Below are 72,089 nucleotides of genomic sequence, written 5' to 3' on the forward strand. Positions count from 1 at the left end.
GGTTATTTAAGGAAGGGTTCGACACTTGTACAAAAAAATTTTGTACAGTAGAACCGGTACGATTTTCTTAGGACTAACCAACATTAAGTTTAGCAACTACAAAAAGTGCCCGAATGTTACCATGCCCTAGCATATTAGGGAAATGACATATGATTCAGGATTTAAAGGCTATCGATTATGAGTTGACTGATGAACAACAATTAGTTCAGGCAGTTATCCATTCCTTTCATGATTCTTGGAAAACGATGAAATAAAATCTGACTCACAGTGAAAGTATCAAGACTTTCATTGATGTTTCACGCCATGTTAAACTAGAGGTGGAGAGAATAGAATTCATAAGGACTTCTAGATAAGCTTTTGTAGCTGAAGGTTCTGTTAGAGCATCTAGTTTCAAGGATAAGAAAAGATGGTTCAAGAAAGGAAAGGAAAATGAAAAAGAAGTTGGTGCTACTGATGGGCAAGACCCAATCAAGAAGAAAGGAAAGAAGTATGGAAAGAAACCTAAAAGCAAACTGACTTGCTATAATTATGGCAAGAAGGGGTCACTTTGCTTAGAAATGTATTGAGTCGAAAAATGTAGATTCATGTTTATCTTCTTTCTATAAGCATTATGTTGCTAGTTTAGTGTTGTTTGCTAATTCTTATCCTTTGTAGATTATAGATTCAGGAGCAATGAATCATGTAGCTTGTTGTCGAGCTACATACGTGGAGTACTGTCGAATACAAACTGGTAACAAATGGATATATGTGGAAAATAATGAAAGAATTGAAGTCAAAGGAGTTGACACTTGCAAACTCAGCCTACATGGTAGACATACCTTGTTTCTACATGATGTCTTATATGCTCCTGAGATTCGACTGAATTTGATTTTCATTACTAGTCTTCTTGATTTGGGTTATTGTGTAAACTTTTATAGTCATTGTGTGGAACTAAGAATTAACTCTGTATTAATAGAATATTGTTATGTATCAAATGATTTCATGATTATGACAATAATGGTTGTTTTTTTAAAACATTGCTCTTACTAGCGATGTTGATGTAAATGATAAAATTTATCATGGTAGATTAGGATATATAGGACAAGAACAAATGAATAGATTAGCTAAAGAGAGTCTGCTCAGCACTCATATTAAAGTTAACTTATCTATATATGAGCATTGCCTTACTAGAAAAGTAATTAGGAAATCATTATTAGGGCTAAATTACCATTGCAATTAATTTATTTAGATATTTGTGATCCAATGAATGTGAAAGTTAGATATAAAAGTTCTTATTTCATTACATTTATTGATAACTTTACATGTTTTAATCATGTGTATTTAATTTCTCATAAATTTGAAGCATTAGATTCTTTAATCGCTATTTGAACGAAGTTGAGAATCAATTAGAATGTAAGGTTAAAACCTTACGTACTTACCGTAGAGGTGAATATTTGTTTGATCAATTTAAGACAATATATAATGAAAAAGAAATTATTTGACAGCTAACTATCCTTAGAACTCCACAACAAAATGGAGTTGTTGAAAGCATAAATCAAACTCTTCTAAATATGGTTTGGTCTATGATTGCTCAAGCTAATTTGTCAATTTTCTATTAGGGAGATGTGTTATTAGCTGCAAGCTATATATTTAACCGAGTGTCTTCTAAATCTATTTCATCTACTCCATATAAACGTTGAACAGATAAAAAATTAGATTTAAGTAATCTGAGACCTTGGGGGTCAGCTACTTATGTTCATGATAAGACTCACAAATATAAAAAAAAATAAGGACTCAGAGGTAAGATGTGCATTTTATAAGGTATTCTGATACTTCTAAGGGTTATATTTTCATTGGTAAGCAATAAGATGAAACCATCTTTGAAATAGAGTCTAGAGATGCAACTTTTCTTGAAACTGAGTTTCCAATGAGAAGGTTGATAAGATAATCATTTGTTTATGATAGAGGAGAAGGATAATGTTCCTTTATAAATAAATCATGTATCATGAGTGATTTGTCGATAAATAAGTTAGTTTCTCAACAATATAACCTACGACTAAGTAGTCATCAAATTATTCTTCAGAGAAGATTTGACATTGAGAATGAGCCATTAATGATTCTCCCAATTGATGATAAGGAACCTCTGACGGGTGAGGAAATATTGAGAAGCTCAGTAAGAGAAAAATGAAAAATTGCAATGGATAAGAAAATAGTGTCTATGAGAAAAATTAAGTTTGAAATTTAGTCAATCTTCCTTTAGATTGAAGGGTTATTGGGAATAAGTGAATTCTCAAAATTAAGAGGAAAGTAGATGGATCGATTAATCAATACAAAGCTCGACTTGTTGCCAAAGAATATACCCAAATAAAGGGTATTGATTTTAAAGAGACATTTTCCCTAGTTGTGAAGTTTATGTCAGCACGTGGTGAGTATCAAATGGTATAGTAGCACATTTTGACATGGAATTACATCAAATGGATGTAAAAAGTGGGTTTCCTTAATAGTAATCTTGGTGAGAAAATCTATATGGCACACAGCTAGAAGGTTATATTGCTAAAAGCCAAGAGAATAGAATATGTAAACTTAAAAATTTTATATATCAACTAAAGCAAGCGATAAGACAATAGAACCTAAGATTTAATAAAGTCATCTTAGTTTATGATTTCTAAATAATCAATGAGCATCATTGTGTTTACCTAAGAAAGAAAAAAAATAATCATCTTATCATTATATGTTGATGATATGCTAATGGCTGGAAGTGAAATAAAATATGTGATAGAAGTCAAATCATGGCTTTCATCATAATTTGATATAATAGATATGGGAGAAGCTAAGTACATCTCAGGAGTAAAGATCATTAGAGATCGATCAAAAATACTTTTAGGTTTATCTCAAAAGGCTTATATCACTAAGATGTTATAGCACTTCAACATGTCAGATTGTAATATTGAACAAATACCTACAGTGAGAAGTACTATTCTGAGCAAAAGTATACATCTTAAGACTCCTAAAGAAATAGTCAAAATGAAGAAAAAAAATCATATGTCAATGTCATTGGTAATTTAATGTACACTATATTGTGTACTCGTCCTGATATAAGTTATGTTGTTGGCTTAGTTAGCCACTTCCAATCAAATCCAGGATCGAGAGACTGAAAACAGTGAAGATGATATTCAAATATCTCAAAGGGATAATAGATTATTGTCTTTATTTTTAAGGGTCCAATATAAGCCTGAAGGACTACACAGATATAGATTGGGCCTAAGACCTTGATGACAGAAAATTCACATTAGCTATACTTTCTTGATGAATGGTGGCGTCATCTCATGGAATAGCAAGAAATAGACTTATGTAGCGCTATCGATATTGGAAGCTGAATATGTAGCTTATGCAGCGACTGTGCAAGAAGTTGTCTAGTTAAGGAGGTTTTTGAAACATTTAAACATTGCTAAGGACAGTGAGAGTTCTGTTACAATATACTATGATAATCAAGCTGCAATAACTTTTTCTAAGGATCCCAAATATCACAGCAAAGGCAAGCATATAGAAATTAAGTATAATTTTGTAAGAGATATTGTTGATAAGAAAAAGATAATTCTTGAGTATATCTCTACACATGCTATGCTTGCAGATCTTTTTACTAAGTCATTTAACTAAAGAGTCATTTCAAGGATAAATGAAGTTTTTGGGACTTTATCAAATGTAATACTTTGTAAAAACATGAAAATATCATGATTTATTTAGTGTATATGTTACATTTTGGATAAAGTCTCAGTGAGCATATTGGCGGATTAAGATTGGTCCACTCACATAAACAATCATCTCTATTTATTAAGTATAAATAGATATAAGATAGTTACTTATGGGATAACTTATATAGTTGTGAATAGAGATATACCTATAAATTAAGGTCACCTTGATAATTATGTTAAGATGAGATCATTTATGTATTAACAATTATCAAAGTAAATGAACCCACCATTTACTGAATCTACTTAAGGCTAGATTGGAATTCATATATTAGATTTAGTATTAGATATTAAGTATATCTAGATCAAAATCTATACGATGTTAAATTTAAAAAAAAAACATACACTCTTTTTGATAAAGAGAAAAATACCATAGCATATAATTCATACTACATGTGTTATGATGATAATAAGGGTATTAGAAGAATGGATCTCTGCTTCTATAGTATGTGAGACCCTTGAGATTATAAGTTAATCTTAATCTTATCCTAAGTGACTATTTAATTATCTACTTAAAGTTCTATTTGGTATTTGCTACTTTACCATGTTTCCTATTATGTATGGATGATCTAGTTTATGGAACATAACTAGAAAAGTGACTAATTACAATGAATAGATTCTAGCTAAAAGGAATATTGATATTGATTTACATTTTTGATATTTATTCATGGGTCGATCAGTTACATTTTTTATTGAGTACTTAAAATATAATTGTGAATAATTATATTGATTGGAGATGTTGAACATGTTTTTGACATAATAGTCATTATAAGGGATTAGAGATGTTTATATTGATATAAATAATGTAATCTAGGGTAAAGGCATGTTATTGATGTCTCTGATTTAGCTGATAAAACAGCTAAGTTAAGTGTAACAACTTTTTTAGTAGTAATTGTTCAGTGTGCTTGTTGTCGCATGAGCTATTTTTCCTGAAGTATGAATTGAATGTTCTTCCATGGTCTTTATGAATTGACTTATATGAGTGAGAGATGTTGGAATTTAGAAGGTGAAAGGGTACCCCTTCATTGCACAGAAGAAGAAAAGGCGTCGCTTCCCCTTCCTCGTCCTCTTCCTCTTTCATGGGCAGTGTTACTACTGCTGGCCTTTTGTATAAAAGGTGTCCAAGCTAATCGGTGAAAGATGATCAGTTCATCAAAAGTGTGTGATCAAGAGAAAACTTCAAGAGCAAACAGAGGGTTTTAGTTCATGAAATTTTGAAAAGTTTTTCGATTCATTCGTAATCATTCTTCTGATGGCAAGTTCTTCCAATATTCTTCTCCCAGCACTGTAAGTCTTTTTGTTTCATATGAATTTATCTTACTATCAACACTTAAGATCAGTTTAGTTTAAGTTATTAGAATAAAATATAATCTAATATTATTTTATTCAATTTTTGAAATATTTGTTTTGGAAAAAACATAGAACATGAATTTTGGAAAAAAAATATTAATTTTAAAATCACGTAAAACCTTACACTTACAAAATAATCACATTCCATCATTTGTTAATGTAGCGGGCATGCTCCATCATCTGAGAATCATTCGTTACTTGAACCAAACATGATTAAATAACATAATATTAGACGAATTATAAGAATTAACAATAACTTTCAACCAAAAATATGCCCTCAGCCATCATTTTAATTGGCCATATTTGATTAGCTATCTCTATCCAATAATTTAAGCAGATTAAATTAAAATTTTATCAATTTAAATTATTTAAAGATATACTAAATAGGCTAGCGGTAGGGAGTAGGTTCTTGGGTGGCTCATGAATTGAGAAGGAAAAAATTTAAAATTGAATTATAGATTTACAATGATATACTTATTTTTTTAAGTGGAAATTATGGATTTTTTATGTCAACTATTTTACTGTATAAGTTTGAAATGGAGAATTATGAAATTTATTAGAGATTTTTTCAAATATCTATTTATAAAATGATCAATTTCAATGAATTATAGAAATTTTTAGATTTGTTCATGGGCTAGTTCGTCTAAAATGCCATCCAGCTTTCAACAGTACATGGTCAAACAGTGCAAATTATTAGGGTGTACTTTGGAAAACATATAAAATTGTGAGGTTAAAAGTAAAAGTTCGCTTTTATTGGAGCCCACCTCACTTTGGAGCCTGCCTCGGCAGAAGACTTCCCTTATTCGGTCACAATGGAGTCGTGAGCAGGTAAATCCCCCCTCGGTCGCTGCCTCCGCACTCCAAATCGCCATCGATCAAGGGATACAAGCGTCGAAGTCGGGATCGAACTCGCAATTCGGAAGAGTTATGGATCTCCAGAAGCGGCGAGTACAGCTCCTGCTCTTCGTCACCGGCCTAATAGCGCTCAGCATGACAGGTGCGCTTCGTTTCTGTCTATTCTGTCCAAATACAAGTCTTTTTTGTTGTCCCCTCTGTAGAGTTGTCACCTAATATAAGTGTAGCGGACGCTTCTTGTCATTTGGGATTTTCGGATGAAGTTGATCGAAAATATCCTTGATTCTATTTTTATGTACTACAATTTTGTGTTAGGAACTCAGGTGATAGTGGGGCGTAACCAAGTTTTTCATGAATTGAATTTGCATGGACCTAGAACTAACGATTAAATGGGTTAGGGTTTTTAAAGGGGGAAATATAGAATAGGCTGAAATAACATAGGAAGACATCACCTGGAGGGAGGGAGGGAGAAGTAATCATAGATGAGTAGGAGGCTTGGAGAATTATTCTGGGAGTCCTTTCCTCTCCAACTATGGCGAAGAACACTTTTGAGATTGCACGTAGACTTGATACTCAATCAGGTTCATCTCCTTTATGGAACTACCTCTATTTTACTGAAATGAGAAATTCGATTAAATTTTAATCTGATGTCACAAAAAACTTTGTTGTTGTTTTGATAGTGTATATGGAAGCAAGGCCCAAGACCTACCAAGGAATTTACAAAAGATGCTCATTTTTCCTTAAAAAAAATGTGTTTGTTTATTTTTAAAGTCTGTGATGAGCTTTGTAGTCCTTGGTTGCTATTGAAACCTTGAAAGTATGTGGCGACTTGCAATAAACACACTAATAAAAGGACATTGGATTTACTATTGACATGGTCCATTCCTATTGAGTTGCAATTGGTAAACTAAGCTTAAAATATTACTTATAGATGAACTTCAAATCCTAGGGCAAAGTGCTGCTTTATTGGCATGAATGATTGTCTGATTATGCAATCAACTTTGCTGAGAATTCAGACTGAAACATGTAATATAATCTTTATCAAACCAAGACTTGGTCTAAGTAGCAGATTGTATTGGTTCACATGAGAAGAGCATCTTTGCATTGGATCTGCACACTTCTTTCAATACCTTGCCTTGAAACAGGATTTGTTGTCAATTTTGGCTGACTAAATATTCAGCTCCTATTCCTGCCTTGTTGATGTACTATTATTATTTTACAATTTTGTTTAGATGATTCTGAGATACATTTCATCATGTATTTGTTTGAACTATTCTAAATATTTTTTTATAAAAATTATGATATGGATTTGGATTTTTCTAGCTATCCTTGATCTCTTTTTAATTGGCGCACACTCGATATTTTGTTATTTATGTACATGGATATATGGTTTTTTCGGAATAATGAGTTATGAACTCAATGTAGGGATAAGATCTGTGTAGTCTATCTCAAACGGTTGATATAAACATAGCTTAATGATGATTGAAGTTATATGGACTTGGAATCCTAATGATCAACATCAGCCCATCCCCATATGGCTCTTAAATCTTAACTATTATCTTCCTCAATTATAACTTTTGAGAGGTTAAGTTGTCTATCTGGTTAACTTTTCTGATCAGCTTATGATGATGATGGGCTGGAAGTTGAGAAGTGATCAAACCATGTAGATGACTCTACTAGTTAAATGAGCACACAGCGATCTAGATGACAGTATAATACTATTCTGAACTAGTTTTTGAGCCCACTGACTACATCGCATAACAGAGAATAAAACTGTCTTATTAAATTTGCAGCAATTAACAATCTGTATTAGTTCCAATTTTTAATGTTCGGCTATAGGATATTGTCCTTCCATCGATCTTAGTAAGGTTAGAATCCATGGTTACAAGGGTTTAGCGTTTAGAGACAATTCTAAACCTTTTTATTTGGGACTGACATTATTAGCTTCAGAACTATCTTAGTTTTCAATCTTTTGTTCGTTTTTGATTATATGTTGTATAAGCTTCTTTTGACTGTCCTTCTGCACTTGCAGCTGAGAAATTTAGGGAATTTGTCGGAGAGGAAGCTGCATCCAAAAGTGGAAAATTCACATTTTTGAACTGCTTCGACATGGGCTCTGGAACACTTGCTTGTGTCGCCAAAGAGGGGGTCAAGCTCTATGTCTACAACATAAGAAATTCACATGTAGAAAGAGTAAGGCAACGCGCAACTGAGATAGCCCTGACCGAGGCAATCACCGGGGGCCTGAGTGCTAGTGTGGCGGCAAAGCAGGCGCTAAAAGCTGGAACCAAAGCTGCAAAGGATGCATCGAGGCAGGCCAGGCGCATTGTGGGTCCAATCATATCGTCAGGCTGGGATTTCTTTGAAGCTATATACTTCGGAGGAACAATGACAGAGGGTTTCCTTAGAGGGGCTGGCACTCTGTTTGGCACCTATGCAGGAGGTTACCAGGGAGAGCAAAGACTGGGAAGATTTGGCTATCTCATGGGAAGTCATCTCGGTAGCTGGATTGGAGGAAGGATGGGATTGATGGTATACGACATCATCTACGGACTCGACTACTTGATTAATTTTGTCCAACCAGAAGAAGAGACCTCATTTGCCGGTAATGGAGATTCAGGATCTGAAGAAACATATGGCTCAGGACAGAGTATCGAGTATGAGATTCCTAGCGAACAAACCGAAGAATCTGAGCCTGTTGATGAAAACCGTGAAGCTTCTGAGGATTGGAGCCTCTTCTGATGATGTTAGCTCAGTTAGATGTTGGTCACTATTTAGTGGTGTCCGATAAACAATAATTTATTGATATTGTATGTGACTAGATAGATATCCAATGTTCTTAATCTCATCAGAGATGTGTTAAATGATATAAACTCTTGAGATGTGTTATGAGATCCTCAATGCAATTGGAGTGAGTTTGTTCCATCTAACTCTGTTCATTGTTTGGTAGAGGTTAAGACCATAACTGCTTATCGTAATGCATAACAATATTGAGCCGGATTGTGTTAATGTGTTGTAACAGTTATGGTCATAATTGCTACAGACATGTGTAACCAAAGGGATGAGCATAATGAGCTATTGTATAAGAAATACATGAAAGTGTTGGAAAAGTTAGGAATAGATGACTTTGAATATGTTTTCTATGTCATCCATTTTTTGCTTTTTCTCCTAATTCTGATTCAACATATATATTCTATAACTCTGTAAGTTTATAAGTTGCTCGAGCTGTCTCAACTCATTTAGCGGTCTTAGATAATTTTTTTTAAAATAAATATTACTTTTTTAAAAAAATATATTTTTTTCTCATTTTTGATAATAATTTTTTAAATTAATAAAATAAAAATTATTTAATCTTTAAAAATTATTAAAAACTTTATTAATTTTAATTTAAAATTATTTTTATATATTATTTAATTCTGAATTTATTATTTTTAAAAAAATATTTAATTCTAAAAATAAATCTAAATCATAAACTAAAGATAGTCATTTTTAATTTATACTAGTGTGATCGTGCACACGCGCTGCGTGTGTAATATAATAATATATAAATTATTTGGGCCCCAGCAATAAACTACTGTAATGGACTTCCCTATGAAAAAAATTATTTAAATTTAATATTATATTTATCTTAGTAAAAAAACTAAGAAAAATATATGTTTTAACATCGTCGGTTTAAAATATTTATAGAAGTTTCTTTGATGTTATCAATTCTAAGATGTGGGACTAAAGAGAACTTTATTTTTTTTATATAAAACAACCAAAGAAAATTAATGATGAGAAAAATTCATAATAATACGTCGTAACTGAGTCTCGAACTCTAGATCACTGATTATTTCGCTTGTGGAATTACTAATAAACCTTGGAATTATTTTTAGTGTGAATAGAAAAAAGGACAGTAACGTAAATTCATTTTAGGCTTCACCAAAAATTAGTTAGTAAAGGGGGGAGATTTTTAATAAAATAGTAAGATTAGTTATCGTGCATACGTAATGTGTGATATAATGCATGAATACATGTAAATTATATAAAATAAATATTTATTGTCAAGTAATTAAACAATATTATTCAATGCTAATATGATTTATTCTATAAAAAATTTAATCCAAAAATAAAGTAAAAAATAGATTATTAATCATACCTAAGTTATGTAGTGAAAATGTCTTATATTACCCAAAGAACCGATCTGATAATCAATAAGATACAGAGCTAGATAGATACGGCTATTATTTTTTTCGAAGAATCAATGAGATAATGTGGCTATATCAATATGCAGAAGAGCTAAAACAGATAGATTGATGCATTGTAATATAAAAAGGATAAGAAGAAAACAGCTATAGTAAAAATTGAAGAGAGCGAGAGAAGGAAAACGATGAAAATTCGATGATGATTGAGGGGTGAGAATAAGCGATGCAGATAGTAAAAAATAGGTTATGCATTGTAATTTGAGAAAGATAAAAAGTTAAAATTAATAATAAGCCTTGAAATTATTTTCGATATGAAAAAAGAAATTTTGTAGCTCACCAAATCAATTGAGAGTAATTATTAAAGGGTTAAAAAAATTAATTTGATGTTTGAAAAATTAACATAAAACATAATGAATGAAAATTTTCTATTTTTTCGAAAAAAATGAGGAAAAAAGAAAAATAATATACTTTGGTTTGGTAGTAGTGTAAAAGGGTTGCTCTACTAAATCAAAATTACCCTATTTATTTACCTCCCTTTTAATAAGTTTGGGCATAGTTTGTAGAATAACGATTTGGTGTTAAGATTGGATAGTCGAGATTGTAAAATCGCATGATCCTATCAAAAACCCTTAAACTTTTATAATACATATTAATTATTAGAAAAAAAATATCTAAAAAAACTCATTTATATATATATATATATATATATATATATATATATATATATATATTATATGCAATCGTTTATACTCAACAACTCGGATTATATTACTACATATACAAATTTAAATTAACTAGTAATTTAACTACTATTCTCGCACTCAATAATATTTATATTTTCATATCATAGAATGAACTAATATAAAATTTCTATTAACACAACAACAACAATAATAATAATAATAATAATAATAATAATAATAATAATAATAATAATAATAACATTCCACCTCAAAAATATTTTCTTGGTGTATGATCCAATTTAAAGGTCAACAAATCACCTAATGTACATAGCAGAAACTATTAAATCTTTCGATTCGAATATGAATGCCGGAAATAATCTTCTAAAGACTTTTTGATTCCACATAATACTAGATAATAGGGGTACAAAAACTTGTTATTTTAGGGAAAAGAAATGACATAATAATATTGATCAAAAATTAACTCAAAAAAATTAAACATGTGTTTAAATAATCTCAAAACCCTAACTCCGCAAAAAAACAAAAAAAATATATAATAAAAAGATAAAATATTTCGGGTCTCCGAAAAAGCTTTAAATGATATTTTTTAAACTGGATGGTTAAGGGTAAACTTTGAAATTAATTATAGATCTTTGAACAAGCTTCGATTTGTTATATTATAGATCCTGTAATTCAATTCGAGTTAAAAGTTATGACCTCTCAAAACTTCTACTGATCCTGCTCTGATTCTACTCTAATCTTGCTACGATCCTACCAATCATGTTTCGATCCTACCGATCTCGTTGCAATCCTACTACAAAAATTGATTCTACACAATCCATGATCAATTTGTGCTTTCGTATCGTAGAATCATACAATCCTACGATCTAGGATCGTACGATCCTACGATCCAGGATCACAATTTTATAAACACTGTGTGTGGGGTAGTCTTGGAGGGGTTCTCGGAGTGAGAGTTATCACTTTTTTGCCGCCGACTAATAAGAGAAGAGAAGGGCACAAAATCAATTAACAAAAGAGAAAAAAAGAAAAATAATACACAAACATCAACTAGAGAGGAAAATGATATAAAATAACTATGAGAGCATAAATTTTTGAGAAATTAATCGAAAAAGTAGACTAGATTTTTAAAAAATGATATACATTAAAAAAAATCAACAAATAAGATTGAAGTAATTAAAATTAAAAATATTTTTTTAAAAAAAAATCTAAAATTAAAGTGAATATTTTTTTAAAATAAATATAAATAATATAAGAATATTTTAAACTTTTTTGCCGCCGACTAATAAGAGAAGAGAAGGGCACAAAATCAATTAACAAAAGAGAAAAAGAGAAAAATAATACAGAAACATCAACTAGAGAGGAAAATGATATAAAATAACCATGAGAGCATAAATTTTTGAGAAATTAATCGAAAAAGTAGACTAGATTTTAAAAAAATGATATACATTAAAAAAATCAACAAATAAGATTGAAGTATTTAAAATTAAAAATATTTTTAAAAAAAGAATCTAAAATTAAAGTGAATATTTTTTAAAAATAAATATAAATAATATAAGAATATTTTAAAAAAATATGGCCCCACTCAATTTTAGAGCTGGCAATGCTCTAGTTTTTTTTATTCCTAAGTGACATTATTGCACATTAGAATTTTGTTTAGAAAGTTGGTAAAATTCATTCGGCAACAATAGTGATCTATATGTAGTGTTGAGAAATTAATTTAAAATCAAACCGATCGAACTGATTTCATTGAAACTGAACTTTTTTTTTAACTAACCAAATAGATCAAATTTTTCAACAAAAATTGAACAAATCAATCGAATTAACTTATCTTTTCAACAATTATATATTTCTATCTGACTTTAACTTTCTATTCAGTTAATTCAGAATTAAGAACTTAGGGTTTCTCGATTTAGAGATTTAAAGTTCAACTTATTAAGTTTAATTGAATTAGAAGTTTTAAAATCAAAATCAAATTGAAGTAACTAATATTTTTATAAAAAATCTAAATTTCTAAAACAACTAAACTGAAAGTTCAACGAGTTTAAACTTTAATCGAACTTTTACTCACCCTATTTATATGTCATAATTAAGAGCATCCTTTTAAATAATGATTAATTTTGGGGGAAAAAAACTACATTAATTATAATTGAGACAAGTACTAACAGTGCATGTATCTGCAAAACATCAATTAAGTTTCATTCCTAATTGCAAAACATCTCATTCTCAAATCCTCTCTATTTCCATGCCTTATAACTAGGTCATATATTTTTATCTTAGACATCAAATGAGATAATTATATAGAACTGAGTCCTACTTATTCTACCTTAGACAACTCGAAAGCTAGAGTTTGTTTGAGTTAAAATTAAATACAATTCCTGGCAATGAAAACAAAAATTAAAGAAGAGACAGAAAAGGAGGGAGGTTAGAAAATGTGCAATACTTTCACAACTATGTACTACTTATCACTAGTTTCTTTTAAGGCCAAATGATATTATCCATACTGTAATCAAATGCATTATGTACACATGTCATATATGTGTGTCTTTTCTTCAGTAGCCACCCAAGTATGAAAACCAAGTGGTACGCTTGAGTTCATGTTGTGTTTGCGACACTTCCAATCATATTAAAACCTTACTTTTAAAACATTTCAGAAATTTATACTGAGAGTTAGATTCTAAATTGTGATAGAAGTTGCACTCTTATTGAAAAGAAAAATTACACCAGTTATATGATATGCGTAACAATTATCACCTAGTCTGTAATTAGAATAATTGGAACTTTAAACGGTAATGACATAGAATGATGTTGCACAAAAACAATTATACATGTTTGGCCAAAAACATAAACTTCTAATGAAATTCAATTTATCAATAGAAAAAACTTTGTTCACAATAAAACAATAGTGGATAATATGAAATGGCTAGACGAGAAGTAAATCAATAAAGAACAACTTTGGATCTTATAGCTGGCTCAATGAAATCTCATTTCTTTTAACGTTGGTATAATGTACAGTAGACAGTACACTTTTCCCCTTTCTAATCAAGGAACACAAGTGAGTAAGAAATTATTACAACAGTAAAAGCAGACACTTACAAACTAATTATACTACATTTATGTAAGGGTGGTTGTTCATATAAGATATAAGATAGAATTTACAGAAATTCTAGCATGTATAGACAATTCAAATAAAGAACCGAGATATTGAACTCAAGGTTTTGCACCATCCAAGAAGCTACAATTTTCATTTGGTCCAGGAATTGAAATTTCCAAAGGGCTAAATTACACATATCAGGAATCACCGATATATATATATATATATAGAGAGAGAGAGAGAGATAATTGTCCTATATATACCAATTATATATTATAATTTCATAGAAATATGGGTGATGATTTAACATAAATTTATATAAAAAAAAAGTATATGAAATTATAATGCATAATTTGTGTTTGAGTATAATTTGTGTTTGATATATATAATTGTCGCCGATAGTATTTAATAAATTATATCAGCAATGAATTATATATTATAATTTCATATAATTATAAATTTAATATATCGGCAACAATTAAATATAAATTTATCAAAAAAAATATGAAATTATAATATATAATTTGTTATTAGCTTGATATATAATTATCGCCAATAGTATTTGATAAATTATATTGACAACAAATATATTGGCGACAAATTATATATTATAACTTCATATAATTATATATTTTATATATGGACAATGATTTAATATAAATTTATCAAAAAAATATATGTAAAATTATAATATATAATTTGTGGCTGATATAAATACACAATAGAGATGCCTACAGCTAGATGAGTTAATCAAATATCAATCTTCAACTTATGAAAGTGAGGTAGTTGAAGTTCTAACAAAGAATTCAATCAATAAGGTCAAGTATTTGTAAAGATTAGGTCCTCTAAGTCTTTCTCTAAATGTTCTCTTTTAATCAAATCTTCTATTCGCTAGTTTATTAGTTTGAAGTCGGGTTGGAGAAGTACATAAGCGTTTATATGTGTTCTTCCCCTATCGTTTAACAAAAAAAAATTGAGTACCTTGAACATTCGACTAACCTATTTGATATATCCAGTAATAAACTGTTGATTATTCAACACTTTATGACTTTTCATAATGCGATCTAAGCATCAATAGCAAATATTCTCTCCTTATCCACGTCTTCAAATATTTTCTATTTTTCATCCATTAGCAGTGGAAGAAGGATCTGCTGTCAAGTTATTAGACAAATATAAAAACAGAACAAAAAGAAAATCAACAGCTTAACTTCCTTGCTTTAAAACATACTTTGATCTTTCTTAGTTTAACAGTGAATTTGAATTGACCTCGAAGACATCATTTGAGGAAATAGAATTCATGTTGAGCTCTTTATTCAAAATTTTATACTTCGAGCAAAAAAGAGAGTGAAGCAATTTGACTACATCATCATTAGTTAACTTGAGCTAGGACATCATGTTTGAGTAGTTTAATCTCTCTGAGTCATTAAAGAACAATAGAAACTCATAAAAATTTTATCAACTGTTTACAAAAAAAGGGAGAAAGAGTTGAATGGATAGTTGATATGTTGCCACAACAAACTCCATGTTGTAGGCTTCAAGTTGACAGTCATGTTGTAGGTCCCCAAAGAATATATCCATGAGAGCTTCCTACAATGTGTTTGCATCTTATAGAACTATTTGAAAACTTGTGACCGATATTCACCCATCCCCCTCTCTCTATTGCTGCTCATCGATCTTACAACTTATACACATCTAACTTGAAAACAACATTCCAAATAAGTTCCTAATGTTTTTAGTAAATACACCGTCCTTAATTCAATATCATACTAATCATTTTGTCTAAATTTGGTATAGAACTCTCATACAATTTCATTATTTGAAATAGGAGGATGATTAGATCAATCTAAAAGGTTTAGCTCTATTTATTAGAGAAAATTTCAATTCCTTTTTATGTATGTGACATAGTTAAATAGTATTAAAAAAAAGGAAGTGATATGAAATTTTATCACATAGGAGTGTGTAGGGCCATCATTTCTAATAAAATTTAATTTATTCATATTAGAAGAAAATTAATTTTATAACCACTAACAATCTTAGAAGAAATCTCAATTTCAGAATGAATTTTGAGATTAGATGATCTATAATTTAACCAGAATATACTTGTCAAAATAGTAACTGTGGATTAGTTTGAAGATATTTCTTAAAATTAGCTTGATTTTGTTTAGCGAGTATTTGGTTAGTTACCTGAAACCAAAGATATTAACCCATTATTTAAATGCAAAAAAAAACATTTGAAATAAAAGTATACAGGTCATAGGTCAACAAACAAATGAAGTTGATTTTCACCTAAAGAATTTGAAAAATAGATCTTTGTCACAATCTGAAAATATAGAAGATTAGTTCGGATCAAGGCCAAAATATAAAGGTTGTCAACAAAAAATGTAAAAATACATTAATAAGCCAGCATAGAGTTTATTTTTTCAAATATCTTCTCAATTGCTTCATTGTTTAGTGTCTCACTTCCACTCTTCTTAAAAATATTATTACAAAAATTTAGTTAAATCAAATAAACCAATCGAACGGATCGAATTTAAAATTTTAATTTGATTATTTTAGAATTTCATTAAAAAAATTGATTATATCAATTAATTCAATTTGAATTTAATTGAAGTCTTCCTCAACACTAAAGCTACTTGCAACACTCAAAAATCTCCTTGAGTGCCTAAAGGACAGGTAAAGCTTTAAGAGGGATAATCATTCACAGAAATACCATATACTTGTCATACAGTTTAATAATTTTCTTAACACAAAATCTAAAAACATAAGATTAATTTGATTAAGTTTAAGTTTTTAAAATCATTATTCAGTTAAACCAAATAAAAAAATGAACTAGTAAATCTCTTATGTTAAAAAAAAATCGATTTCGATTTCACTTAAACCTCCTATTATTCCACCATTGTTAAAAAAAAATAGTTAATTCGGTTAATTTAGTTTTTAACTAAATTAATCGATATTTTATCCGTTTGATTTGTTCCATTTTTATTAAAATAATTCGATCGGTTTAGTTAATTCAACATAATTTAGTTTATTTGATTTCAATTTATTATATTCAGTTTAATTCAGTTTTAGCTAAATATTCAACGCTACACAATCAAGTTTTAATTGTCATACACACAATCAAATATAAGTTGTACTCTTTTTTTTTTCTAATTGGTAGAAAACTAATAATTATATAGGTCTTCATGGATAAATTTTTCTATCGTGTACAAAGAAATTTTACATTCTATCATTTTTTAAAAAAATCAATAAACTAGGTAGGTGAATATGTAAAAGATATTATTTGTTTTGCATCACTTAAATATGTATAAAAAAAATATTATGATATTTCATTTCATATGTGAAGTCGATTACTTGTATATACCGTGATGAATGATTTCACCGATTATAATTTAAAAGAAAAGTTACAAGAAAATTTTCAAAAAGATGTATTTTGTCCACTCAGATTTTTTTAGTTTGATCTGTTTTGAATGTCATACTAAGATAAGCACAAACACTAAGTTCTTGCAAGCCAATGACATTATCTTTGTGAAAAAATTCTAATTTATAACAATATAATAAAAATATTCATCCCCTAAATAAACAATTAAAATAAAGAGAGATCGGGACATATAGGCATGAAAACCAAAAGAGATTCTAGATCAGTTGACAATTGAATTGAAGAATCAAAAATATTATAAAAGGAAAATTAATTAACCTAACATTTGGAGTGATCCGAGAGTCATAACAAGTGAATAAGGATATTATCTAAGAAGATAATAAATACTTATCTTCTAGTTGCTTGCAACAACATAGAACTAATTACGTACCCAGCAATCACATGCTGTTCAAAAATGATAATTAAAAAAAATATTGATAAATAAATATTAAATTATTCAAACTAATTCTGTGGTAGAAAGTTAATGATATTGTAACTATTAATTTCATGACCTTATATAATTGAGAAATATATCATCCACCTCAGTGATAATTAGACATAAGGATGTTATAAATGTCAAAAAAAAAAAAACTAATTGATAACATCAACTAAGAAAAAGTATCTTGTTATCTCGAAGTAAGACACAATCATCAGAATTTTCTTTTTTCAAAGTGGCACAACTAGTACCTCATCTTACACTTTCTACAAGTATTGAAAAATTAACAAATCTTAAAAACATATGAACTAAAAGAAATAGAGATTTGTATCATTTTCTATCTCATTTAGAACCATCTATCTCTAACCGTCTAAGTTCACTAGAAGAGTGCAATTAATGAGTTCTCCCAAAGCATCCGCCTAGTAAAAAAACAAGGATCAGTACTACAAGAAAACCCTCAAGCAATGACAAAAATAGTGACCGAATTAATTTTAGTCCCTAAATTAACGATCGAATTAAATTCGGTCCTTATATTAATAATCAAATTAAAATCAGTCACTAAATTAAGGACCGAAGTTGATTTTAGTCCCTAAATTAGAGACCGAATTTCGATCCCTAATTTAATATGAGAAATGAATGTTCATGAAGATATGTATTAGGGAGCCCCTTCTACATGTAATTTGATCATGATTCAACCAAATCAAATTTGAAGCATTCATAGAGTAATAGCCTTTTGTATCTTTAAGTATTTCCACTTAGAAGTCATTTTTCATAATAATTCATCTTATCTTAGCCAATTTCAACAAAAATATTAATAGTATTATTTCAGTAAAGTCAATTTATTCATCAATTTATTTAAAAGAACTGGAATAATAAAAATTAACTAATAGATGTTAAATATAATTAAAATAAGTAAAATAAACTTAAAAGTATACTAAATTAATCAATTAATTAATAAATCAGTGAATTAGTGTTCTGTGAATAAAGTAATATATTATCAGTTAATCAGTGAATTAAGGATAGTTGTTAGTAAAAAAAAATTAATATTTCTATTGCTATGGAAATAAAAAAGAAAAAATATTAAAATATTTTTTAAAGTTTATTTATTTTTCAAGTGCCTTTAAAAATTATGAATGTCAAAAAACCCCTTAATATCTTTAAAATTAAATATCTATTATACTTTTTAAGATTATTGTCAAATTATTCACTTATTGTCATTTAAATTACTCATTTATTAATAAAAAGAGCGCATATTTACATTAAAATAAAAATATTAGAAGCATTTTAAAAATTAAATTAGAAAATACTTTCTTTTTTTTAATTTCAAACAGGCTTTCACCACACGATCGGCCCGGCCGAGTATTCGGCCTAAGATTATTCGATCTTTCGATCGCTCTAGAACGGCGGCTTCTTCTTCCCCTCAACTCGGCTCTCACTCTCTTCCGACTCATTCATAACTCGATTCCGCCTCGTCGCCTCCTCATTGATCTGCTTCGTCGTCCTCATTGAAAGCGTGGGAAGATGTCGATCCGGGCGTTGAATCCGCAAGCTGAGGTGCTGAACAAGTCGGCCGCGCTTCACATGAACATTAACGCCGCCAAGGGTCTCCAGGATGTCCTGAAGACCAACCTTGGACCCAAGGGCACCATCAAAATGTTATTTTTTTTCTCTCTCTCTTTTCTTCTTTACGTTCCTTTCCTTCGCCAAGTATTGATTTTCGCGTGCAGGCTTGTCGGAGGGGCTGGGGATATCAAGCTGACTAAAGACGGGAACACTCTCCTGAAAGAGATGGTAATGGGACTGAAATTTTTGCATTGAAGTTCGGATTTTTAACCTTTTTTCTAGGAAATGGTTCGTCATGCTCAGCATTCTGTTGGATTTGTAGCAAATCCAAAACCCTACGGCGATCATGATTGCGAGGACAGCAGTAGCACAGGATGATGCTAGCGGTGATGGAACAACCTCCACTGTTCTCTTCATTGGGGAACTCATGAAGCAATCAGAACAGAAAATCAGTGAAGGTATTTGCTGTTTGATTTTGTTTGAAATTCATGAATCTCAGCAAAAAAAAAAAAAAAAATTGTTTGTCCTTACTGAGATTATTAGCCTGGACAATGCAAACAATCCATTATTGTTAGTTCGAGGCATATTGCATGCTTGATATGCTTTTCTACTGACTTTTAGCACATTAGAATATAGATTCTCATTCTGCGACTCCATCCTCCAAGATTGTCAGCAGAAGCATTGATTCTTTAACTTGAAGATGATACTTCCTAATCATAACTCTTAACAAGAACTTTTCCTTATAGAAAAATAATGAAGGCTTATTCTTTGTCATTCAAGAGTTGCAATTATGACACCCTTCTTTACTTGCGTAGTTGTCCATTTACTTTATTTAAGGGATACTGGATAGAACTTAGCACTATCTGCATTATCATGGTGGAGTATCTGTAACTTGAGCACAAGAGTTTGATGATTTGATATATCCTTCACTCCAAGGCTCATGGTTTTTGGGTTTTTAAAAGAGTGAGTTTGAACTTGAAAGAATTAGATGATTATGGATTTATGATTATAATCAGATGGGATTCAACAGAGGATTGGCAGGAGCTAACATTCTTAAACTAACTAATTTCTTTTGGTTTTGCATGACTAGAGATAAGTAAGAAAGTTGTCTTTTTACTCTTTTGCTTACCATTTTTATATCATTAACTTTTGGAAATTCAAGGCATGTGGAAATTAGAATAATTATTTGTTCTTATTTTTGTTATAATAGTTGTCTCTATAGCCATTGTGTGTTCAGTTTAGTGACTATCAATGGGTAAGATAATATATTATTATATAAATTCTCTTAGTTCAAGCTTCAAATGCTGAATACCATAAAAGAACATTTCGTATCTTTAGGAATGCATCCGCGAGTATTGGTAGATGGATTTGAAATTGCCAAGCGGGCTACTCTAGAGTTTCTAGAGAAGTTTAAGACACCTGTCGTGATGGGTGATGCACCTGACAAGGAGATATTGAAAATGGTAGCAAGGACAACTCTTAGGACAAAGGTAAACCATATTTCTTAATATAAAAATTTATTAGGTCATTGATATGAGTTTCTCTTAACTTTGTTTGAATTTTCTTTTTCTGTAGTTATATGAATCGCTAGCTGATCAACTGACCAACGCTGTTGTTGATGCAGTAAGTTTATATTTACTTGCACACGTTTTCTTGTAGATCTTGTTTAATGCTTTTGGATTGAGTCTGGTTAAAGCACATTAGTAGTAATAAAGCTCTGAACTGACTGCATATCACAATTGAATTTTCTTGATAGGTTGAGGAAAATTATCATCTCTATTTTGTTGAAATATATCAGTATCACCTGAAAGAAATTCTGTTTGATGCATGTCTTTATTTATAGAATGTGTTTATCAAGTTTGTTCTTGGCTCTTAAGCTGCAAAACTCTCTCTCTCTCTCTCTCATTCATTATATTTATTCTGTCATGTATTTATTATTTTTTTATCATTCTACCATTTCTTCCCTATGAAGATCCTATTTGTTAATACTTTATGATTTATACATGATGTTTGTAATCTCAATCTTAGTTTCTAACTATATTTACTAACTTTTAAAATTTTCATTAACAGGTACTCTGTATAAGAAAACAGGATGAGCCAATTGATCTCTTCATGGTTGAGATAATGCACATGCGACATAAATTTGATGTTGACACACGCTTGGTATGTTTTTCTTGCGATTGTTCTTTAGTGTTGTTAAAAGTCTCTAGGTTGCTTGCCTAGGCACCCAAGTGAGGTGAGGTTTGAATGCCTTGACACCTTAACCAGATAGGCATTGCCTAGCCATGTGCTTGCTTCTAGGAGATAGGGTAGTTGGTTAAGAAAAAGGCCAAAAAAGCTTGTGGAATGTCAAAAACAAAAAAAAAACAACTCCTACACAAAGCCTCGGCACCTCATCCTCGCAATAAACTCTAGAGAAGTGTACTCCTTTGCCACACAATTTTGGTGGACAAACTATCCTACAAACTTCTCTAGTGAATTTCTGGTGGTGATCTTTGTAGGTGGCTATCTCTTTAGGAAAAGTTTTGTTAACCAAAAATTGTTGTGTGGCTCAGTCAACAATAAAGATTAGTCACACGATCAAATATAATGAGGCTTCATTGAGAGGCAAGTGGCCATTGTTTTAGAAAGAAATTGCATTTTAGACAAGAGACTTAATCTCATATTTGATATAGCAGTTTATCTGCCTAGGAGACCTAGGGCGATGCTTTTGCAGGCCAAGACTGCATATATCTGGTGAAAAGGAACAATGGCGAACATATGTGCAATAAAAGGGAACAAATGGTTCCGTTCATTTGATGATTAAGAACTTATCTTGATGATATTTGTCTACTAAAGATGACTAATTATTGTGGTTTGAAACACTGAACTAAACTTTTGATATCTTAATCCGTAACTTTATATTTTATTTTATAAGTTAATAATTGATAATTGTTAACTATTATGTTTTGTTGATTAATACTTTAATACTAATAATCTAATATTATTAATAAACCTTAACATATGTATTATTGATGGTTTAATATGGTTTAAATATATAAGTCATTAACTAATAAGCTATAACTATATGTTATTAAGTAATTGTTTCGTACTACTGAGGATTAATTATATAAGGTTGAGAATTTAAGATAGATATGTGATATTACTTGCAAGGTGGGATAGAATAAAATTAACTACTATTTAAGCAAATAGGTGTAGCTCCAAATGTCGATAAAAAAATAGAAAATGGGTTAAGATGGTATGAAGATGCTTCGAGGTGAGCAATAAATTCTACGGTTAGTAGAGTAGAATTGATTAGGTAGAAGGTCTAAGGTATTGGAGACTTTTTTTTTTGTTGATTTATAAATTTTTTTATATGTTTAGAATATTGCTAGGGATATAGCCTGGCATAGAAAGACCCCAATTAAAGGATATGATCTATGCAATAAACCTCAAATAGTTGGGACAACTGCATGCTTATAATAAAGATAATATAGGTTATTAATATATTGTTTAACATTTAGTCAACTGATAAATTCACGCTATTTATGAACTATAAGATATTATTAATAATATGGTTTATTTGTTAAGAATCTTTTATATTTACACACCTTGAATCGTTTTGGAAGCACCTAGGATCTTGGACAATATGGGATCTAGGTGCCTTATAGTGCCTTAACAACCCTGCGCTTCTTGTTGGTTGTTCACATTGAATGTGGTAGTGCATGGTCCACCTGTTTTTTCTTGTATATTTAGGGGTTTGGATTCATTAGTTCTGGAGATATTTTTTCCTTTGGAATTTGTAGTTTTTGGTGGTTTCTTCAGTGATTTTACAGAGGAATGATATGTGCAAGAGAGTGGCTAGAAGCTATTAGAAACTTGCAAATTAGCGAATATATAGAGTATTTGCTGTAAATGAAATTGGATATAGGATACTTTACTGAAAATTAATTCCAAAAATGTCACTAAAGCACTTGTTAACAAAGGCATATACAAGATTCACCAAGTTACGTAGCCAAATTGTTAGGAGCAAGTAGCTTCTTCGCATGAGTACTGCTGCTGCATTTTTCTCTTGGTCATCAATGGCTTTACCCACTTAGAACCACATAAGAATTAACTATTCTGTATTGAGGGATTGCTTTTTATTAATTGCTTCACATAATTATTCTGTCCATTTTTTTTCTTTTCAAGGTTGAAGGCATTGTCCTTGATCATGGATCTCGACATCCTGATATGAAGCGGAGGGCAGAAAATTGCTATATCTTGACTTGCAATGTCTCCTTGGAATATGAGAAAAGGTGAATCTTAATCTGTTTCTTCGTCATCTAGTATTTATGAAAAAAAAAGTTAAAAGAAACTAGTAAATGAGATAATTCAGTTTTTCCATACGTAGAATTTTTATTTGTTGTCATTTATCTATAAATTCATGTGGCTAATTTGAAAATTGAAAATTACTTCCTCTCTAAATTCCTGGATGCAAACTGAGTATAGTTTTCTTAGTTGCTTTGTAGAAACTCAACTTGTGGTTATTATGTTGTATTTTAATACTTCATTCCAATCATTCTATCAATCAACTCCATTGAATCCTTTGCTAACAATTCTTTTTGTGTACAATGTTCATCACATAATGTGATAATGATGCCTCTCCCGTGCATTTATGCACCTATACCACAACCAGTCAAGCATTTTGTTTGTTTACAATTTTAGTCCTGATAATCAAGAACCTTACTTCTCATACATGCGGTTGATGTGTTCTCTTTTCAGTGAAATAAATGCAGGGTTTTTTTACTCCAATGCTGAGCAGAGGGAACAAATGGTTGCTGCTGAACGACGTCAAGTTGATGAGCGAGTAAAGAAGATCATTGAACTGAAAAACAAGGCAAATTAATATTTTCTGAATCCTTCAAATGATCTCGATTCTCATATATTTTCTGTTTCCTGAAATTCCTCCTTCAATGCAGGTCTGTTCAGGCAACGACAAAAACTTTGTTGTGATTAACCAAAAGGGCATTGATCCTCCATCTCTAGACCTACTTGCCAGAGCAGGGGTAAATCATGCCCTCACTTAATGACATTTTTTTTTTCTGTTCAAGTTGTACCTAGGTGAAACTTTCAACTTTGCCTAGTTGTGTTCATCATGATCATGTTATATCTTCTTGCGCACAAAGCTATCAACGAATATAGCTAGGCTTTTCAATTTGATGTAGATGATATGTAGTATGACCAAAGCTATCAATGACGTGTAGTATTCTAAAACAGCTTATTTACGGTGGTGTTTGACTATATAGCAATGGCAGGAATTTATGACATAATCTGCTCTTGCCTTTGCCATATTGTATTTTACATTTTTCCGTTTCTAATTCTGTGCGTGAATACTAGTGATGTTTGATTGCTTCAGCTTTTGGTTAGCCATTTTTTCACTTGTTTAATATTTGCCGCTAGTGATTTTTTTGTAGTCGTGAACAATAAGGATCTATGTTTTTTGCAACATCAACTGCTATTAACTCTCCAGATTTTGTAAACATTACAGAAATATGATGTTTATTTTCTTCTTTTCGCGAGTACCTTTAGATTATTGCACTTAGAAGAGCTAAGAGGAGGAATATGGAAAGATTGGTTTTGGCTTGTGGTGGGGAAGCTATTAACTCCGTCGACGACTTGACGGTTGACTGTCTTGGTTGGGCTGGGCTTGTTTATGAGCATATTCTCGGTGAAGAAAAGTATACCTTTGTGGAGAATGTGAAAAACCCTCGCTCTTGTACTATCTTGATCAAAGGTTGCATAATTATTTTGATAACTTCTTTTTTATTAGCCTTTGAAACATATAATTGGAATATCAACGAAGGTTATTGCCATCTTTATTGTAGGGCCAAATGATCATACCATTGCTCAAATCAAGGATGCTACTCGTGATGGCCTCAGATCTGTCAAGAATACAATTGAAGATGAAGCTGTTGTTCTGGTGAGTTTCAAATATCTGAAATATTTGAAAGAGATGCATGAAACAAGTCGAGATAAACTATTATTGGTCTAGTTTAGTTGCACTGAAAACCAAGGCTTCTGGCACAAGATAGACAGTAACTAAATGGTGTCCATGTCTGATAAGTTTTGTTTTGTCTAAGCATCAAGGTATGAGTAATTCTGCTGCAGAGAGGACAAACAACCATATACTTTCGGTTAGTGGAAATATTACGATCATCAATTTAACAAAATTTTCAACCAATAAATTTGCACTAGAACAATTATGATCAAAGATATTAAAAATTAATCAACAAATTATGATGTAAATAAATAAATAAGAGTAGAGAGAATGAGCCAGAGACAAGCTCTAGGGATGGCTTACAATCCTAAGGTAAAGATTCAGCCTACTCGTGCAGGTTTATCCAATCTTCTACCGATGTTAATCTCTCTACTGGCACACTAGTGCAGAGCTCAAGGTCGAGCAGGTCTAATACTGTAACATCGAAAATATAGTAGAAAATGAATAGAAGAAATCAACACTTTATTCAACAAACTTTGTTTATAAGGAATATTATCAATATCTTTTGGCTAAACACCAACACTAACTAGAGTAATTTAAAACTGCTCCAAGTTTCCTTAACCTACACTGCATTTCCTGAATCTTGTCTTCTATTATTTTCAACTTGTCTGTGAAATGTCGTCATGGATTTGATTTCTTCTGTTTATGTTAATTGCTAGTCATGCAAATGCTGCATCATATTACTTCGTTTCCACCTTCTGTTACATATCTTCGAAACTGTAAGCATTGAACAAATTCTGATATTAATATCTTCGCCATCTTGTTTTTGACAGGGTGCTGGGGCTTTTGAGGTTGCAGCGAGACAGCATTTGATCAACAATGTAAAGAAAACTGTTCAAGGGGTAAGCTGCTCTTATATTTGAGACATCCAACTATCTTGATGTTCGTCTAACATTCAGTCATCAATAGCGTGCACAAATTGGAGTCGAAGCTTTTGCTGATGCTCTTCTCGTGGTTCCGAAGACACTGGCAGAGAACTCTGGCCACGACACCTTGGATGCCATTATTGCAATCTCGGTAAAGGCCTCTCTTGCGATATGCTACACCGATATTTTTCCTGCACAATTCAAGTTAGAATCATGATCTAACCTCTCCATCATATATGATTTTAAAGGGTGAGCATGACAGAGGCAACATTGTGGGTTTGAATCTTCATACCGGTACTCCGGTAGATCCACAGATGGAAGGCATCTTTGATAACTACTCAGTAAAACGTCAGCTCATAAACTCGGGGTAAGTATTACTGGACACCACTGCCAACAAGTTACTTGATTCTTACTAGCCATTTAACTACTGGTTCCATTTCTGTTTGCAGACCTGTTATCGCTTCCCAACTGCTTCTGGTGGATGAAGTGATTCGGGCCGGCCGAAACATGCGAAAACCAACATAGTTCTTGGGATATCGGATCCAGGTTTGCAAGTTAACATGAACTTGATGTGATTGCGATGTTGGGCTTTGGATGTTCAATGTAATCTGCCATTTTTGTTCAATTTTTTTTTTCTGTTGGTTTTTGTTTTTGTTTTTAATGATTAAGAAATAATTGTCGTTAAAGTTTTTTAATCATTTTTAAGTTTTGCATTTTTGCTAGAGCTATTATGGCATGTGACATGGGTTATAAGTAGTGGAGTCCGTGTAATAATGTGAAAGGGAATATGAGGAGAAGAAGAAGTAAAGAGGTTCGGTCAAGATTAATTCGCTCGGTGATGTAATCTCGAGTGACCGAGCAGACGTATGAACTTAAGTCATCAGGAGGGAATTGGCTTAGCGCGGTCGGTAGAATAAACTCGGATGAGCGTATACATAGGTCGTTCGGTAATATAATTCTGGGCAATCGAACAGACGTACTAACTTAAGTCACTAGGAGGGGCTTGGCTTAGCGCGGTCGGTAGAATAAATCCGAACAAGCATATACATAACTCGTTTGGTAATATAATTCCGGGCGACCGAGCAGACGTACGAACTTAAGTCACTAGAAGGGACTCGGCTTAGCGCGGTCGGTAGAATAAATCCGGATGAGCATATACATAGCTCGTTCAGTAATATAATTCCGAGCAACTGAGCAGACATACGAATTTAAGTCACTAGGAGGGACTCGGCTTAGCACGGTTGGTAGAATAAACCCGGACGACGGGACGAGCATATACATAGCTCGTTCAGTAATATAATTTCGAGCGACCGAACAGACCTACGAACTTAAGTCGCCAGGAGGGAATTGGCTTAGTGCGATCGGTAGAATAAATTCGAATGAGCATATACATAGTTCGGTAATATTATTTCGGGTGACCGAGCAGATGTACGAACTTAAGTCACTAGGAGGGACTCGGCTTAGCGCGGTTGGTAGAACAACGCCGGACGAGCATACTCATAATTTACTCGGTAATGTGATATCGGGTAGGTATACCAATACGCACCTTTAGAAGGCTATTAGTATGAAATCAACCTGGCAAAATCCGGTCGGGCATAAGAACACTCACATTCATTAAATCTTGTGAACATAGCCAGTAAGGAGTATTACAACCAAATATAGGTGATGTATAAATAATATACAATCATATGGCAATTTGGCGGGAAACGACTTCTAGAAACTCCTGTAAATATGCTAGACGACAAAGAAGGTACATCTGGGGTACGAAAAAGATTCCTTAAACTATTATTGCAAGTACTTACGTCATCTGAGAACAAACTCTAACAAATCAGGATCCACTTCATGACTACGAAGGTTGTATGAAGTGGTATAAAAAGGGGAATCTCCTCAGTTGGTCAGGTACGCGCACATTACATTAGTACCGAAACCCTAGTTTCATTCGAGTTTTTACTGTACTTCTTCTTCCTTCCTATCGACAACAGAGGGAGCTAACTTGAGCGTCGGAGGGTCTAGCCAGGGATTTCCACTCCGGTCTTAAATCACTGACGTCTAGTTGATTAGCTGCGTGGTGTGCAGGAGACGATAGCGTTCGCCGGGGTCGTGAGCTGGGTTTCCTTTATCGCGGCATTCCAATTTGTCAGAGTCTTCCCTAGATCGACTTTGGGTTTCTCCGATCTAGCTTCGACGTGCTATTCCTTTCACTGGGAAGGTATTCTCTGGTTATATTTCTTCGGATCTCCTTTGGTTTTCTCAGATTCGTAGTGGTTTCTCTTCTCTGAAGTTGTCATCCGCTTATTCTCTAAATTTTTCGTTCGTCGCCTTCAGCTCTTCATCGCGTTGCGCTCTCAGACAGGATCAGCATGTTTGGCTTGTATTTTTTTTATTGTTATTTTAGTTTTCATTATTTAAATATAAAATGGTTTTAAAGGTATTTTAAAAGTGATATTAAAATATTTGGTTTACGTTCTTAATTAATTAATGTAGCATTATTTCAAATTCCCCCTCAAGGTTTAGAATTCTTGTTACCCTTGGATTGTGATTTCGAATTCTACAAAATGCTTCTCTAATTTCTTTTATTTATATTTTCACCCTTAACAAAAATTACTAGGACGAGAACTTATAGTTTTGCCATTTAATATATTTATATTCTGCCCAAGAACTCAAGCGACACCTAATAAGATATCTTATATATGTTGAAAATTAATCTCAAGACCAATTAGTTAGGTCAATACGTGGGGTTCAAATTTTCAATTATTGATCTAAACATTGTTAAGGTAAAAAAATTCATGGTGGGAAATTGTCTTATGTATTTTAAAAAGAATGAAATATATTTCTTCCTCGTGGATATAACAATTCCTCTGCGGATATTTTTTATAATATATTTTTCATTCGACCGGATGGAAATCAATTTTCTCTTCCCCTCTTCAATTTCTCCCGACGTGCTCGCAACCGCAAACATGTCTCACAGCTGCTGGGGAGGTCAAATTGTGCAATTCAGATCTTCTGTTCCTAAATTTTTTTATCCTCGTTAATAGGACGAATTAGATTACATCTCAAGACATCATGATATTTTTAAGATGTGCAAGTATTCTCGTGATGTGCAAAACATCCTTGAGATGTAATCTGATCCGTCCGATTGACAAGGAAATACGGGGACAGAGAAATTTAGAGACAGAGGATCCGAACTCCGAATTGTGCAGCTGCAAGCGATGGCCGTGAGTTGATCTGTCCATTTTTTTTTTTTCCTTTTTTGTGTTTGTTATTTGTATTTTTTTAATTTTATTTCTCTCGGATTTCTTTCTTTTCTCTATTCTTTCTCTAACCTTTTTCTAAGGATTTTTTTTGCCATATTAAATTTGTTTCTCCATATTAAACAGAACATAAATGTCTTTATAAAATAAGCTTCTTTGTTGAAATCCTTATATTCAAATGGATGAACATATAAAAAAAACATAGAAAATTTATCGAAAATGATATTAAAGTTATTATCTTAGTTAAAATTTTCAAATCAAAGAGCGAGAGTTGTAAGTATTTAACCTAAGAACTCCATTACCTACCGATAGAAAGTTTTTCATGAAAAATAGTTTAAAAAAAAAGCCAGATTCAAAAAACTATCATTTCGTTTTCTTTGATGGATAAAATATATGCATGTTAAAAAAAATAAAAATAAAAATAATCTTGAGTAAAAATAAACATAAAATTTTCACAAATTCATTTTTCATATTCTAATCACTTCACACCATAGAGATTAATATTGCCAATTATGATAAAATAATAATTCAATAGAACCTTTGGCATTGATTGTTGACTGTACGAGTTCTAAGAAATCTTATATTAAACATAGGATAGCAAGAAAAAAAATATAAATATTGCATGTAATTATGAATCTAAAGAAACAACTTAAAGGTATGCACGAAATTCCCACAAATACAGATCCCAAAGTTAGAACAAGAATTGAATCATATTAAATCTATGAGAAATGATATTCATCTAGAAAATTCATAAAGATAGACACATAAATGATGGGACCCACAAAAAGTGAAATGGTAGGTTCCATCATTTATGTGTCTATCCTTATGAATTTTCTAGATGAAAATTTTAGATGAATATCATAGCTCTAAATCTATTATACCCAATTTTATTCTAATTGTTTCCACGATTCAAACTCGTGATCATAAAATCACATAGCAGCAAGGCTCCCTTTAATCTAAAGAAACAACCATTGATATATAAAATCATGATCATCTATGTTTCCAAGTCTACAGCTTAAACTAAAAAACATCATTCCTATCAATCTCAAATGCAGCGAACATCTTAGAGGTCGGCTTCTACTAGCAAATCAAAGGAAGGCCGTCTATCTCCAGATTAATCGATGAAACCCGGACACTTTAGATTAGCAATAAAAAAAAAATTGCATGCACAATAAACTAGAATTGAATATTAACTCAATTCATAAATTAGGCATGCACAGTAAACCACTGCATTGAGTATTACAACAAGAAGCATAGTTACCACATCGCATCAAGTTGCCAAAAAATACTCTACCAAGATTAGGAAAGCAAATAGGCAGGAGATACCCAACTGCAAATGCCGCCATAGCAGCAAGTCCTAACCTTCCAATTGTTTGTCGAGTTAATAATCTTACTGGTAACCAGCCACTTCGCCAGGCATCGGAGCCAACTCATTGTTTCCAAACTTTTCCTCATCATAAAATGAAGCGCGCACCACTCTTCCGCCAAAGAAACGCCCATCAAGGTCAATCAATGACTTTGTCGCGCCCTCTGACCTCTCAAATTGCACAAAGATCCTAACTGCTTCTTCTACTGGGAAGTTTGGTTCGGTTATCTCAAATATCAACACTCGTGTAACAGTGCCATATTTTGTGCACTCTGATGCGACCTCATCTTCAAGCTCGTCGTCTACTTCTCCTGGTCCAACCTGAGAAAAATGGTCTCTTTAGCAACCATTTCAATAAACTATTTTTAATCGCCTACGATCCACAAGTTAAGCAAGTGGGAAAAGTTTCACCCGTTCAGCAGCCATTTCAAATAACCATTATTAATTGTCTATAATCCACAAGTCGAGCATAGCAAGAAACATTTCACTGGAAATATTGACCTAAAGAGATTGCCAAGTGCTAAAAAATCATAGTGAGAAACAATATTCCAAGACACAGAAGTAACAGTAGTTCAAAAGTGATCTAAAGCAAATATTGAAAAAGTAACATTTTGAGCTCTCAACCCAAAATTGCTTCAATAAAACAAAAGGTAAAATTTTACTCAAAAAGAATCCAAACAAACCTACAAAATTTTGGAGGGTTGATCCCTAGTGCCTTAGTGTGTGATATTAATTCTGACCGAAATGGAAGATTTTTTTTCCTCAGCACTACCAACTACTCTTTTACTTGTTACATTGAAAAAAAATACTTTAATGCAAAAGGAGCAACAAGACTGCTGTTACAAAAGCCTAATGAGCATTTAGTAGAAAACTATTCTGAAACTTTTAGTGTCCAAATAATTAATTTGACAAGATAGAACTGTGTTCAAAAGGAATGCCAAAAACATCGCAAATACACAATTACATGAAATGAAGTCAGCCTTGTGTAAAATGCAAAGTGGATTTGATGAAGTGCAACCAATTTGAATGATCTTTACCAATAAAATTAAGACAAGGCATAGAATCGCTCCCCAGTCTTCTAAATATTCTTAAATGTGATGTGACCAGAACCATCCTTCTGGAGAATTGAGTTTTCTAGGAGTTAGACATGCAACGGTCCCTTGCTGATTGAGAACAGAACTATCTCTTAAACTAAGTACCATAGGCAAATAAAAACAAGGTGCCTTGATAAAGTATACCGCTGTTAAATTTAACGGCATCTAAAACTAATCAAATTACTGAAGACCCAAATTCACGTGCGGCGCCTAAAGGTTTCTATGCAAGAAAGTAGACAAATATACTCAACAGAATAATCTTGTATCAGACAGTTGTATGAACAAAATGAACTTCTGTTATTTGAAGCATGCATTTTTTGGACTGTCTTACCATGTTTCGTAGTAGTACGACACGAGTGGGTGGGCTGTTCATATTGACACTTTTAACCTTCTTCTCGGATTTAGGCTCACTAGCATTAACAATAACCCCAGCTCGCCTATCAGTTTTTTTTGCCATCAAGGGAGTAGTAATACCCTGTTCCTGTTTGCCAAGACCCTGGCCTTCTTTCCAACCCATTTTTGCCATCATCCTCTGTGCAGCAGTCATTTGTCCACCAGCACCAATTCCCAATCCGGCAGTAGTTGACTTTCCAATGCTAAATCCATCTCCATTTGGAGGCGGAGAAGGTGATTTTGGAGGAACTCCTCCACTCATGGAAGCACGTCTTTTCCAGGCTTCTTCACCAGATACACTCAGTGATGAGGACCTTGATCGATGATCATTATCTTCTCTCTCTGCAGCTTCCTGTTCCCTTCGTTCCCTCTCCTTCTCCCTTTCCTCCTCTTCCCGGCGTCTCCTATCTAGTTCCCGCTTCATTTCTGCCTCTGCAACCCTTTTCTTCTTCTCTCTCCTGTACTCCTCATAATCATTTGGCCTAGCAGGATCATATTCCTCGATGACTGTTGATGTCACGCCAACAAGAGCTGGCTGAAAAGCTGGGCCTTTGGTATCATTTTCTAGCAAAGATGGTGGAGTGGAAGCACTCAGTGGCCTTGGTTGTGGTGTGATTGAACTTTTAGCTTTGATCTGTAACTGTTGATTCCTCAAAATAGATTGAGGTGGTGAGAATACAGTTGACTGCTTTCGCAACGTGGGCGGAGCCATCTTTCCACTGCTTGACCAAACAGATGAACTGTTGCTTCTCTCCTCATCAGCTGCTGCAGGAGGAGGAAGGTCTCCATAAAGTCCACCCAACATTTCTCTTTCAACTCCCTATAACAAATAAAGAAAATATCAGTATCCTAAGATGTTCAAACTGAAATCTGAAAAACTTATTCCATGAATCAAATTAGTTAACCAATAAATTGTACATGATTGCCCAAAACTAACTCATGAAACTCAATACCTGAACCTCCATGACTAATTGTCTAGAACCTAGTTTAAAACTTTACTTCACATTCTTTTTTTCACTTTGCAACCAATTAAAAATCTCGTCTGTGTTGGAATGAATTTTTCTTCTATATTTTTTTAATTCGAGTTAAGAACATGCTAAATTCAATTTTTTAACATTTGTTTCTTCTTTTAAGAAACAAAGACCTATGAAAAACTATGCTTTAAGAAGGCAAGTCTGTATTGTAGAGACCAGAGCACGAGATGTTGATGATACTTTATGCTTGCGATTGGTTGAGGTCTACTAGTGTTAAAAGTCAGCACATCCCAATGTGGAAGGCGGTGTTAAGTATTATGTGAGGTTAAAAAGATGCCAAAGTTAGGATAGCATCAGCAGAAATCTAGAGTTGGCAATTGCTGAAAATGGGTTGTGGTGTAGAGGGACAATAGGATTGGTGGTTTTACAAACATGTTGATGAGTAATGATATGCAGAGAGAAATCTCAAGGAAAAGCTCAGGGATAGACACAAATCACTTTATGTGTCTATCCCTTAGCTTTTACTTGGGATTTTTTCCCTCTGCATATCATTTTTCCATGTTGATAGGATCCTAGATTTTATCATAAATAATATAAACAGGAAGAGAAGAATAGGGATGATCACTTACAGGGATTCAAGCTCCAAATCTCTGATGGATAATTAAAGTATTTGATAGCAAAGAAAAACACAAGGTAATAATTATAGATGTTCAAGAGTGTCATGCTGCCTACAAATAGATAAAACTCATTCCAGACACAACAACAAAAAAAAACTTTCAATCCAATAAGTAATTGACAGAATCGTATCACTTTTACTGATATTTCACAAACTTATCCTCAAAAAGTAACCTATCAGATAATTGAATTCTTAAAAGAAGATGCACATCAAAGTAATTTATCCCAAAATTAAAAATTTTAATTAGAATCCAACGTTGCGATAGAAAAGCAATCGTGGCTTGCCCTAGGTCAGAATGGTACAAGTGATGCGGAATTATATAGTATAAAAGATCCTGGAATTAAGACGTGGACAGCAAAAAGGGGGGAGAATAGAAAAGATTGGAGAGCCTAAGGGTTTGACGGGAAGCCGGATTTGATAAGAAGATGAAGTAAGTTTTACATACCTGCTAGGGCAAGACTTCGTCGGGACGCTGTTCGCCTCCTTCCGCTGCCGCCGACGCAGACGCCGCGCGAGATCGAGTAGTGCAAGGGAAAGAGGAGACGAGATCCTCTGTCCGCCCCGTATTCCTTCGCCAATCGGACCAATTAAATCACATCGATGCAATGTGTCTCGGGAAAGAGACCAAACAAGTTTTGAAGGGCAAAATCCTTTAGAAGTCTTCATTAATATCTCGCTAATATATTAGGGTAGCTGACGTTTATTTAGGATAGTAAATGAATTAAACATTCGTGAATAAATTTAGTGTTCGACTGGGTAAAAATTATTTATGTTCGTTCAATATACATAAGATTAATTAAACAAATAAATTTGAACAGTTCCTTAAGCTAAACAAACAAATAAATAAATTTAAATTATCATTAATAAATCAAAAAAAAGTTAAACAATCAAACAAGCTTGAATTGAGAGTTTGATAACATCTAAACGAATCAAACTCAAGCCAAGCTTCAAACAAACTCAAGTTCATAAAAAATAAACTAAGTCAAGCTTAAACACTCATTTCAAAAACTTGGTTCATTTTAAACTCGGCTCGATTTGATTATCTTATCAAACAAACTTAAACACTTCAAAGCTTAAAACTTAACTTGACTCGTTTCGTTTACCGCCCTACTTCCGCATGCCAACTTCTCGAAATTCTTAGAAACGTTGTTAATATTAAAATATTAGCAATACGTATTTTAGTTTTCTAAATAACCATTTAAATTATTCAACAGTCAAATAATCTAATCGGCATTTCAACATTAAAAATATAAAGAACACAAAAATTTATTAAATATTAAAGATATTCCAAAATTGTTTGAATATACCTTTAAATTATTGCACATATAATAAAGAAAATCACTCTTTCCAATTAAAGGAGATTTTACTTTTATTTTATAAATGGACAACAAAAACATAGGAGACAATAAAAACTCAGAAAACATTCCCTTAAAAATATATAAATTTATGAAAGAAGCCGCTAAAAGAGGAAAGACTTAGAAAAACAAAAGTTATACAAGAGGCTAGCCATTTGCAAACGCTTTCAACTCTCGACAACTCAACTAGAACCAAAATAATTCAAATTCAGTGGCATCACTTGCTTTTGGAAGGCTATTGATATTTTCACAGGCCAACGGATGCACAAAATACCACGAAGATGGCTTCGATCAACCTGCGATATCATATTTTCTTTGACTTGATGATGAGGGGAAAAATGATACATAATCGCTTCGCAGAACTTTACAGGCATCGCATTGCAGAGAACTCATGTTAAGAAAACAAGCACAACCTCAACAGCAATGGAATCTCTTTGCAGTTGTGGGACGTCAAATGATTTAAGGGCCAATTCTTAGCTTCCAGAAGGGCTTTCTGCAATTGATTGATCCACAGTGAGAATGTTGTCTCCATGTAGATACCACTTTGAAGGTTCGCACGAACAGTTGAACATCATCTTCTTGAAAGTCTGGGTCGTCTCCTGCGTGTAGAGGAAGCACTACCGATAGTATATTTGGCCAGCTCAATGTCCTCTTCATCTTCACTAGATTCATCAGACCTCCACCTTCCCCCGACAGTGAAGCTGTTGTCTTCAGGCGTCTCCCCCTTTCGAAACCTATACATCAAGAGAAAAAAGAACCTCCTATTAAAGCTACTGGAAGTCAATAGTCTTACAGTACAAATTCACCGATCATGTTTTGATCTAGTGCGTAAATAATCTAATGGTGAACAATAAATCAAGCCAAGGTATATCGAGGACTATCTTAGGAATACTTTGATGTCCACTTAGTCCATAATTTGAATTTATGAAAAAGCCACTTACTCCAATGGATACTCATGGACTTTCTCCAAATTTATCAATGGTCCATTCGGTATGTTGAAATTTCCTGAGCTCTCAATTAGATCTTGAACAGACCCATTAGGGAAGCCATTGCGGTTGTGGTCTGCTAAAGTGACTCCAAGCGAGGGTTCCATATTTGCCGCTTGGCCAGGAAAGTCAACAGGTTGAACATCGAAAGAGCTTTCACTGTGAAAATGATATTCACTTTTAAGCACTCTTGTCGCACTTGAATTCAGATCTTTAACAGGTTTAGCCTTAGAACTGTGGTGTAACTTCAAAGACTGACGACTAAATTCAGTTTTCTGCATCATATTTCTAAGATTTCCACCATTAGAAAATGGATTGCCATCAGTAAGAGGAAACGATGATGATAGTCCATCAGTACCTACAGCATTTGCATCGGCAGAAGTACTTTCAAATGAAGCAAGGAGTTTCCGTTGGAGAACAGATGGAAGCATGCTTGCAGATTCAGAGTCATCATTATGCACAGGACTTCCTGACAGTGGATTAGATTTCTTTGAACGAATAACAGAGGTCCGCATAGAAGAATTTATTAGGGAAGTTGGATTTGGCTTTTCATTGGATAAATCAGCTACTAAAGGAAATTTTACAGCTTCTGAAGAAAAATGTCCTAGGTCAGTGATATCTCCAGTCAATATTTTCTGTCGTTCTACCTCAGGGAGTAAACTGAGACTTTTATCCTGTTAACAGAATAAGCAACAAACATCAGAAGTCAAAGAAAGAAAATCTATATTTACACCCAAATCAGCACAAATAGTGGAATGTAACAAGCCCTTAGAGAATAATTTACGGCCACTTTCAAGAAATGCACCACATCCATAGCCCATAGCAAATGTGGCCCCCAATGTAGACATATGCTGTGCATTTCTTCATTCTACTTCAGAATTTTCACATGAGTGCCAACAACAATATTATTTACCCAGAGAACTTACACTTTATATTGTAATACCATTGCAGCCACAAATGAATTTAATTTTGGTCCCTCCATCAAATTAAGGGACCATCAATCCCCCCCCCCCAATTTTTATCTCCAAAAATATTTATCTTGACTTACAAAGAGTTCACCTTTGTCCCATTAATTTGACAGACTATAAGTTGATGTGTTTGCAATATGGTTTACTGCATTATCCAATCTTTTTTAACTAAGATTAGTTACAGGAGAACATGAGTTAGTAATTCTCAAGGTTATGAACTCCTATGGCAAGTAAAATTTGATAGGACAAAAGCTGCAACAAGTATATGCCGTAGCTATATAATATGGCCAAAACCACCAGATAATGCATAAAAAATGTTTGAAAATGGTACTAGCTTGAGATTGAAAGAGGAACTTACGACCAATCCTGCCCTCCACTGGCATATCAACCGTATTCTAGAACCGACTTCTTCACTTGCAGACTCCAAAAATGTTTGCTCAATTTTCTCAAGACCACAATTGACTTGATATGCCTCTGTGAAACGATGCCGCTATGAAAAAGATAAAATCTAAAATTAAGTTTCTGTACTCAGACTAAATGAAAGAAAAAAAATATTACTACTTTAGACTAGCACTCATGTTACAGACAATAAACTTCTGCAAAATATAATAATACAATCTAACTCCCATTTGATAGGTGAATAACTAAGGTTTGAATTTATTGAGTTGAGTTAATTGTCTTGGAACAATTCAGCTCGAAGATATTTTCTAAACAATTAGTATTGTATATACGTGTGGGTGTATATAAGGTAGGTGACAGAAGTTAAAAAAAAACATTATATATATATACACACAAAGATAAAATCATCCTTAATTTAAGGAAATGAATTATTGAAATATTTCCTCCTTTTTTCATATATATATATATATATATATATATATATATATATATATATATATACAAAGATAAAAACATCCTTAATTTAAGGAAATGAATTATTGAAATATTTCCTCTTTTTTTCTAGTATCACGGACCTATGAGAATGTACCAAGCATTGAACTTTTGATGAAAAAATTGTTTTTAGCAGCCCTAAAAGTGAGTGGACTCGGAGGCAATCTATGATGTGTTCTTATGTCAAGAATTAGGTGCGGCAACTTACTAAAAATAAATGATAATTAATGGGTGACCATGACATAAATTGAAAAGTACTTTTTCTAATTAGGAGTCAAAAGAATCTCTTATAATTGAAACTCTTCTCAAATGACATGGTGCAAAAAAGACAATGTACTTTTAATAAACAACCTATTAAATATCTATAAAAGGTAAATCTACTCCAGCTATTCAAGGTTATTGGATCAAGGATCCACATAAAAATAGAAAGGATTCTAGATTAATAAGATCCTAGAGGATTCAAAACCTAGCCTCTATTGTTTAGGTTTATTTATCATATGTTCATAAGGTCCTAAGGTCTAGATTACAATGTTGACTACCAGTTCTCCTAGATTATATTCTCATCTAACCTATAAGAGCAAACCCAGTTTCTGACTACTTTCCTAAAGAATTGCACAACCCGTTTGAACCTCAAATGTTAACATCTGAACAAGAAAGGATCATATCTAGGGTGACGAGGAAACATCTCTAATTTATTGAAGTTGCTCATCTTTTGTGTCTTTCTTGATCTTGATTAATTTCGCCAGGATTGATTTTCATTGTTACAGCTTTTCCCCATCAGGTTCTATTTTATCTGCTTTTGTTCCATTCCCACCAAAATAAACCTAAATACTTTAAAGGAAATCAAGAATTATGAAATTACCTGAAGATAGAAAACCACTAGAAGACTGCCACATGTTGATGAAGGATCTTGAGAAGCATAATCAAATAGACACTTGTGGAGATGCTTCTCTTCATCAGAGTTCCAAGGGAGCTCAATCATTCTGTCAATAAGGTTCCTCCTATTACAGAGGTGGCATATCTCAGTTACTAAAACTTCACTGAGGTAGACCCAAAATTCAGTGTTCGAAGGATTGGAAAATCTTAGATTTGGTACATGCTTAAGGCTCATCTCTTTAGCTTTGGAATAGTACATTCTCAGACACATAAAGGCTTCTGTGAGAAGTCCACACTCAATTCTAACTCTAACCACTGTTACTGCCTCGCCAACTAAATCATCCTGCAAATAATCCTTCTCCAGATTTGTATTGTTATAGCAGCCATCGCGCCCACTGCAACGTAAAGTAGATAATGCAACATCAGGGCAACCACGCTCTAAGAGAACTTGAGCTATCTTTGGATGTGTTTGTGGGCCAGCTATCTCAGGGAGAAGATGTACAGCTTCCTGTCACCAAACTATACGAATAAGCACAAATTGCACTTTCAATACAGAAAGGCATTAAAGAACAACAAGCATTAATCAAAAACCTATACAATACATCAGGCTAATAGATGTTCATTTTGTTTTCATACACATGAACCCCCCCCCCCCCCCCCAGTGCATCTCATCAATTACACTGCAATTTGTGGATTATAGTGAAGCCACATGGTTCAATGCATCTTAATTAAAGTAACAACCAATCTTACTTTTGCTATTTCATTTTAGAAATCATAGATCATTATGTATGTGTAACGAGACATTAGAGAAGAAAAATCTATACGCAGCAAAGCATGCCGTGTTACAAATATAAGCAAAAGATGTGAACAATAAAGGCAATGGTGAAATCATAGCAATTCTTGTATTGCCTAGTTTTTCTTCTTTTATCAATTCAAAAAAATTCATTTCCCTGACCAAAAAAATCTAATTTTTCATATTTGTTTCAATTTCAACCTATGGATTTTTTACATTAATATTGAAGATATATTTACAAAGTTGGTCTAACTTATTTATTGATTAGTACTGACCCTAGATTTTCCCTTTGATAAATCCATCTTCTCAAATTTAGGTAGGGAATAAGTCAAATATCTAAAATGTGATTTTAGTACAAATATCTAAACCTTATCAGTTTAAAGCCAATTAATTCTGAATTTTAACTATTTAAAGATGTAGGGTATCCCTGTCAATATCATCCTTGTTGAAAATGCTAACTACACATTCCAAATCCCTCATGCCACTGGAGAGTTGATAACTGGGAATGGACAAGTCATTTAGTCCACCAAATGTGATTTTTTCTGTTTGTTAAACCAGCCAATTCACAGCTAGTAGATTTATTTGTTTATCCTGTTCTCTTCCTAAGGTGTTTCCTTCCTTGGTAGCGATGATTACAGTAAATATAGACCATCAAATATGCACATGTTACACCAGACATGTCTGTTATCATCATTTCAGATAATAAAAAAATGCCAAGTGTCCATGTACTACAGATAACCAGAGAAACATACAGTGAAGTTCTTGAGCAACATAAATTTACATGGTGAGGTAAGGGCAAATTGGAGCCTCAACACCTTTTGCTGGTGAAAACCTGGATTTTGTCCACATATTTAAGTCAACCAGAGAATGCTACAAGTTATAATTTACCTGTAAAGCCTGGGGAGTATGATTGTCCAAAAGATAGAAAACCATAGACTCTACCACTGAGTGCATGGAAATACCAAAGAATAAGGCAAAATCATCAACTATGCACTTCCATTCTGTGTCAGGCTTAGTCCAGTGCCGATCAAATAGATAATAAAGAAACTAAGATACGGTTAAGAGACAACATGAAAGCTTATAGAAACCGTATGAAAATCACAATAACAAAATAAACAAAAGACCATGGATACTATTGCTTGTTTTGCGAGCACCATATTTGAAGCCCCACGTAAAAAGAGTAGATCAGCAGCAGCTCGTAGATTCTGAAAAGGATAGCATCCATTTCCACTTGCTCTATCTATCTTAGACAAGAACAATACTGGTGAATTGTCATCTTGCAAGCATGAAATATCCAATTCTTCTTGTTTCTGCACATAGTTTTCTTCTATTGCCAAATTCGATAATGCATCCTCAATAAAAAGGGTGTTATCATGTTTTCTGGCAGAACCTACTAAGGCAATTGAAGATTCAGGCCATGATCGTTTGATTGCAGCCTCCTTTCTTTCAAGGACGTCCAAACTCCATGCTTTAGAATTGCCTGAGCCAGAAAATCGTGATTGAACATCACGAAGAAATCGGTGCCTAGCACACCAAATCATGACCTCCAAATGCTGGACAAGGAAACAATATGATCAAAATGTAAAATCTCTCTAAAGTTACTAGACACAAATGAACGCAAGTGTTTTAAATGAACACTCGACTAGGGTCTTCTCATAAGAACATCATTTGTAAGAAATAATTAAGAAAATTATATCAAATGCATACATTTGTTAATTGACAATTAGATATTATTTTCAGGAAATAATAGAAAATATAGATACATCATGCAATAAAAGGCAAAAAATATCATTCTACAGTTGGAAGAATCAAGGCAAACTAACCTGCTTTGTTTTCACAACATTCTCCAAGAGAAGATGCAAGTCAGTAAGTTGAGCGGCAAATGTCTGTCTAAGTGACAATGCCATGACCTCAAGAACATTTGAAAGGCCACTTAAATGTAAGGCAAATTTCTGCATCATGTTCACTGCTTCAGATCCCTGACTATCTGCAACATTCTTAAGGAATGAGCTCAAGATTCTCCCTCAAAATAATTAATAGGTACCGAAGGAATGTAAAGTTACAATTAGAAATTTATAAGGATACAAATGTCACGGAGATTGAACACAATATGTTTAAATGTTGATTTGCACCAATCCTTCACGACCACTTCATCTAGAAGAAAAGCAAAGACTGGGTCACTTGATACAGCATTCTCATTCATACAAACATCTGTAACATCTGAAATCTATGTCAAGGTAATATGACAAATTTCAATTCCTCAACAGACAAAAAAGTAGAAAGATAATATATGAACACAAGGCTAATAAATATTCTTGAAAGGATACAATGACAAACCAAAGAAGCCAAATTGTTTCCTAGTGCCACGTCAAATAGAGAATATAACCGTTGAATATCATCAAACACATATTCCCTACTGACTTCCCTCTCTTGTGATCTATCATCGTGTTCTTTTGAAATAAGACCGGCCTCGATGCACTTATAGTAGAGACGAAGACTAAGTCGAGATCCATCATTTGCATTTGTTATCAACTTTCTACAAATTGGGCAAGCATCACATCTCTTACTGCATTCTTCACACAAAGATGCATGACCACAAGAGTTGAGCACATGCTGCACATAGCGACCACAACTGCTCAAGTCCCTTGTTGCTCGACAACGCTCCACTTTTGCTTCATTGCAAAGTTCCAGTAGATCAGTTGATGCTAACTGCTCCAATGCATCCTAATATAGAATCCATTTCAAGTCAGTTTGTTAATCTTATGAATGCCTCCAAACAAATATACTTCATAACATGGATATCTAATGTTTTAAAACACAAACAAACAAAAGCACTTTAAATGAATAATCATAATGGCCTTCTCGTGCATATATATAAGAAGACTAACATTAAGTGCGAACCAAGTAGCAGCCAAACCCTATTCCATTCTGAGAGGTTGCAACTCATAAAAATGTAACAAAAGAATCCTATTTAATCAACACGCTTTCGTAAAATTTAACCTCTAACGACTTTGCCAGCTCCAGATCCAGTAAAAATCTAAACAAGCCAAAACTTTCAGAGAAATACGGGCGTATAGTTTGAATGAACAGCGCACCAAAAACGTGCTTGAACAAGCAATTTGACAACCCAACTACGACTAGAGATTTATTACATGTAAAACTAAGCAAACGAGAAGACAAAACTCAGCCAATAGCAAAAGGGGAAAAGCGGAACCTGGACGGCGGCGCTTCCGTAGTCCGGCGGCGGTTGGTAAGGAGAGAGACTTCGAGTTCGAAGGCCGGCGCCGTAATCTGATGAAGAGGGAGACCTCTCGGATCTCGCCGATTCCATGGAACTCCTCGCCGTGCGGACGGAATGGGACAGGAGAGGGAATGAGAGGAGAGTCGAGAGAAGCGATGCGAAGCAGAGGGAAAAAAAGGGTTTTGAGTGGACGATGCGGTGAGTGAGGGTTTCTCGTCTCTTTCTCGTGATGGGTATGGATCTATTTAGCAGATCCACAGCTTATTCTTAACGATCTCGACTTTACGGATCGAATAGAAGGCTATCGGATCTCCATCCGAATAAATAACCAGATGCATCTATAAAATGAAGAAAAATATTGTCCCGATTTATGCCATTTGCTACAATTGGTATAATTACGTAGCTTCGAGTTTATTTATTTTCTTATTCGACCTTCTTAAATTTGTTTATTAAAAACTTTATCAGCTATAGTTGAATTCGAGCTTTTTATCGAGTTATATATTGTCCTCCTTATAATTATGTTAAACTTATATTGTCTGAATTTATGGCATTTGGTATAATTATGATAGCTTCAAATTTATTATTTACATATTCAACCTGTTCAAATTTGTTTATTAAAGTTTATCGACTCGAGTTGAGCTCTACCTTTTATATGTTGTCATCCTTATAATGTTAAACTCTATCTCATACATACAACTTTTATTATTTTTTGTTTTAGCATCTATGAATAATTTAATACTATAAACATTTATAAAATAGTATTTAAATAGAGAATTAAAACAATTATATTTTACTTAATTAATATTTTTTTACAAAATGTCCGATAAAATTGAGTTTTTAATTAAAATGTAAGTAATATTAATTTATGGAATTTACACATCTGAAAGCTATATATATTTTTTTTTAATCAACTATCTAGTATTCAAATAAAGTCTAAATCTGATAATATAAAACAAACTTAATTTTTATGGTATCAATAATATAAAATTTTGTGATAAAATTAGACTCAAAACTGCTTGATTGTAAGACATCAATAATTGATAAATAATGCCAGCCAAACAAGGGTATTCTCTTTACTTAGTTTCACCAACAGGTTATTTTTTCCTCCTTATGATTCATTTGGTGATATTTTAAGTTTCAATATAACACAATTGAAACTATCCGTTGTTTAATATACTCTCATGTGTCTTCATATGGCAAAAAAAAAACAAAAGATACGTGGCAAAAAAAAATTGATTTCTTCATCCTAACACCCCACCAATTTATTTTTAGATCAATATAAAGGAAAAAAAAATTATGGAGGAGCTACTAATCATTAGTATATATGGTCAAAATATGAAAAAATATATGTTTAGATACACTGAATTTTGACTCTAAAATTTTATATGATAATATCCTATGTCTTAATCTTACTATTTCAATAGAACTACTCTTTCTCTATTTAGTAAAATGGTAAACGGTAAAATATATTCTTAAATACATACATACAAAATATACCTATAATAATTTAAGTATTGATGTTTACTAAGCTTCCTGAGTTTATTTATTTGTTGCTATATAAGTCACACCAACCGTCAATTTCTAAATAAATTTATTTTATAATCTCCACTTCACTTTAAGTCAATGTAATAGATGAGTATTTTGAATGTTATTTATTTTATATGCTCCTTTATTAGTAAACAAATATAAAATAAATTGTATCAAATTGAATATTGATTCGGATAACTAGAGGGTGTCACATGGATAAGGAAAATAGGCAGCCCTATTGATTTAGCGATTCAAGTCAAGAGAAATCGGGTCAACCCCAACTCTATTATGCCCTGACTCCTTGGCACTCGTCTCTTTAGTGTCCCCTGACTCCTCTGCTCCCCAACTCTATGGCATCTCATCTCTTTGAGTGTTCATCTTCTTGATACCTCGCTGTAGAATCTTAAATTATTTCAAGAAAAAAATAACAATCGCACAAATTTTGAATCACTTCAGAAAAAGGATAACAATCGTACAAATCTCAGATTATTTCAAGAAAATAATAACAATTGCACAAATTTCGGATTATTTCATGAAAAAAGATAACAGTATGAATCTCGGGACACAGAGAAAACATCAACCATCGTCCTTTCAAAGGTGATCCGCCCCTATGTGCGTAGGTACGCAAACACGTGCATCAAAACCCTAGTTACTACTCTTCTTCTCTATTCTCTAACTTGAGTGTCAAAGTGGCTATTGTAAGAACCCCGAGTTGATTTTGATATGATTAACCAAGTTAAGTTAGGCTCTCCATTTATGATGTCTTGTGTCTAAGTGTGTAGGGACTTAAGAACACAAGAAGTCGAGTGGAATACACAGCGAACGAGAAGGATGACACGAGAAGCGAGTTGATGGACTTGGTGCATCAAAGGGACGAGGAGCTGTAGAAGAGTACATTGATTGATGAGAAAGACATGAACTGTGCTTCCAAGGGATGAAAAGCTGGAGAGGAAGATTGCTCGAGGAGAAAGTCGGAGTTGGATTTGGGTGAACTCAACTTTGGACGGCCAGAGGATCACCCAAGTGATCGGACAAAATCAATATCGGAAGTTGACTTCGTCCAGGCGCCTGAACTCCAGGCACCTAGACTAGATTCATGTGCCCAGAGCAGTATCGACCAAGTCAGCGAGCAGTTGCAGCGAGAATCCGCACTAGAATCCACATCAGTAGATTCCAGGCACCTAGGAATCGATAAACTATTGACGAAGAGTAGTTGTAGAGTAAATTGAGCCGACCGGGTCCAAGCACCCGGAAGCTGTCATGTCAACCAACTGCTAACTTCGACTAGTGTGCTATAAATAGAGCTCCAGTCCTCAAAGTTTAACACAACACACGTTGTAATTGATTTTGTTTCTTATTTTAAGTATTCGTACTTTAAATTTCTATAAGAGGCTTCTCTACCTACATCAAAGGGAAATTTTAGTGAGTTTCCACTATCTTGGATTAACAACCTCCCAATTTTCAAACCAAATAACTCTTTGTATCTCTTACTTTCTGTTTATGTATTTTATTTTGTTCAAATAAAGTGTGTTTTGTCCTTGCTAAGTAGAAAGCAAGAGATTGGTTTTAATTCTAACTTGCATGTTATTCATCCCCTCTAACTGGCCTACAGGAGACATACAAGTGGTATTAGAGTGAGGTGCGCTTTAGAAGGACTAAGTACTAACTGAAATAACAAGATGGTCGGAGCGAGCATTCATTCACCAAAGTTCGAAGGGGATTTCGTGATCTGGAAAAAGACAATAAAGGTATTCTTTAAAACAATTTTTGATATATTGTTTACTATTAAATATGGTTTTGTAGTATTCATAGATCAACACTGAGCTAAAAAATAAGAGCACTTGTGGAGCAAAAAGGATCAAATTGATTTTATGGTAAAGTAGAACTTCATCTGCTGAGTGTTTTATTATCGTAAGAAATCAATCGAATCGATGCTTACGACTCTGCCAAGGAACTCTAGGAGAAATTTCTAGAGTTTTATGAAGGGACCTTAGAGGCTAAGGACATCTCCCATAGTTAGAGCTCAGATTTTTTTATTATTCCAATATGGCACATCAATAATATAAAAACTTATTTAAACATCTCCAATAGTTCAAGCTCTAAATAAGCTTTTTTGTGATCAAATTCATAGCATGAATTGCATGATTTCATGCATATTGTATCTATTTTGAGACAAAAATGTTGGTTTGAGTATTACTACTTTTAAACTACAAATCTCAAACTTCACCTCTGCAATGGTACAAGGCTTTTTATTTAGTTTTTAAAATTTTACAAACCTTTCATAAATCTTGCATTAGAGATGCCCTAAGCTAGCAAGACAGGATTTGCTTAAAGATCAGCTGACAAACCTCCATATTGAAGAAGGAAAAATAATAGCTCAACTACACATAAAGATTAAGGAACTTATCATCGGACTAACAAACCTCAGAGAAATGGTAATGAATTAGTATTCAATTTGATATTCTCTCAACGCATTTCCAAGAACTCAAAAGTGGACATCAATAGTAGATGTCTATTACATTTCAAAGAACTTGGAGATAAGTAATTTGGAAGAATTGTTTTCAACTTTAAAATTACACAAGTCCATATGTGCACATTTAAGAAAATAAAAGGAGCCATGTCAGAATTTAGCAATGAAAGCCAAGGAGGACAAATCAAATTCTCACACATCCCTCAACAAAGATGAAAAAGCATACATGGTAAGAAAAATTTCAAAAAAAAATTAAGTCTAATGAGGCTAACAAGTCGCATGCCAAGAAGATTCTTCGAGGAAAAAGGAAAACAAAGTGAAACAATATGAAGAAGGATGCATAAAAGACAATTGGTCAAAACTAAAAAACAATGAAAAGGACAAAACCAAAGGGGCAAGTCAATCAAAGCACAAGAATCTGAAAGCAACATGGGACGATACATCATCAGAATCTGAAATCGAAGCGTACGCCAGACTTACACTAATGACAAGTCACCAAAAGAAAGAAGACAACGAAGAAATTTCAGAAGTAAGCAACAATGAAGGGAGAACATCTACATATGTGTCTAACATGGTAAGTGAGGTAAGATTTCTACCCTCCAATCAATTGTATTAAGCTATAAAAAATGCTAAGTAGTTCTTTATACAAGATTAAGACAAAATACATAAATTTAAAGAAATATTATGCTTGTTTACTAGAAAATTTGAAAAGTTAAAAATTGAAAATGCAAAACAAAAAAGATAAAATAAAATTATTAGAAAAGAATTCTGTAAGTTAAAATTCCAATTCTTTACCAATTTCAAATTTTAGAAATTATGAAGGGCTAAATTCATATATTAAGAATCATAGGGATCGAATTATAAAAGTAGTTAGAAATTATATTCTTAAAAAATACTTGATAAGCCTAGTACGTAGAAATTTATTTTGGGTTCTTAAATCATACTTTTGATTAATTAATTTGTATACATGCTAAAATTTAAATTTAGTTTAATTTTAAACATTGATTGTAAAATTAATTATTCCACATACATTCTATTTATCTTTTTGTTGTTTTTTTTTTTTGTAAAAAATAAAGATGTTATCTAACAATAGGGAATTTTTTAAAATTTTCTAACCGTTATATTATTTTTCTAAAATTTTTCTTTTGAAAAAAATGAATTTTAACAATTAAAAATATTTTAAAAATTGATTTTTGAAAAACTTAGAGAGCGTTTGGTTTGTATTTTCATTTTCTAAAAAATATATTTTTTATTTTTTTTTATACTGAAGTTTGTTCTCTATTAGATTAATTTTTTTTCAAGATTTTTAATGATTATATAATTTTTTATGAATTTTTGATTGAAAATAGGAATTTTAAAATTTTCATAGATTAATTTTAAACCGCCTAATTTTTTGGAAACTTATAATTCTATTAGAAATATGTAGAAAAATCAGCCAAATATTTAGGACTCGAAACTATTTTTAAATATTTAGTTTTGAAAATAACTCTATTTCATCAAAAATATTTATTATGATTAGAAGAAAAATGTTGTGTGCTTGAAATTTTTATTATGTTTTCAAATTACTATGATTGTAATTGATAAAAAATTTAGATTTTTTTTTACATTTTAAAATTATTTTTACAAAATATTTGGATTAATATATTAAAAATTAGTTTCGGTAAAAAGGTAAATTACTGAAAATTCTATTTCAAGCCCCTAAAAAAAATATCTATATTTTTTATACATTCTCTATTTTTTTTATGTGATTAAAGGGGAGAAAATTAGGGATTACATTAAGGGTATATAATTTAATATTCTTTTCTTGAATTGATTGTAATTTTTTTTAATAATTGGAATTAAAATTATTTTATTGTTTGTTTTTAAACCAAATTAATTTGGGTTGATGCACATTAAAATTTGAGAGATTATAAGTATCTCACGTTAGTTTTGATGTTATCAACCGAGTTAAATTAGACTCTACATTTATGATGCCTTGTGTTTAAGTGTGTAGAGACTTAGAAACACAAGAAGTCGAGTGGAATATGCAGCAAGCGAGAAAGATGACACATGAAGTGAGTTGACAGGTTTGGTGCATTTGAGGAATGAGGAGCTGCAAAAGAGTATACCCGCGGGCAAGAAGGACGCGTGTGATGATGCCGAGGGATGAGAAACTGGATAGGAAGGTTGCTTGAGGAGAAGGACGGAGTTGGGTTCAGGTAAGCTCAACTCTGGACGACTGGAGGATCACCCAAGCAATAAGACAAAGTCAACATCAGAAGTTGACTTCGTCCAAGTGCTCGGGCTCCAGCGCCCAGACTAGATCCAAGCGCCCGGAGAAGTACCGCCCAAGTCAACTAGCCATTGCAGCGAGGATCAATATTAGAGTCCAGTCAGCAAACTTCAAGCACCCAGACTAAGTCCAGACACCCGGGAATCGATAAACCATTGACGAAAAGATGCTGTAGAGTGGATTGATTCGACCATGTCTAAGCGCTCGGATTGGGTCTAGGCGCCGGGAAACTACCACATCAGCCAATGGCTAACTTCGACCAGTGAACTATAAATAGAGCTTTGATCCTCAAAGTTTAACAGAACACACATTGTAATTGATTTTGTTTCTTATTTTAAATGTTAGTACTTCAAATTCTATTAGAGGCTTCTCTGCCTACATTGAAGGAGAATTTTAGCGAGCTTCCACTACCTTGGATTAGCAATATCTTCGGTTGCAAACCAAATAACTCTTTATGTCTTGTACTTGTGTGTGTTATCTTTGCTAAGTAAAAAGTAAGAGATTGGTTTTAATTATAACTTGCAGGTTTTTCACCCCCTCTAGCTAGCCTACCGGGGGCATACAACTGCACTAGGGAACCTCTTTGCCATCATTCTAACCCTCTTTATATCATCCTCTTTTGTCTAGGATCGGTGGATCTCTTCACCCATCCTCGTTGTCGTTAGGCGATTGACAACTAAGTTGGTATCCACGCCAACTCACTGGTGGTTCACTCATCTATGTTTTCTAGCAGGATCAAATTGACATCATCCGTAGAAAAATTGAGTAAAGATTTGAATTGGGACGTTAAGATGGATGACATCAGAAGATTCAACGTCATCGCTATTATAACGGAGGACTTCGATAAATTGGTAGTTGTGATAGTGCAAGCAGTATTATAAGGGCAGCCCCAACAGTCCCTTCCCCAGGGAACCAATCCACCAATGAGCCACCACCTCAGTCAGTTGAAGCGACATCGGTGCCTCACCAAAAGATGCCCTGCCTTGCGGAAACGTCACGGAACTCGTTCCCTATGCTGATCGGCACATTGGTTATGAGAGAATCTTTCATAGAATCCATGGGAGAAATCCCCTCACCAAGATTATCTGAGGGGGAAAGCTCTCATATATGGAGGGGTGAGATTACCCTGGACCTCCGTTCTCAAAGAGCATCCTCCAAGACGAGTTACCAAGATATTTTCGGGCGTTATAGATCGGGGAATATAATGACATTACCAATCTTGAAGATCATATATGTAAATTTGAAAATGTCTCTATGTTATATCAGTATATAGATGATGTCAAGTGTTGAATCTTCTTAATGATACTCTCGGTTCGACGCAAAGGTGGTTTGGCCATCTTCCCACTTACTCTATTCAAACTTTCGAGGACTTTAAGACAATATTCATGCAACACTTCACCACTAGTCAACGGTATAAAAAAACTTCACATGATTTGTTTGGACTTAAGCAAAAACCCAAAGAAACTAGTATCTACAACAATTCAACCGGATGGTCATGGATGCTCTCCTAATTTTTCTCAAGGTGCAAGTTAGTACTTTCTCATAGTGTTTGATCGATGGAGTTTTTTTTAGACCCCTGGTGAAAAAGCACCCAACCGAATTTGACAGGCTATAAGCCCAAACACTTAAGTATGTCTAAGTCGAGAAAGCCCAATCTACGAAAAGAAAGGAAGAACCGACTCCAACTCTAGTCTCCACTCATCCAAATTGTAGAGCCCCTCCTCTACCCTTGCGACATCGGGAGTTCACAAGTCGAAGGGGGGGAAAGGTGGTGCAGACAGTGAAAGTAGCTCCAACTCCTGCTCCCCAATATGATTGAGGGTCCCCTGAGGTAACTCAATATTGTATCTATCATCAATCAAACACTCAGTCCATTAGGGATTGTCAACAATATGCGAGAGAGTTGAAATAAATAGCTAATCAGTGGGATGTCAATCATAGTTGACCCAGTAAAAGAAAATCCCTTGAGTCTTACAAGCATTGTCACCATTCTGATTGTGCTATTGATATCGATCGCCTCTTAAGTCGACGATCTTATTCTCCCTCAAAAAGAGCCTCGAGGCTCCTCTCAATCAAAACATGAGTAAGAACAAAATAGATTCTCAAGGGACTATGAACATGATCTCAAGCAGGGGTGAAACCATGATTTATTCCAAGAGCTAAATTTATAACAAATCATTATTTTTTATTATAAAAAAAATTGTTCATAAAAAAATTAATAAATCATATTATATAATCAGGCTTTCATAGCATAATGAATTAAAAAATATATAAAAAGTAAATTATTTAAAAAATAAAAACGGATTAAAAGAGTATAAAGAGAATAACTATACAAGACACCAGAACGACAATCAATCAAATTTATTGATACTATGCTTTACTCTACGAGACTTCTCATCAAACTTGGATTAAATTTAAAGTTTTGGGTATGAAAAAGAGGATATACTGAGCTAGTTAGAAAATTTATACTGTGCTTTGAATATTTAGGATAGGTAGTATACCCCTATAAAGAAGGGGCTAGCCCCCTACTATGTGTCGCCTATGATCTCAAGTGGCCCCAAAGATGGGGACTCCACTCGAGCTTGAAAGGCTCACGATAAAAAGCTAGAGAATTACACCATTAGCACCAATCGGGGGAAGAAGAAAAGATCATTCAATCAACTTTGGGCTCGAGGATTTGGCAAGGATCGAGGCTCCCTATGATGATGTTTTATTAATTGAGGCTTTCATCGCTAATTACCGGGGAAAAAGAGTGTTCATCGATACTGACAATTCTATTAACATCATTTTCAAAATGATTTTTGATCAAATGTAGTTGGATGAGAATGAACTGTTGGTGTGATCGACCTCTAGGGTTTTGATGTTTAACAATATACCTAAGCCTGGTCAGTTTGACCATGGTTTGATCCAAACATGACTTGATGTTTGGAAGAGAGAAGTCTAGTCAGAACTAGATAACTAGCAAGGGTAAGTCCTAACCGAAGGATAGGTAGGTGAGAAGTCTACTGAGTGACTAGTCATAACTGGAAGTTAGGTAAGTAAAAGTTCTGACGAGTGAAGTCGGGCCCTAATGAGTAAAGCTAGGTAGTGAAAGTTTTGGTGAGTGAAGTCGGGTCCTAGTGAGTGAAACTAGGTAGTAGAAGTCTTGATAAGTGAAGCTAGGTAGTGGAAGTTATGGTGAGTAAAACCAGATCCTAGTGAGTGAAGCTAGGTGGTGGAAGTCTTGGTGAGTGAAGCGAGGCAATGGAAGTCCTAGTGAGTAAAGCTGGGCAACCCTAAGGCGAGGTAACCCTAGGTAATGAGAAGTCACTACAAAAAAACACCTATATAGGAGCGATTCTTTTGACTTTCAAAAGCGATTTTCAAGCGCTTCTACACTTTTACCAACGGTTGCAAAACTGCTCCTCTTATTGTCATCCCTATATCCTATAGTAGCAGTTTTTGTAACCATTGGTACAAATTGAAAAACTGCTCCTATTATTTTATGTAGGTACGGTTTAAAGCCAATCTTACACATTATGCATATAACAACGATTTCAAACTGCTTCTATAGGTATAAATCCAGGAGTAGTTTAAACCATTCTGCAACCCTTTAGGTGTAGGAACAATTTTAAACCGCTCCTACATGCCATGAATATAAGAGCGATTTTGAAACACTATTGATGCTAGAAATTTAGGAGCGATTCAAACCACTTCTAAATGTCATGGGTATAGGAGCACTTTAAAACGTTGTTAAAGCTAGAAATATAGGAGCGGTTCAAATTGCTCTAGAACCCATAAGGTTTAATAATAGTTTTTACAATATATGAGTGGTTTAAAATCACTTCTAAATGTCATGGATAAAGGAGCATTTAAAACGCTTTAAGAGCTCTATAAACCACCTTTGAACCAATGCTCTTACACGTCATAAAAATAAGAGTAATTTCAAAATTGATGTTAGAAATTTTAGATTTATTTCAAACTATGCTTAAAAGTACAACTTATTGATTGATTAACCTATTGATTGATTAAAAGTGATCTAAATAATTTTATGGATTAAGCTACTTGATTAATTATGTAAATCAAACTTATCGTGTTAATCATGCCTGATGATGAATAAATCAATATGATTTGAGATTAGATACTTGCGAATACTACCATTAAAAGATGTTTTTAATTACAACTCTAAAGATTCTTTATAATCAAAATATGAAGATGAAAAAAAAAACTAGAATTCTTGTGAGGGTGATCTGATCTCTGGTTTACTCTTCCCTCCACCTTGCTTCTTCGGTAGTAAAGCCCGATGGATGTGTTGGTGCAATATCCCCTAAGTCAGGTTGACTAAGCTTAAGTTGGCTCAAGCTTAAGTCTTGATGTTTGGGTTTCGATGTTTGATAATACATGGAGATTGTAGGTGCAATTGTCCGATTGGGGAGATTGTTGGAGCAATTTCCCTCTGGTCAAGGGATGACCAGTTTGATGTGAAGAAGAGTCAAGTAAGTCAAGGTCGACTTGATACTTGACTCGAAAGTCCTGATGAGTAAAGCCAAATAGTTGGAATTCCTGGTGTGTGAAGCAAGGTAAAAGACCTAGTGAGTGAAGCTAGGCAATTGGAAAATCCTAGCGAGTGAAGCCAGGTGAAAGACCTAGTGAGTGAAACTAGGCATATGGAAAGTCCTGGTGAGTGAAGTCAAGTGAAAGACCTAGTGAGTGAAGCTAGGCAGATGGAAAGTCCTGGTGAGTGAAGTCGGGTAGTGGGAAAATCCTGATTAGTTAAGTCAGGTGAAAATCCTAGTGAGTGAATCTAGGTAGAAGGAAAGACCTAGTGAGTGAAGCCAGACACGTGAAGATCCAGGTGGATCAAGGTTGACCGGACACCTGGTGTGTTGGGAAGCCCAAGTAGGTCAAAGGATTGACCAAATACTTGGCACAATGAAATCCAGATGGGTCAAGGTTGACCGAACATCTGGTGGAAGTCCAAGTGGGTCATAGAGGATCGGACACTTGGCACGAGACGGTAAGTCGAAGTGGGTCAAGGTTGATTGGACACTTGGCACGAGGAGAAAAGTCCAAATGGGTCAAAGGGTTGACTGAACACTTGGCAAAGAAGTCCTGACAGGTTAAGGTTGACCGGATGCTAGGCATGAAGAGTTCCAACAGGTCATAATTGACCAGATGTTGGAATTAGGGGCCCTAGACTTGAGTTAAGCAAGTAAAAGGGAGGTCAATCGATCAACCGATATATTGAACCATGGTTCAATCGATTAACCGATCGATTGAAGGTGTGCTGCGAAGAAGGCTGGCCTAATCGATCGACCGATTGATTGGGAAATGAAATCACGAGCACAAAATACTCCCCAATCGATCGGTCGATTGATTGGGCTCCCCAATCAATTGGGGCTAGTTTTCTCTCACGATCGCGAGAAAGCCTGGATCGATTAGTCGATCAATTCAGGCACTTTCCAGAGAGCATAGAAGAGGGATGAATCGATCAGCCAATTGACTCAACCTCCCTAATCGATCAACCGATCAATTGGGAGGAGACCGTTGCGCAGGATAAAGCTGTTGGCGAGCGTCTTTCTCCGCATATCTTCCTCTCCACTTCTTATGATCACTCTCAACTGTTCATGCTAGTTCTTGAAGCTTTCTTGGACCAAAGTATTGTTGCACTTCCAAGATCAAAAGATGTTCCACACAAGAAGAATAAGCTAGGGTTTGAGTTTCATGTTGTAAATCTTGTAAGATTTTGCTTGTATTTGCTCCCTTTTCTTTCTTCTTGTATTGAGAGTTTGTATAAGGCTTCTCCGCTTTCGGTAGTTACCAAGAAGAAGTGTTTTTATTAATGGAGTGTGTGTCGTGCGTGGATCATTGGATTAGTCACATCTTCTTGAGGTGGATACCAAGTAAATCCTTGTATTAGCGTTGTAAGTGTTGCTTCAAGTCCATTCCCCTGCAAATCATTATCATGAAGCAAGATGACGAGCGCGCGACGAGCTATTCACCCCCTCTAACACAAATCGAACCTAACAAGTGGTATCAGAGCAAGGTCGCTCTTTACTGGAATCATCGCCGGAAGGGGCAACGAGCTATAGGGAGAAGAAGTTGTAGCAAGTTCAAAAGTCGAAGACTTCATCAAAAGACTCAACTTCAAATGGAATTCCAAGATGGACTTGGATTCGACTTGAGGGTGCCTCCACTATTCATATCAATGAGCTTCAATTCTTAGAAATCAAGGATCGAAAATTTTCTCATGATGGAGATAGAACAATGGTTTGCTCTAATGGAAGGCTTTGAAGCTCCAAAGAATTCAAAAGATAAAATTTTCAAGAAGAGCAAGTGGAGCCAAGAGCAAATTCAAAGATGTGAGACCAATAATAAAGTGACTAAGCTATTAGTCAATCTATTGCCTAACAACATCTTGAAGCAAGTGGGAGAATACAAAGATGCCAAGGAGCTTTGGAGCAAATTGACTAAAATCCATAAGGTTCCTTCTACTACACCGATTCAAGAAAAAACCAAAGAGGGTAACTCATTGGGTTAAGAAGGAGAGGAGCCCGAAGTTGAGAGATGCTCAACATCGGAGGAAGAAAAAGAGGCTTCATCCTCAATGAAATGCAATGAAAAGAGCAAAGAGGGAGCATACTCTTTGTTCCTTGTACAAGATGAAGATGAAGAAGTCTCCATCTCTAGGATTGAGGGGAAGCAACATTCATTGACACCAGACCAAGGAGAAGGAGAAGATTTTACTTCTGAGTTAAGTGAAGAAGAAGATGGTGCCACCTCCAAAAGTCATGAAAATTCAAATGGAGGATCAAGTGTCATCCCTACACGCGAAGGTATATCTAGTTCAATTAATAATAAAAATCATATCATATGTTTTGAGTGTAGGAAACATGAGCACTACAAGAGTAAGTGCCATAAATTAACTAATAAGAGGGTCAAGTGGCACTAAAGGGCAAGGAAAAGCCCAAGGAGATCGTCCCACACAACAAAGAAGAGTAAGGAGCACATTATGTGTTTTTCTTGCAACCAAAAAGGGCATTACCAGAGCCAATATCTAAAGGGGAAGAAATCGGTCAAGCCTAAAAGAGGAAGTACAAGTCAGGGGGAGCTTCCAAGGTAAAATCCAAGGTATCATTCATTGAACCTATTTCTTTGACTCATGATAAAAGGCATGCTAGAAATAATTTATATCATTTTAATTATATTTATCATAAAAATAAGAGACATGATAGTGTTAAAGGAAAAAATGTAGCTCTTCATGCCAAGACTAACTCATCTAAGGTTAGTGATCCTGTCCGAAAGCTGAATCAACGGACGCTGGGCACGTGGTGCTCTCCAAGTGGCTGACGTAGATCTGCTGACTATCCGCCCGGACCTCCGGTGAACCTGCACAGAAGTCGGGCCGGGAAAGGGTTCCCGGCGACGACCCTCTGACGCTCAAGTCAGGCAAAGCTCAACAAGAAAGTGGCTCCAAGAATTGTAGAATGCGTACCTCCGGCGAAGAGTGAGGGCCTTTATATAGGGCTATGGAGAAGCGAGTGAACACACACCGAGGTGTACACGTGTCTTTCCCCATACCGTAGTGTGGGCTTGTCAGAGGAGCTTGTCCGACATCATACTGCTATAGTTTAGGCACGTCTCTGATGGGACAGCAGATCTTTCTGTCGTAGGATTCTGAGTATGGCCTGCACGTAGAACATGCCCGCTGTCAGAAAAAGATGTCCCTTGTCCTTTTCCCCTTACTCCCGACCGGGCGTCCGGCCGGCCAGCCTCCGCCATACGTCCGGCCGGACACATATAGCGGTCTACTTGGGAGATTCTTGGTAATGTGCTTTGTGGAGACTGTCAACAGTATGCTATCTTATGTCTTCGACCGAGCTTGCCATCCGCTCGGCCTTACCATCCTGTTCAACGAGCGATGGGGCCCAACTTCCTGCCAGGGCGCCTTTTGCTATCAGTTAGACACCGGTCGGCCGGCCGGGCAGTCGACCCACCATTCTCCGGTCGGCCACCTGCCCTTTGACTTCCACGTGGCATTGACTCCTAGAACGGGGGTCCCCTGTTCTTACCGCCGGATCACTTGCCTCCCCTTCAAGTCTAGTCGAAGGAGGCGATTAGTCCGACTGACTGGACTGTGAGTCTAGCCGGGTGGCGCCTTCGTGCCATTATCCTCCGCTCGGCCTACCGCAGGGATGGCCTTTTAAGGTTAGTCAACAGCAATATTCCTTAACCTCCTCACACTCTGCGCCAATCTTCGACATTAAGGTTGAGCATGCGCTCATTAAATGCTTCGAATGGCGGAATGCCACGTGGCGCACTGTCGTCATCATACGACGCGCGATGGCGTGGTGCTTTGATGGGATCGAAGCGGTTCGAAATGGACGGTGCGATACACGCTTTGATTCCCGTGACCTGGATCCAACGGTAGAGGCCGCTCGGCCTCCACCCTATAAAATCTTCGTTTTCTCCACCATCACCTCACCCCTTCTTTCGCGTGCTCCTGATTATCCCTTGCGTTCTAGAGCTCCGACGATCGTGTTCTCCTGCTTCCGTCAATCCCCGGTGTTCTTCCTTCGATCCTCCTTTTTCTCGTAAGGTTCTCCTATCTTCTTTCTTGTTTCCGGTGCTTTCTTTACATTTCTTTCCCCAGTTTTCGCTCCCAGGGTACTTTTTTCGCTTGTTGTCGTCTTTCTCCTGCCTTTTTGCCTTTTCGATTTCTTCCGCTCGGACCATGGCTAGTTCTTCTCATCTTGAAGACCAGTCCCTCGGCCCATGGTACACTATCATGCAGTCACGATTCGACCAGCGTGACTTTGATATTCTAACCGATAATTTTGAAATCCCCGATGATTTTGAACTTCTTTTAGCCGGTCCTTCCGCTCGGCCACACAGGCCGCCACGCGGAGCTTTCTGTGTCTTCCGTGACCAATTTACTGCCGGTCTGCGTTTCCCTATACATCCCTTCATTATAGATGTTTGTAACTTTTTTGGTGTTCCGCTCGGCAGTCTAGTACCCAACACCTTTCGCCTTCTTTGTGGTGTTGTCATTTTGTTCAAAATCCACAACATCCCCCTCCGACCGGAGGTCTTTTATTATTTCTATTATCCCAAGCAGTCCGAGCCGGGCACCTTCATGTTCCAAGCTCGGCCCGACCTAGTCTTCTTTAATAAACTGCCTTCTTCCAATAAACATTGGAAGGAGTATTTTTTCTATATTCGTATGCCCGATCAGGCCAATTTCCGGACCAAGTGGCAGGTCGACCTACCCCCCACTCCTGAGCTGAAGAAGTTCAAGACCCGACCGGACTACCTCCATGCTGCAACTATGCTAGCCGGTCTGCGACTTGACATCAATAAGCTTCTTCACGAAGGAGTGATGTACATCTTCGGCCTGAGTCCCATACGGACTCCCCTTCCGAGTAGCTTCGGTAAAAATTTAACTTGGGCATATGCTTTGATTGCTAACTGATTTCTCTTCTTTCCCTTGTAGCGGACATCGTCATGGAGTCGGTAATGGCCGACATTTTGAAGAAAAAGGCGGCAGCGCTCGAAGCCGCGACAGCAAAGGAGATGGAGGCGCTCGGCATCCAGCCGATCGGCTCGCATGAAGGAGAGAGCGGGACTCATGAAGAGTCGGCCGCTCCGGCCTCTCAGCAGAATGTGGCAAGCGGAGCCACTCCAGCGGAGGACCAACTGTCCAAGAAGAAGGTTCCGCTCGGGAAGAGAGACAACCCGGCTCGAAGAGGCGCCGAGTGGAGACTCCACTCCGATCGGCTACGTCTACCGTTCAACCGTCCGCCCGAGCTACTACACGTGCTCGCGGCAAGGCTCCAGAGGTCGAAGCTATTTCGTCTGACCGGACGCCCTCTGAATGGGACGAGCCGATAGCCCCTATTGAGGCTATTCCGGTCAACACCCTTTCGCCCGCTCGTCAACCAGTCTAACGTTCAACCATCCGATCTCAGTTTTCGGCGCCGACCTCTGATCCCCTTCCGACCGCCGGTCGGATGACCCCCGGTCATGGCCACACTGTACGAGTCACTCTTCATCTCCCGACTGAAGAGTTGCTGTCAGAGGCCGACCGCCCAACCGCGCCCGAGCACACCATCACCTTGAAGGGGCCCCTAGCTGAGATGTGGGCCGACGCTCGGGCGCGCGTCGTACTGATCCCCCTCCGAAATTTGGCCAATAGCCACATGCAGGAGGCCACGGGGGTAAGTTCGTTTTCTTCGAAGTTTGGTATGCATTATCTCCGCTCGGCCACTAACAACTTCTAATTTTCTCTCGCCAGAGATGGGTGGAGGAGATAGCTGTCTCCAACCGCCTGGCGATGGTGGACGAGGAATTAAGACAACTGAAGGCGGCTAGCGGTCCGTCCGGCTCTCAAGGCCCTTCGTATGCCGAGCTGCAAAAGGAGCTGAAGAAAGCTCAAGATTTGTTGGCGGCCGAGCAGAAGAAGACGGTCGATCAGGCCCACGCCTTGGCCGAGTCCGAGCGACAAGTCAAGTCGCTCGACACAAAAATAACCCTGGCCACCACTCGAAAAAACACGGCCATCTCCGATCTGGAGAAAAAGAATGTGGAGGCTCGGGGCCTAGAGCAGAAAGTAAAGGAATTGAGGGACCAGCTCGATGGCGAGAAAGCGGGCCGCTCGGCTGACGCAGTCAAGCATATAGACGAGCTGAAAACTTTGCAGGAGTCCCTCGCCGCGTCTCAATTGGCCTTCCAGGAATACCAAGAGGTCGAGCCGAGTCGGGTAGCTGCCTTAAGACAAAGCTACATCCGCTCGCCCGAATTCTCGGAGAAAGTCTGCGAGCAAATGTACACAGCCTTCGACCTGGCTATGACCGCCACCACTACGTATCTGAAGTCTAAGGGTCTTCTTCCGGACTCCACTACTATTCCGGCCGGCGATCAAGTGGCACTCCTAAACAACATTCCCAAGGACCTTTACGATTATATTGAGTAGACGTTTTTATATGTAATTAGGCCGCTCGGCTAAAGATGATCAGTTTTTGTACTTAAGCCGCTCGGCTTAAAGTTTTATTTTTAATGCAATGCTTTCCTTTCGCGTACTTTGCCCCTTTGGCTAGCTAATATATGTGTTGCCGGCCCATCTATTATCACACCTCTAGCATCCGGAAGGGATTTTTACGAAGTATTTTGGCGTGACCCTTCCGATCGGCTAAATATGTAATATTCCGCTTTGATAGCAGAGATCGCTCGCTAGATGCCGATGAAGTACCTTTGGGTTCTGAGCCGAGCGGAACGTAGAGACGGGCGAACGATATTGACGGCGAATTTCTTGGACACTTGTAGTGCTTTTTATTGGCCTCATCCGCTCGGAGGGTTTATAAACGTCGGCTCGTCTCTCGATTTTTAACGTCGGAGCTCGACGGTCTTCCGCTCGGAGGGTTTATAGACACCGGCTCGTTTCTCGATTTTTAACGTCGGAGCTCGACGGTCTTCCACTCGGAGGGTTTATAGACGCCGGCTCGTCTCTCGATATTTAACGTCGGAGCTCGATGGTCTTCCGCTCGAAGGGTTTATAGACGCCAGCTCGTCTCTCGATTTTTAACGTCGGAGCTCGACGGTCTTCCGCTCGGAGGGTTTATAGACGCCGACTCGTCTCTCGATTTTTAACGTCGGAGATCGACGGTCTTCCGCTTGGAGGGTTTATAGACGTCGACTCGTCTCTCGATATTTAACGTCGGAGCTCGACGGTCTTCCGCTCGGAGGGTTTATAGACGCCGGCTCGTCTCTCAATATTTAACGTCGGAGCTCGACGGTCTTCCGCTCGGAGGGTTTATAGACACTGGCTCGTCTCTCGATATTTAACGTCGGAGCTCGACGGTCTTCCGCTCGGAGGGTTTATAGACGTCGGCTCGTCTTTCGATTTTTAACGTCGGAGCTCGACGGTCTTCAAGGCTAATTTTAACACTACCGTTCAGCGAAGCTATTAGCCATCCCTTAAATCATTTTTGCTTCCTGCATTACAGGGACATAGGCGACCAAAATATACACAAAAACGAGTTACATCAGTGCACCTTTCACCCAACTCGATAAGGTTGGAGATGATTCGCGCTCCATGGTCGGTCCAGCTGTCGCCCGTCTTCCTCCAAATAATAAGCGCCCGAGCGGAGCTTTTCGATGATTTTGAAGGGGCCTGCCCAAGGAGCCTCCAGTTTGCCGACGTCGCCGACCGGCTTTACTTTCTTCCAGACAAGGTCGCCTACCTGGAATGATTTGGGGATTACGCGTCGATTGTAGTTTTGCTTCATCCGTTGCTGGTACGCCATCAGTCGGACGGACGCCTTGGCTCGCTCTTCGTCGACCAAATCCAGCTCCATGTTCCTCCGCTCGACGTTGCCATCATCATAATTCTGGATCCGGACGGACTCGACGCCGACTTCGACAGGAATCACCGCTTCGCCACCGTACACCAGATGGAAAGGCGTGACGCCCGTTCCTTCCTTTGGGGTCGTGCGGATGGCCCATAAGACGCCAGGCACTTCATCCACCCAGCTTCCTCCCCAATGGTCGAGCCGAGCGCGCAGAATATGAAGAATTTCCCGATTGGCTACTTTGGCTTGACCATTGCTTTGAGGATACGCCACGGACGTGAAGTGTTGCTCGATGACATAGCTTCTGCACCAATCTTCGAGCAACTTTCCTATGAATTGCCGACCGTTGTCTGAAACAAGTCGACGGGGGATGCCGAACCGGCAGATGATATGTTGCCAGATAAATTTCTTGACCATCTGCTCGGTGATCTTGGCTAGCGGCTCAGCCTCCACCCACTTGGAAAAATAATCAACCGCCACCAATAAAAATTTCCACTGTCCGGTCGCCATAGGAAACGGACCCACAATATCCATTCCCCATTGGTCGAACGGACAAGACACAGTAGATGCCTTCATTTCTTTCGCCGGTCGGTGAGAGAAATTATGATACCTTTGGCAAGAAAGGCACGTCGCGACGGTCTGAGCGGCGTCTGCTTGTAAAGTTGGCCAGAAGTATCCGGCCAGCAGGATTTTCTTAGCCAGCGATCGTCCGCCCGGATGCCCTCCGCAGGATCCCTGATGCACTTCTTGGAGGATGTACGCCGCGTCTTCCGAGCTCACGCATTTCAACAGTGGGCGAGAGAAAGCCTTCTTGTATAGTTGGTCTCCAATGAGCGTGAACCGACCGACTCTCCTCCTTAGTAGCTGGGCCTCATCCCGATCGGACGGTGTAGCACCCGAGCGGAGAAACTCCATGATGGGTGTCCGCCAGTCGCTGGGGAACGAGAGGCCCTCCATCCGGTCGACGTGTGCCACCAAAGATACTTGTTCAACTGGTTGCTGGATGGCGACCGGCGTTATTGCGCTTGCGAGTTTGGCTAACTCATCGGCCGCTTGGTTCTCCGCTCAGGGTATCTTCTGGATAATAACCTCTCTGAAGTCGGCCTTGAGTTTTTCGAAGGCTTGAGCGTAAAGCTTGAGCCGAGTGTTGTTGATTTCAAAATAGCCTGAGAGTTGTTGAGCGGCCAATTGGGAGTCTGAATGTAGCGTCACCCGGCCGGCCCCTACATGCCGGGTGATGTGCGTAGATTATATACTCTTTTATGCATGTTTTTACGCACATTTATATACTTTGAGCATGCTTGATCTATGCATTTTTATACTTCCAGCTTTCCTTTTAGCATATTTACTCTTTTGGTTCGGAGATCTGCTTTTTGTGCATTTTCTGTACACAGGAGTCGATTTGGTGAAGAATCTACATCTTTGGGCATGCATTGGAGGAAACGAAGGGAGAAAGCACCGGGCCGTGACCCTACACTGGTATGGAGCTCGGGCCGTGTGGAGTTTGGCACCAGAAGAGGAAGATGACATGGCGTGTGAACACGGCAGTGTCAAGATTTGAAGCCAACCAGAGCGAAGCCTTACAGGGCGTGTGGATCTGCAGTAGTGTGAGATTCGAGACCAAGCGGGTTGCGGTAGTGTGCACTGCAGTAGCATTTCCAGAGACTAAGCGGTGTGGTGTGCACCACACTGCAGTAGCATTTCTAGAGAGCGAAGGGTTATGGCGGTGTGGAGTCACTACTGCAGTAGTGCAGAGAGGAATCTGGACATGGCCGTGTCACGGGCCGTGTGGCGATTCCCTCCTCTATTTAAACCCTTCTTCATGAATTGAAGGGATCTCTCCCCTTTGGGAGAAAGCAAGATTTGGTGGTTTCCTCCCATTCTTGGGAGGATTGCTGATTCTAAGGAGATCTCGACGATTTCGACTCGGGAGGATTGGATCCGAAGACAAGGCTTCTTCGTAGATAAGTTTTCTCTTTCCCCTCTTCTTGTTTTCTTGGATTGGGGATTCAAGGAATGCTTGTAATCTCTATTTCTTCGGGTTTTCTTCCTCGATTCATGGAGTAGATCTTGTATTCTAGGATTAAGGGAGTATTTGTATGATGGATTGATGTAATCTCTAATGGATTTGCCATTTTCTTGTTTCAATGACATTGACTTGCTTGTATCAATTAGATCTTGAATGATTAATGGTGATTTGTGCTTAATTCTCATTCTTGATTGATTGTTTGGATTTCTTGTGGACTTTGTAAAGATAAACTCTCACTCGATCATCCGAGGGATCCACGTGACAGGTGCAAGCCCGTGTAAGGACGTTTGAGAGATAATCTTGAAGAGGAAATAGGTATATTCAAGAGAGTAGGATGGATTTTATGACTAGCTGCTTGTATCTTGATAGATTAATGAGTCGTGGGCTTCTACGTTGATATCCGAGGAAGGCATAGTAATAGGTGCACTTCTGTGTAAGGACAACATAGGTAAATGTCTAATTAATCCTATTTAGATACATTTCTCAGTCCTTAGCCGGTTGTTTATTGCAAGAGGGAACCGGCAACTTTCTACATGTTTGGCAATTGAGGGATAAGAATTGGTGAACCATTTACATTCAAGAAATCTTACAAAGAAACCGAAATTCCTAGAATCTCCCTTTATCATAACCCAAAACACTAGACTCTTGTTTGTTGATCTTTAAGACTAGATTTGTTTACCTTTACTTTGCTTTTGAAATGATTGGATAGTTGTTTAGCTAATTCACATTGAGGCATTTCTAGTGCTTATTCTAGTCCCTGTGGATACGATAATCTTTTATATTACTTGCGACATTTCCGTACACTTGCGGAGCGTAACAAGTTTTTGGCGCCGTGCGCTATAACATTAGGAATTATCAATTGAGTTAGACTAAACATAACTTTTCCTTTTTTTCTTTTGATTTGCATAGTTATAACTAATTGTTAGAATTCTGTTTTCGTAAGTTTTTCTTTTCTTGAATAACATTCTTGACAATTCTTTTTGTTGCAATTCTAATTCTAATTCTAACTTTGCATTCTTGATTTCTAGCACTCTAATCTAACTTTTCTCTATTTTCTCTTTTGATCTAGTTTCTTTCTTCTTTTCTTTTGTAAACATATCTTGCAATCTTTAGCATATGAATTATTCTAGACATTTTTTTTTTCCTTTTATCTTTTCTTTCTTGTTTTCATTATGCACTTTCTTTCTTGCAATTTAAATTCTGCATTCGCTTTCTTGCTTTTCATATTGCATTTTATTTCTTGTTTTTGATTCTTGATAATTTTCTTTTTCTTCTTGAACATCCATGAGCACTAACATGTCAAGCAGGACCATGAGAAATTTTTCTACACCCTTTTCTGCAAGATTTTTATCTCCCATTGTGCAACCTCAAATTGAAGTAGAAAGTTTCCAACTAGACCCAGAGATAATTTTCATGGTACAAGGTCACAAATTTGGAGGAGAAGTATCAGAAAGTCCTTATCTGCATCTTGAAACATTTTTAGAGATTTGTGATTTGGTGAAATGTGAAGGAGTATCAGCAAATGCAGTTCGATTGATGATATTTCCTTTCAGTATCAAGGATAAAGCAAGGACTTGGCTATATTCTCTCTGTCCTCAAAGCATCACAAGTTGGGAACAATTGGAGAAGCAATTTCTGAATCATTTTTTCCCTCCAAGTAGAACGGTGTATATGAGGAATTGCATAACAAATTTTTCTCAGGCATATGGAGAATCATTATTTGAAGCATGGGATAGATTCAAGAGTCTTCAAAGACAGTGCCCTCATCATGGTTTTGAAAAATGGTTGATTTTGCACATATTCTATGGGGGAATTTCTTTCTCAGACAAGACTTTATTGGATTCATCAGCTGGAGGTTCTTTTATGGACAAAAGTGTAGATGAAGCTTATTCATTAATTGATCAAGTGACATTGAACCTCCATGAATGGTCGAACAAAAGTTGGATGGAATTTCCCTCAGATATTCAAAAAGTGCAAACTATAAATGTAAGAGAGCCTTTCAAACAAAATGAAATTCAACCACCTAAAAATGTTGAAATTCACAAGTCACAGAGTGAGGAGTTCAAACATTTGGGGGCAAAGCTTGATAGTATTGTTTCAAAATGGTTTAAAGAAGATCCCCTTCCTACACAGTCAAGATCCAATGAAAAGTGTGATGATGTGGGGTTGAGAAGTGGCAAAAATCATGAAGAACTTCTGAAGAATGACATGTTTAGAATTGAGGAGAAGAATAATAGAAGATCACAAGAACTCAATTCCATTTATCTAGGAAGTTCCCAAAGGCCAGAAGTACCTTTCCCTCAACGATTAATCACACCAGCATTAGATAAGCAAGTTGGACCTCCTCCAAAAGCTCAAAAGGAATTTGGGAAAAAGGGAGTTCAGTCTTTCCCAGGACCTTCACTAAGGGTTCCTTTTCCACAAAGGTTAGTGGGGGTCAATGAAAATAAAGACTTCGGCAAATCCTGTGACACTAATACGGTTGAGTGTAGATTTTTGAATATATATGAAGATGAAGATTTTTCAGATGAGGATTTTATTGATAATGTAGTGGTAAATAAGTTTTCAGATCTATCTCAAAATTTTATAAGGTGTTATAGTGACATCGAATTTTCAGATGATGAATGTGATGTGGTAGATCAACTTAAAACTGCAAGTGAAGTTATTGATCCTCTTGTTATTGATTCTCCTATTGAGGACATAGATGTTGGTTTATTTTTTGATGTATGTGTTGATGATGATGATATGGAAGAATGTGTAGGGAGCTGTGTTGTGGAAGCAGCATCTCAAGGATCACCACCTTTATCAAGACAACCCTTAGAGGTTTTAAGAATTGATCATGTTGTGGAACAATGTGTAGGGACTTATACAGAGCTAGTAGAGTCTCGAGAATCACCATCATTGATATCATCAACACCTAAGCTAGAGCCAGAACCATCATTTGATTCAGAGGAAGTCACATCTACATGTTTAGAAATTTCAGGTATTTCTCAACAAAGTAAGGTTAGTATTTCTTGTGATCTTTTGGAAAACTTTATGGAGGTACCTATAATTGACTTTGTTGGATGTGATTCAGTTTTTATTACTTATTCATCTTATCTTGATATGGTTCTAGCTCTATACTATATAACATGCTTGTGGGAGATTTGTTTTCTTTTGATGTGCAGATTTCACATGGGCCAATAATTGGAAGCTCAATCTGAACCGTCTTCGACCACCTGAAAAAATTTCCAAGAAGACGAAGATGGAGAGAGTTATACTTTACTTTGTAGCTCCTTTGATGAAAGCTCCCTCCATAATAAGAGCCCTTGGTAGGAGGGTTCTAAAATATCTTACCCCTCCAAGAGCAAGATTTAGATAAATCTAATGAGGTGGTCGAGCTAATGACCTTAAACAAGCGCTTCTTGGGAGGCAACCCAAGTTCATTTTCCTTATTTTCTTTTATGTCTTTAGTTCTCTCTTTATAATAAACATGTATCCTCTACTTAATTTTTCTTGTCTATCTTATTGTTGTAGAATTCAAAGTTGTGGAGGAATGTGAGTATTGGATGGAGGAGTATCTTTAAAAACATAAACGTCAACCATTTGGAGCTCATCACTTGGTAATTTCTTTTAAAATCTCCTCCACATTGTTTTTAGTTTTCATTGGAACAATGAAAAATTTAAGTCTGGGGGGATGCATTATATGCATTTGATTTGCTTTGTTTGTTTTTGTTTTTGCTTATGTCTTGCATTGTGTTTTGATTTTTTGTGGCATACATCTTGAGAACATCAAAACTTCACTTATATGCTTTCTTGGATTCAAGTGAAATGTTAGCACGATTATTGGCTTGATTCATGATGTTCGAATGATGCTAGTAGTAAACTTTGTGTAGTTCTTTTTTCTATCTTGGGAAGCATTAATAAGCTAAGAATCTTATGGTGATGAGTTTTAGTTTTGGTTCAACCTTAAGGATTTTATCTTCACTACACTTGTGCTTGATGCTTGAATAGTTGATGTCATTGAAATAGTCATGATTCATCTTGTTTGCTTAGTACTTGGTTTCCATGGTGATCTCTCAACTTTCATTTTGGTTACTGGATGAGGCTCAAATCATTAAAGCTCATTTGGAAAAATCAAAATATCCCAACATGTGTGCTAAAAGTACATTTGTGAATAAGTTTTGCACAATGCAAACACTTATAAAAAAAAAATAAAAAGGGATATAAAAAAAAGTTGTCATGAGTGGAATCTAGCAAGTCACCCCTTTGAGACCGAGTTAGGTTACTGGGGAAATGGCTGCCTAGCTTCCTTGAGATTGAGCACACCTTTGAGACCTTGGGTTAGTTGAGAAATATGAACCAAGTGAATGGTGAGTAAGTGTCTATCACTGGTTACTTGTCTTTCACTGGAAACATTAGGAATTCAAATTTGATGACGACTTGACTAGGACATGGATTGAAACTTGAAGGGTGTTGAGTTACTTTTACATGCACAAGATTCTTATGCTTGAACCATACTTTACTTGTTTCCATGATCAAGCTTGTTAATGAAACTTTTGATAGAGTTAGGAAAGTGCACTTGGGTTTTATGAATGTGTTGTAGAACATATGAATTTAGATTGACATTTTGCTTGAGGACAAGCAAAGGTTTAAGTCAGGGGTGTGATGTCGTAGATTATATACTCTTTATGCATGTTTTACGCACATTTATATACTTTGAGCATGCTTGATCTATGCATTTTATACTTCCACTTTCCTTTTAGCATATTTACTCTTTTGGTTGGAGATCCGCTTTTGTGCATTTTCTGTAAGAGTCGATTTGGTGAAGAATCTACATCTTTGGGCATGCATTGGAGGAAGCGAAGGGAGAAAGCACCGCGACCATACACTGGTATGGAGCTCGGGCCGTGTGGAGTTTGGCACCAACAGAAGAGGAAGATGACATGGCGTGTGAAGCCTTGAAGCCTACCAGTAATTTGAAGCCAACCAGAGCAGAAGCCTTACAAGGCCGTGTGGATCTACAGTAGTGTGAGATTTCGAGACCAAGCGGTGCAGTGTGCACTACAGTAGTGTAGCATTCGAGACTAAGCGGTGTGGCGTGTGCACCACACTGCAGTAGTGTTTCGAGAGCGAAGGGTTACGGCGTGTGGAGTCACACTACTGCATTGGCGAGAGGGGCTGGACATGGCGTGTGAATCTCACACGGCCGTGTGGCGCCTGATTCCCTCCTCTATTTAAACCCTTCTTCATGAATTGAAAGGGATCTCTCCCTTTGGGAGAAAGCAAGATTTGGTGGTTTCCTCCCATTCTTGGGAGGATTTCTGGGCGATTCTAAGGGAGATCTCGACGATTTCGACTCTGGAGCGAGGATTGGATCCGAAGACAAGGCTTCTTCGTAGATAAGTTTTCTCTTTCCCCTCTTCTTGTTTTCTTGGATTGGGGATTCAAGGAATGCTTGTAATCTCTATTTCTTCGGGTTTTCTTCCTCGATTCATGGAGTAGATCTTGTATTCTAGGATTAAGGGAGTATTTGTATGATGGATTGATGTAATCTCTAATGGATTTGCCATTTTCTTGTTTCAATGACATTGACTTGCTTGTATCAATTAGATCTTGAATGATTAATGGTGATTTGTGCTTAATTCTCATTCTTGATTGATTGTTTGGATTTCTTGTGGACTTTGTAAAGATAAACTCTCACTCGATCATCCGAGGGATCCACGTGACAGGTGCAAGCCCGTGTAAGGACGTTTGAGAGATAATCTTGAAGAGGAAATAGGGATATTCAAGAGAGTAGGATGGATTTTATGACTAGCTGCTTGTATCTTGATAGATTAATGAGTCGTGGGCTTCTACGTTGATATCCGAGGAAGGCATAGTAATAGGTGCACTTCTGTGTAAGGACAACATAGGTACATGTCTAATTAATCCTATTTAGATACATTTCTCAGTCCTTAGCCGGTTGTCTATTGCAAGAGGGAACCGGCAACTTTCTACATGTTTGGCAATTGAGGGATAAGAATTGGTGAACCATTTACATTCAAGAAGTCTTACAAAGAAACCGAAACTCCTAGAATCTCCCTTTATCATAACCCAAAACACTAGACTCTTGTTTGTTGATCTTTAAGACTAGATTTGTTTACCTTTACTTTGCTTTTGAAATGATTGGATAGTTGTTTAGCTAATTCGCATTGAGGCATTTCTAGTGCTTATTCCAGTCCCTGTGGATACGATAATCTTTTATATTACTTGCGACATTTCCGTACACTTGCGGAGCGTAACACCGGGCAGCTTGTAAGACGGCTATAAGAGCCTCATACTCCGCTTCGTTATTTGTAGCTCGATAATCCAGCCGGACGGACAAGTGCATCTTTTCTTCTTGAGGAGAGAGTAATAATACGCCAATCCCGCTTCCGAGCCGAGTGGACGATCCATCCACGAATAGTTTCCACATGGCTTCGGGTTCTGGCCTTTGTACTTCGGTGACGAAATCTGCCAAGGACTGTGTCTTTATCGCCGAACGGGGCTGGTATTGAATATCAAATCCGCTCAACTCCGTTGTCCATTTGATGAGCCGCCCGGACGCTTCTGGATTCAACAGCACTCTTCCCAATGGATTGTTCGTCCGGACGATAACAGTATGAGCCAAGAAATAGGGACGGAGGCGTCGAGCAGCGAGGACCAAAGCGAAAGCCAGTTTCTCGAGCTCAGTGTAGCGAGATTCAGCATCTTTTAAAATATGACTCAGAAAATATACAGGCTCTTCTCCGCTCGCCCTTACTAGTGCTGAGCCGACGGCTTGCTCGGTTGAAGATAAGTAGATACAAAGTGGCTCACCTGTAGCTGGCTTGGCTAGTACCGGAAGAGAATTCAAATATGTCTTCAGCTCTTCGAACGCCCGATCGCATTCTTCGTCCCAGTGAAACTTGGTGGCTTTGCGCAAGATTTTGAAAAAAGGCAGGCTCCGATCGGTAGTCTTGGAGATAAATCTGGACATGGCAGTTATCCGACCGGTCAAGCGCTGCACTTCCCTCAGATTTCTTTGGAGCGGCATATCTTGTAAGGCTTTTACTTTGTTGGGATTTGCTTCAATGCCCCGCTCGGTCACTATGTAACCCAAGAAACGCCCTCCTTTTGCTCCGAACAGGCACTTCTGAGGGTTTAGCTTAACTCCATATTTCCGTAGCGTTCTGAAAGTCTCTTCCATGTCTCCTAAGAGATCGGTCGCTCGGACGGACTTGATGAGAATGTTGTCCACGTATACTTCCAGATTTCGCCCGATCTGCTCTTTGAACACTTTGTTCATCAAGCGCTGATAAGTGGCTCCCGCGTTCTTCAGTCCGAACGGCATCACATTATAGCAATAGGTGTCGTCGGCTGTAACGAAGCTGACTTTTTCTTGATCTTCTCGGGCGAGCGGCACTTGATGATAGTCTTGATAAGCGTCGAGCATGCATATCAACTCGCAGCCGGCCGTAGAGTCCACCAGTTGATCGATTCGGAGCAGGGGATAAAAATCCTTTGGGCACGCCTTGTTAAGGTCCCGGAAATCGATGCCCACTCTCCACTTGTTGCCAGGCTTGGAGACAAGCACCACGCTCGCCAACCAGCTCGGGAACTGGACCTCGCGTATGTGGCCGGCCTCCAGGAGTTTCTCCACCTCCGCTCGGATGATGACATTCTGTTCGGCGCTGAAATCCCTCTTTCTCTGCTTCACTGGTCGAGCATCCGGTTGGATATGGAGCTCATGCTGCGCTATACTTGGTGAAATTCCGGGCAACTCATGCGTCAACCAGACGAAGACATCATGGTTTCTCTGGAGGCATTGGATCACTTCCTCCTTCTGGCTCGCCTCTAGATCGAACGCGATGAATGTCGTGGCCTCCGATCGGGTCGGGTGAATTTGCACTTCCTCTTTTTCTTCATAAATCAAAGAGGGTGGCTTTTCAGTGATAGCATTCACCTCGATCCGGGGCGTCTTCCGAGCGGCATTGGCTTCTGCTCGGACCATCTCGACGTAACATCGTCGAGCTGCTAGTTGATCTCCTCGTACTTCTCCCACTTTGTCCTCGACGGGGAACTTGATCCTCTGGTGGAAGGTGGAGACGGCCGCTCGGAATTCACTGAGAGCTGGTCGCCCCAATATGACGTTGTATGCCGACGGAGAGTCCACCACGACGAAGTTTGCAGTACGCGTCCTTCTGAGCGGCTCTTCTCCCAGCGAAATAGCCAATCGGATTTGTCCAACCGGCTGAACTTCGTTGCCCGTAAACCCGTAAAGGGGAGTCGTCATGGGCAGCAGCTCGGCTCGATCAATTTGTAGTTGATCGAATGCCTTTTTGAATATGATATTAACCGAGCTTCCTGTGTCAATAAAAACGCGGTGAATAATGTAATTGGCTATTACCGCT

General features: G+C 36.3%; 4 protein-coding genes and 1 non-coding gene across 5 annotated transcripts; 2 read left to right on the forward strand and 3 right to left on the reverse strand.

Annotated features, from left to right (window-relative positions):
* The first annotated feature begins 5,860 nt into the window (after positions 1-5,860).
* LOC122008969 lies at positions 5,861-8,863 on the forward strand. The gene is made up of 2 exons (XM_042564912.1): positions 5,861-6,075; positions 7,966-8,863. The coding sequence occupies exons 1-2, from the start codon at positions 6,006-6,008 to the stop codon at positions 8,673-8,675; spliced, it is 780 nt and encodes a 259-aa protein (XP_042420846.1). The 5' UTR covers positions 5,861-6,005; the 3' UTR covers positions 8,676-8,863.
* Positions 8,864-19,140: 10,277 nt separating this feature from the next.
* Positions 19,141-26,921, forward strand: LOC122008970 (T-complex protein 1 subunit zeta 1-like). The gene is made up of 15 exons (XM_042564913.1): positions 19,141-19,415; positions 19,488-19,551; positions 19,646-19,781; positions 20,662-20,813; positions 20,899-20,946; positions 21,394-21,486; positions 23,494-23,600; positions 24,067-24,181; positions 24,264-24,350; positions 24,874-25,078; positions 25,170-25,264; positions 26,116-26,184; positions 26,252-26,359; positions 26,457-26,575; positions 26,658-26,921. Exons 1-15 carry the CDS (start codon positions 19,282-19,284, stop codon positions 26,731-26,733), a joined length of 1,608 nt encoding a protein of 535 aa, XP_042420847.1. The 5' UTR covers positions 19,141-19,281; the 3' UTR covers positions 26,734-26,921.
* Positions 26,922-30,624: 3,703 nt separating this feature from the next.
* LOC122008971 (DNA-damage-repair/toleration protein DRT111, chloroplastic-like) lies at positions 30,625-34,608 on the reverse strand. The gene is made up of 3 exons (XM_042564914.1): positions 34,408-34,608; positions 32,251-33,132; positions 30,625-31,146 (listed from the first exon to the last, which is right to left on the reverse strand). Exons 2-3 carry the CDS (start codon positions 33,115-33,117, stop codon positions 30,850-30,852), a joined length of 1,164 nt encoding a protein of 387 aa, XP_042420848.1. The 5' UTR covers positions 33,118-33,132; positions 34,408-34,608; the 3' UTR covers positions 30,625-30,849.
* Positions 34,609-35,358: 750 nt separating this feature from the next.
* LOC122008972 (E3 ubiquitin-protein ligase HOS1) lies at positions 35,359-43,294 on the reverse strand. Its single transcript, XM_042564916.1, has 10 exons — positions 43,046-43,294; positions 42,159-42,555; positions 41,917-42,051; positions 41,655-41,818; positions 40,965-41,384; positions 40,720-40,878; positions 39,025-39,546; positions 37,630-37,761; positions 36,259-36,977; positions 35,359-36,051 (listed from the first exon to the last, which is right to left on the reverse strand). The coding sequence occupies exons 1-10, from the start codon at positions 43,160-43,162 to the stop codon at positions 35,889-35,891; spliced, it is 2,928 nt and encodes a 975-aa protein (XP_042420850.1). The 5' UTR covers positions 43,163-43,294; the 3' UTR covers positions 35,359-35,888.
* A 22,071-nt stretch (positions 43,295-65,365) lies between these two features.
* On the reverse strand, positions 65,366-65,471 carry LOC122013102. Its single transcript, XR_006120444.1, has one exon. It is a non-coding gene; the product is annotated as a small nucleolar RNA R71 (small nucleolar RNA).
* Positions 65,472-72,089: the final 6,618 nt, after the last annotated feature.

This window comes from Zingiber officinale, chromosome 8A (assembly GCF_018446385.1).
Source record: "Zingiber officinale cultivar Zhangliang chromosome 8A, Zo_v1.1, whole genome shotgun sequence".
Taxonomy (NCBI): Eukaryota; Viridiplantae; Streptophyta; class Magnoliopsida; order Zingiberales; family Zingiberaceae; genus Zingiber; species Zingiber officinale.

Coding starts and splice junctions, on each gene's coding strand:
- LOC122008969 (XM_042564912.1), top strand. CDS start 6,006: ATGGATCTCCAGAAGCGGCGAGTACAGCTCCTGCTCTTCGTCACCGGC. Junction 6,076..7,965: donor AATAGCGCTCAGCATGACAG/GTGCGCTTCGTT, acceptor CTGCACTTGCAG/CTGAGAAATTTAGGGAATTT.
- LOC122008970 (XM_042564913.1), top strand. CDS start 19,282: ATGTCGATCCGGGCGTTGAATCCGCAAGCTGAGGTGCTGAACAAGTCG. Junction 19,782..20,661: donor AGAACAGAAAATCAGTGAAG/GTATTTGCTGTT, acceptor TCGTATCTTTAG/GAATGCATCCGCGAGTATTG. Junction 24,351..24,873: donor ACCTACTTGCCAGAGCAGGG/GTAAATCATGCC, acceptor GAGTACCTTTAG/ATTATTGCACTTAGAAGAGC.
- LOC122008971 (XM_042564914.1), bottom strand. CDS start 33,117: ATGTTGGGTGGACTTTATGGAGACCTTCCTCCTCCTGCAGCAGCTGAT. Junction 31,147..32,250: donor TCGTACTACTACGAAACATG/GTAAGACAGTCC, acceptor CATTTTTCTCAG/GTTGGACCAGGAGAAGTAGA.
- LOC122008972 (XM_042564916.1), bottom strand. CDS start 43,162: ATGGAATCGGCGAGATCCGAGAGGTCTCCCTCTTCATCAGATTACGGC. Junction 42,052..42,158: donor GGCTTCTTTGGTTTGTCATT/GTATCCTTTCAA, acceptor CATAGATTTCAG/ATGTTACAGATGTTTGTATG. Junction 41,819..41,916: donor GTTCAATCTCCGTGACATTT/GTATCCTTATAA, acceptor AGAATGTTGCAG/ATAGTCAGGGATCTGAAGCA.